The following is a 71,469-nucleotide window of genomic DNA, read 5'->3' as shown; positions in this document are numbered from 1 at the left end:
CCACCCTGTTCCCTCTCTGCTCGGCGTCTGCATTTGTGCGAATCCTGGCGGTCACCCACCGTGGGGATGCTGCAACCCGCCACGGTCTGGGTTCGCTCTGCTTGAATTTGGGCACTTTTTTTTTGCCCTGGTCTCTCTGCCGTTGGATATGGCCGTGTCTCTCCATCAGTTAGGGGCAGGATGGGACCGGGAGTCAGCACTGAGCATTTGCAGGATGCTGCTGAGTGTGGGACATTGTATTCCTGCTCCCCGTGGATGCTGAGGGTGCTCTGTCCGGCGAAGCAAGGGACACAACACTGACCAGCTCCCAGGCTCCTTTTCCTGCGGGAAAAGCATTTCAAGGCATTTTTAAGGTGCCTGGGTTTGCTGGTGGCGGCTGGACGGCATTGCTGGGTGCCCGGGGACTTGGGGCTGGCAGGATGCTCCTGGGCATCCCTGAGATGTTCATAGTTGCTTCCCCCATTTCCTCCGTTTTTTGCCCCGTGCTGATAATTAAGGGAGTTTCCCAGGGCGGGTGGCCGAAGGGGCTGGGGTAAGGACTGTGAGCCTTGTTCAGAAGGCACTGAAGTTAAAGGCTGATTTGAAATACCTGCCTTGGGGCTGGACCGAGGTCCAGGTCTCCGTAGGGACCCATCCCGACCTGGAGCCTCCAACGGGCAGAACAGCCCGGCAGCTGCTTCAGCCAGAGGTGTTGTTTTAATTTATCTCTAAATCGCTATTTACTCCATAAACAGAATTGCTTTGTGGGGTTTTTATTTATTTATTTACTTGACAATGAACTTTGCAGGCACGTATCATATAGTCCATTTCCCTTCTATTTTCATTTGCTTTATTTATGTACCAAAAAAGAAGGAATGGCTGTCGCAGTGCTGACGGTTAAAAGAAGAAATAGCCTCACACTCACCGTGTTAAAATTAATATAGCCAAGCGGAGTGCGATAGAAAAACAGAAATTGGGAGGGCAAGGAGTACTGGTTTTTCTGCGTCTGCCTGTCTACCTGCCTCTCCTATCTGTGACAGAGTAGAAATATGCACTGGCCATTTAGCTTGGCAGAAATCATACTTTTTTTTGCAAGAACATGAGAAAAAAAATCATCCTGCTGCTAAGTGGGAAAAGCTTATTCTGAGAATAACACCATCCTGCTCCCAGGTTTTTACCTAGAAATGTTTGCTATGTCTTAATCATAACACAGAAAGTCTCGGACTCCATGACAGAATATCATTATATTTTCTGGTTTTAGGAAAAAACCTATTATAAATATGTCTCCGAATGGTGTATATATACCTTGGCTTGCAGTTTAATTTGCTGTCAGTCTGAAACCACTTCTTTATCGTAATCCTGGGTTCCTACTCATAACATACAAAACGATTTTTGACTCTGAAGAAAAGGATGAAAACAGGTGCTGCCTTCAGAAAGAACAGACAAAAACGCCGCTTCCTCATAGCCCGGCCGAGGGAGAGATCTCCCGCAGCTCTCTGGGAATCCCCCCCCTCCAAAAAAAAAAAAAAGACAGACATCCCCAATTTTATTTTATTTTTTAACTTTTAATTCTGAAACCTGCACTTGAGAATTTAGGGCTACAAATTCTACTTGCTGCACTTATCCAAAATAAACTCTGGCTGAAGAATAATATTTTAGTGGAGTAAATGAAACGGCCGCAAAAGAAGCATCATGAAAACGTACCTTCGTGTGGAGCATGACTGTCGACTTAGTCCCGCCTGGCTAAGCGCTGTCTTTTACAGCCACTTACACTGGAGAGACTTTACTGGGAATTCAGGGGGATCTGGGGAGGGAGATGACTTTTAATGTGGTGTTTTTAAACGTAGCCCAGGTGCTCCCAACCGACTGTTGTGATCCCCCACCCAGTCTGTCCTCAGGTAGTTAACATTCACCAAAATATTGATGGCAGTTACCTTTCCTGCCAGCTCTTATCTGAGTGGGCTTGAGTAGGACTTTGGCAGTGCCTGAAAGGAGGTATTGTTACCTTACAAAAAAAGAAAATAAAAAGAGAAAAGAAAAAGGAGGAGGGGGGGAAAGGCAAAGAAAACACAAAGAGCCAAGTTGAGAAACAAAGGAGGATTTTTGGATCAGCTCTGCCCGGGACAGCGTTGCTCTGCCAGTCCCAGGACGGGACCGTCCTTGCGCCACCAGCCCCGGGGCCTGGCAGTGGGGAATGTTTACTCTTTGTAAAACAATTGTGGTTTTTTTTTCCCCCAAACTCCTTTATTAGTGGGGCTTCTTAGCATCCCTTTTGTGTGCCTGGACTTAAACCAAACAGGGTACAAGTATCTATATGGGTGTCTCCTCCTCCCTCACCAGTGCCCTGTGGCCTCCTTTTGATCTCTTGCTCTGATTTCAGCCAAATTTGACAAAGAGGATGTGAAGAGATCAGGGTTTTTTGGTAATTTGTGAAGATACAGTAAAACACTGCTGAGAAAAGGAAGGGCAGTGTAAGCTTCCCCTATACTAGACCTCAGAGAATCCACAAATTCTGAGGACAATCCCTGTGAAGGCAGACGTCCATCTTCTGCTGCTCGTGTGACTCCTCACAGGCTTTTTATTTCGTTATTTGCTTGTCCATTATCATTGGTCCTAAGTTGGCCCAAAGACTGATTTTCAGGTCTGGAATCAAATCCTAAATCTTTTGGGGTCTAACAGTTGAGGTTTCGTATCCAAACCATCGTTTCCAGGAGGTCTAATTCTCTGAGACGGTCCCTGAGAAGGTGACAGATCTGAGGTCTCCAAAATTACCTGAAACTACACAGATAACACCCACATTTTTGATGTATTACTGGGGTAGGAGGGATATATTTTGGGATAGGAAAAAAAAAAAAATTCCCCTGAAGAAAATCAAATCCAGTCTTACTGGTCTGGCAGCATTTGTGAAAGAAAAAGCCAGGAGTACAACTGGGTGACTGTGGAGCGTGTCCATGTGTGAGAGGAGACCTCTCTGCCTGGGTAAGGCTCTTAAGGCGAGTATCAGAAATTATTGGGCTATTTTAGGGGAACCTGGTGGATTGGGCTAACGAGGCTAGTGCTCTGACCCAGTACCTCCCTGCCTGGTGCTACCACCCTCAACTGGAGCCCTCCCAGGGGGATCGGTGCTTCCCTCCTGTGCAGGCTAAGTCCTGGCAATCAGCAGGATTAGCATTGTTCTGCAATCAGCACTTGGAGTTTGACCTTGCAGGATGCTGAGTGCTTTCAGCTGACTCCGTGGTGGGGTTGTGACTGCTCGGTGCTTTATGGGAGCCTCCTTCTGCAGCAGCTCGTGATGGCCTCTGCTTTTTAGCAGAGCATTAGGGGTCCTCAGTGCAGCTGAGAAAATGAGGCTGTTTGCTCCTGCCACATGCCATTTCTCCAATCAAGCAGTTCCCTGTCAGCCCCAAATGCTGATTAATCTTCAACATCTTGTGCCTGACGTGCCTGGTCTAAGACCATTGACTCAGAAAACAGGAAAGGTCAGTTTGACTAACATCTAACCCAACGCACCAGGCTTCGCATCCAAAACAAACAGCCATCGCGTGGGATGCGGGCTCGCTGAAGACGATTCCCAGGTCTGTGTGCTTTCTCACCGTCCTGACAGCCCAGGGCTGCCCTCCCCTCTGACAGTGGGAGGGGGAAGGTGTGGAAACCCTCATGGGTTGGAAAACCAGAAACGTTTTTACAGAGGGACTGTTTCGATGAATTAAAAAGGGGAGGGAGAGCCATGATCTGCTGAAATCTAGGAGAAGGGAAGATCGTTGTTTGCAGTCTAAGATCCTGGTTTCTAATCTCCTTTGCACAGGGTGGGACAACCCCTATGGCTATGGCTTGAGGAGTGTTTTCTGTCCCAGCACACCATGACTGGTGATGGGCTCACAGGTCTGCAGAAAAAAAGAGGATGAAATTCTCAGCACAGTATCAGCTTTCCGCTGCGTTTTTCTGGCATGCAAACAGAGAGCTTGGCCGAGGAGGTTTACAGTGCTCTGCTAAGTGACTGTGCCCTTGCTGTGCCACAGGGTGCCTTGTTTAGTGGAAAGATGTTGTTAGGGATCAGGAAGACCAGGAGGGATGCGGTGGCAGGTTTCAGCTGTGTAGTAAGTCATTCTTGAGAGCTCCCTACTCTGCCAGGGTCCCAGCTGTGATGACCTCGGGGGTCTGCCTTTCAATAAGCTACTGATAGTTCCCTGAGGCCAAATCAACCAGCTGGTTCCTTCTGACTCATCAAAAGATGACCCAAACTCTTAATATAGCCCATCTACAAGATAGTGCACTTGTAAAGTTCCCTATACTTGAAGCATGGGGTTTGGTTTGTACAGAATTTTAAAGAGATCGTTTTCTCATGGGATCTATGAAGATAGTCACAGTAATCCGTGACTTTAAATGGTTTTACAAAACCCACAGAGTCCGTAATCTGTGATAAAGAAATCTCGAAACTGCAGCGTGTTCTTCTTCTCTTTACTTGTGCTTAGAGCCTCATCACTGGACAGCCCCGGTCTGGCTGTGTTTATGTGGGTAGGATGGGTCTGTGTTACAGCAGCGTGGGAATATGAAATGGGAGTTTGTGTTTTATGGTTTAAGGGAGGCAGAGATACCAAACTGACCCCAAAGATGTTTTTTTTTTCCTGATCCAACTGCTAATGCAGTACCCTGGAAAGGTTCACAGTATTGTAGAGCCATGTTTGAGCCGGTGCAGAAAAGGGCTGGAGGAAAAAATACATCCGTGTTCCTCAGCTTGGGAACTTGGCCTTAGTCTGATGAATAAGGAGGTAACAGAGTCACTGCTGTAATTGTGCAGTGTTTAGACGTGGAAAAGGATACTGTATTTCCCCAGTAATTCCAGTTAGTGCTCCCCTGTCCCTCCCACCACCTCCAGATTGTATTTCTAAATGATCTGGGACATTAGAGTGAAATCAGCAGCTGATTAGCCAGCCTGCTTGGCTGCAATCACACCTTTCAATACTAATTACCCACCCCTTGAATCTGATGACGTTGAACGTCTGCAGCGAGGGCTTTGTGGTGTTTGGTGTCGTTGGCCGAGGACACGGATTTAAAGGGATGAAGAGCCCGCGCTGGCCCAGCCGGCGGGAAGTGAGGGTGCGTTTGCAAACATGATTGAGGGACACGATCGGCTCTGCCAGGGGTCTTAGTCTGAAAGCAGCTGGTCTGGTAACCCCGACCTGGCTGCTCGTGTCGGAGATCATGGGGGAGGCTTTGCCTTGTGAGGGAATACGGAGGAGAAGCGAAACTGTCCATGGAGGGGCCGGGGTGAGGTTTGGAGCTGGTGGAGCCGTTGGCGTCAGCAGAAACGCTGTTTGTCTGGGTGCTTTTCTAGGGAGCACAGAGGGTTTTGCTGGGTCGGTTTGGCTTGGTGTGAAGATGTTCAGCAGCTCAGGCTGAGCTCTTGGAAAACTGTTGGAAGGCAGGTTGGAAGACTCTGGTGGGCCCTCTCTGGGCTCCAGCCCTCTTTCTTCTGTGGGTTGAAGTAACATCTTCATTTTGCAAGTTTGGTTCTTCTTTTACTAAACAAACTTTAAAAATAGGGCAGTACAAGAAGAATAACTAGACAACCGTATTCACATGGTTTTTCCCAAGATCACTGTCTGCAGACTTGAGCTAGTGTGGGTTATGCCAAACTGATTTGGTGTCTGACCTTGCCCTGCTTCTGGCTGGCGAAATTTCCTCCCTGGCAGAAGACCAAAAGCCAACCCTGGCTTTGTGGCCACCGCAGGGGACGAGCCCGGCCGATGGTGCTCACGGTGAAGGTGCAGGAGGCCGAGCTGCTGCTTTCGTGCAGCCGGGAGGGAGGATTCGAGGTGAATGCCTGCAGCCTGGGGCCGGGGGCTGGCGTGGAGCTCAGGTGGTGCCGAGTCCTGCACGTGGCGTGTTCCCATCACGGGGTTCAGGCGGAGTTCAGCCCCGGCGCTGGGAGCCGCTGGAGACAATGCAAATCCCACCTGCTCCTGCCAGCTGTGCATTTCGCCCCTGGTCTAACCGCTTGTCTGCATATCACAATGAACCTCAAAGCTCCTGCATAAAATAACACTTTATTATTATTAATAATAATAAGTAGAGGTAATTTGTGATTCTTGAAACTGGCCCAAGCCACCAAATTCAGATCAAGATCTGACTGCAACCTCCTGAATGTGGAGGTTTGGGCTAGTCCCTACGCATGCATGGGACCAGTTGTGAAATGTGGAGTTCAGATCCTAAGTCCCTTCCTCCTGCCCCTGAGCTTTCAGAGCTGCGGTCTGGCTCCAGGCCAATGTTTAACCATTATGAAAACCTCTCTATTTAAGGGTGTGCCACCTGTGTCTCTCTTTGTTTCTTTTCTTTTTTTTTTTTTTTTTTAAATTACAGTCTTTAGGAGGGTGAATTGCGTTAATGAGATCTGCTGGTAACTGCGGGGTGATCAGTAGGGTTTGCTTGCAGCAGTGGGATTTGCTACGGCAGAGAAAAACCGTAGGGTCTGGTGAGTCTGTGTGAACGGTGCAGTGCGACCTCGTTGGTCTTTATGCCCATTTTTGAGTGCTTTACTCGCTGGAGTGTCCCCGTCTTTGCAGTGGCATCGGCACAGAGTGCAGGGATGTGGTAAACAGCAAGTGTAAGAGGTTACGGCTGGGCTTTTCGGAAATGCTGAGTGCTGGGTGCAGCATGAGACCGTGCTCCAGTGCTGGCGTGCAGCTATCGCACATCTGGCTCATGAGTGCTAGAAATAAATTGCTCCCATCCTATAAATCTTGTTCCAAAGGTGGGGTTAAGGGGGGAGAAACTTGTACTCTGTTAGCAGGGTAAATGGGTGAAACTTTTCCTGTTACTGCAGCGTTCACAGAAGCTTTCTCTGGGTAAATTCTCTTGTGTCCAATGCATCTGTGTGACGTGTGTCCGCAGGGCAGGCTCTCAGTCACCACATCCACAGGCTTCCCTTCCTCTCTCTGACCACCTTCTGTCACAGAGATCCATCCTTTAGAAGCTCCATCCTTCCCCAAAGAGGCTTGAAACTGGCCAAAGGGTTGGTTTATCTAAATAACTTTTGAAGATACCAGACTGACAGATCCACGGACACACAGAAGGAAACTGCACAACTGTCTTTTAGAAAAAGAAGTAAAAATAAGAGGGGCTGAGGTTGCGTTTTTTTGTGTGTGTGGCAGCTTTGAGGTTGGGTATCCAGCACGCTTCTTGGCTCATCCTGTTTTTTCAAGATCCAGCAAACAGAGTGAGGGTGTTACATGTTCAAGAGGTGCTGGAGAGCACCCATGTGCGAGCAGAATCTGCCCCGGCCTGTTTGGACTCCCTGTGTGTACCGGGGTGTCACTGCCAGCAAGCCCCAGGAACCAGTTTGGTGGCAAAGGTGCAGCCGTCGAGTGTGAAAATCCCCCGCCTTCTACGGCAGAAACAAGCTACCACGGGAGAGAGCTGAAACGAGCTCTTTGGGTCGTGCAGCAGGTCCATCCCAGAGGCAGCCCAGTGAATTCTCTGACCTCCATCCTCACCCAAAACCTGGGCAGACTGTGGATCAGTCCTCTGCAGAAAACAGCCTCTGCCATTTGCAAAACTGACTCATGGGAGATGAGGTTTTTTACCGATGCAGGAGGGTTTGTGTCATTCAAAACCAAATTTAAAGGGGGGAAAAAAAAAAGCTTTGACCAACCAAATGATTGGCATTTTTCTTAATAATTTTTCAAAGCTGCAAGTGTACAGCCTCTCCCTTGTTCCAACAAGCGTGGGTGGGAGAGGGTTTGCAGCTCAGCCTGCACGCTCAGGCGCAGAGGTGGGTGAGCAATTGCAGGCTGGCTCTAGCCGAGCATTGGCTGCGATGCAGCTCTGCTTCCAGGGCTAGGGATTAGCCAAGCTAGTGGGAACATTCTCCAGCATCGTTTTCTGCCATTCACAGTAATTTTTATTTATGTGTTTGCTTTTTCACATGCAGATGGCCAGCATCAATGGCTCAGAGCTGTGGTCTGCATCCCAGAGCCAAGCAAGTCGTCTTGTCCTGGCTCAGCCTTCAAGCGAGCTGGCTTGCCCCTGTCTACCTGGGCTGTTGCTATCTCTGCAAAGTGGGTAGTTCATTCCACAAGCTTCCAGCAGTAGGTTGCTGGCTGTTTGCATCATAAACTGGTGTTTAAAGTGTGGTTAGGGGCAGAAAAGAGCCAGAGAGCAACTGTAAAAATGACATCTGAGGGTTTTTTCGAAAATATTGTCGCTCGTCAATGGCTGTCCCTATCAAATTTGCTCCATTTGTGAGCTGCAGTGAGATTTCTCACTCCCAAACTCAGCGTGGCAGCTGGAAGGTGCTTTTGCTCTTTGCTTTGCGTGGCAAAAGGAAAGCGTTGGAAAGCACTGCTGAGGCAAAGGGACACGCGGCCACCACTGGTTCGAGTCACGCAGGCTTCCAGGGCATGTGTCGGACCCGGCCTGGACCAATGCATGCTCGACCATGCCTAGCCTCAATTTGTGTGGACTGAGTGTCCAGGAGGATATTGTTTGCATGTGGACTCCCTCTTTCAACTAGCATGGGCTTGGGCAGCCCTTGAGAAGGCTACAGGCTAGGTGGTAGGGGCCCCAAAAGAAGACTTAAACCCGCATTGAGCTGGCAGCAGAGATCTGCCCATCGTGTTTCCAGAGAGAAGTGGCTTTTCCCCAGGAGGAATCCAGCTGGGAGGCTGGTGACCATCCCACAGCAGGGATGGCTCAGACCAAGAGGGTTCTGCTGTGGGAGCTCTGGCTCAGAGCAACGGAGACTTGGACTCCGCTCCACCGTCAATGGATTTTATTGTCCTGCGGGGTTTTGCTCCAACACTTAATTCAGCAGCTCCATTCATTTTGATCGGTACGTACATATATACCTTGGCACTTGGTTGCCAGGACAGGCCAAACGGTATTAGGCAGCCCTGGCCAAAAAGCACAGGGCGAGGTAGGGAGGTTGCAGAAAAATTCCTGCTCTGCTCGGGTGAATTTCCTAGAATCTGCGGGGAGGTACGGGGCGAGGGTTGGCACTGGCGCGGTGGCCCCACCGGCTTGGACAAGGGCTTGAGAAACTTCTCAGCTTGACTTCGAACTGCTCTGTAAAAAATTCAGGACAAACGTTGGAGGTAAACTGCTAAATCATGTCTTAAATCCCTTCCTCCGGAGTCAGATTCCACTCCCGGCCGCTTAGCCGGCACATCTGGAGAGGGGATGCGAAAGTTTGAAATTCACTCGAAACACCCCTCCTTTCCCTCCCCACCTCCTCCCCCACCAACCTGAGAGCTCCTTGAGCGTGGGCAGGGATGGCAGGGGGGAGACACATGGCGCTAATTACTGTCCAAAATGTGGGTGAGTTATGGCTGCTGAGTGCACAGGGCTGGTTTTGTGTGCCGAGTTGGGTGTGGGCATTGCTCTTTCCTCACAAAGGTGAGACCTTCAGGTTTTGAAGTCAGAAAAAGCCCCAATCCAGCTCCTGAGACCCTTACCTTTTTTCCCCCTAAGATTTGTATTTTCTCAATTGGAAGAACTTGCCCAGAGAAAATCCCTAGGTGGGCGTTGGGTGGTGATGGGACTCTATGGCTGAATTCGGTGTCTGCTTAAAAAAAGCTACTGTAAAGAAGTGAGTTTGGCATTTGATGATGATCAGAGCGAAATCGGTGGTAGAGACAGCAAATCTGGGGAAACCTTGACTGTGGTGCAAGGTCGGATAGTTTTGATGGGTTTTATTTAGATAGTGCTGGATGTTTGGAAGTGAGGGACATCCAAAAGTCTTGTTTTCAGTTTGCTTTTCAGCTGGTGCCTCATCCTTATTTTCTGTCTCTTTAGAATCTGGAATTTTTTGGCGCTGTTGCCTGACTGCTTCACGCACATAATGGTGCAATCAGATTCCCCAGGACCTGCTATCTAGTCTGTAGACAGAAAAAAAGAATCACCGATACTGCATTGCTCTGTGGGGAAGGAACAGATGGGCGAAGCATTTTCTGCAGGTTTCTGTCTGTGGCTGCGAAGAGAAAGTGGTTCGTTATTGTAGGTCTGCAAAAAATTAAATCCGTCATGTTTCCTAGTCTGCCTGAAGTTCTAAAGTCACAAATTAATTTTTCTTTGGCATAGGGCGAATTGTTGGCCTCCTGGGGCTCCCTTTGGACAGGCTACTGATGGGGACAGTAACCAGGGATGACAGGGCTGCATGTTGCATTTCCATTTTCTTTACAGAGCCCCACTTCCTTAAAATAAGGTAAGATTTATGATTTCTTCTTTGATATGCCAGCCAGTAAGGAAAAGTATCTTTAGCCCAACTTAAACAATGAAAATAGTTTTTGTAGTAAAGTTTCACTTTATGTAGTTTATATATCCCAAAGAATGCAGGAGAAATGGCCTGAACCCCTGGTCCTGGGGAGAATCAGGCCATGAAATGAAGTTTTTTTTCTTGAAAACCTGCATCCTGCTGCTCCTTCTCTCTCTCCCTTGGAGGGAGTGTTTTTATGCCAAAGGTGGATGCCTTGTTGCTGACCGGATAGCACCAAGGCATGCTCCAAATAACCGAAGCCTTGTTTTCCAAAGGACGCCAGGGCTGGGTTGCAGCCGTGACTTGACATTTCAGCTGCGGGTTGTTTTGGAGCAACCTCAGGCTCTGGTAGCTTTATCGCCTGGGTCTGACTGCAGCGTCCCAGACTGAAAATGTCTTCTCAAGTCTGAACTTTTATCCAAATCATGAACTATATTTACATCAAATTTTTGTTTAATTAAAAAACCAGAGATAATCTGCTGTTTCCCATCAGTTTGGCCCCGGGTTGTTCAGCACTGGAAGAGGATGGGCCAAATTACCCAGAGAAGGACGATTCTCACAGCACCAGCTTTCCGGCCTGAGGGGAGGGAGGAAGTGATGGAAATCTCCTGGGAAATCCTGTTCTCTTCTCATAGGATTCCTGGCCCAACTTTCCACTTAGTCCAAAGTTCTGTGGGAAAAATTATAGATATATATGTTAAAAAAAAAAACAAAAAACAACACACATGCACTTGTACGTTGACTTTGCAATGGAACTGGCCGGTTTTCAAGAGCTATAGGCCAGTCCTCACTTCACTACTTACTGCCTTTTGTGCCAGTAGTGCTTTAAGATAAATGTTGCAAATATTTTGACGTGGTTTCTTACCTTTCTCGTTTTGCCTTTGTTTTCTGTATATCTTAATTTTAGGAGCTGCAATAGGAAAAATCTTTTTCTATCCTTCCTCTCCTGCCTGCGTCCCAGAGCTTTAACCAACAGGGATAAAGAACAGGCTGTTGGAAGTAGGTGCAGGAACAGTGGTGAATATTGTGTGCGTACGGGTTGGTCTGTGCCTTTTGGTAAAGAGCAGGGAACTGGCAGGGAGGAAGGGCAGCGATGAACACATGGCTCTCCAAGCAGATCACCCCCTGTTCCTTCAAGAAGCGCTCTCCCCTGAAACCCTCACCATCCTCCTGCCTCTGCCAGGCATTTAGTTTTGATCTGAGAAGTGACAAACCATCTTTTCCTTCAAAACTTTTCCTGGAAAGCCGGAAATCTGGCTGGAAATGAGCAGGGAGAGGGAGCACAGCCGTGGGCAGAGGCTGCGTGTGCAGAGGAGGATGGGGAGGATGGGGTGCGATGAAGGGCTGGTGGCTGGAGCTGGTGACTCAGGGAGGTGTCTCTGCTGCTCCCAGAGAATTTGTTAAACAAACCGATGGTAATCCTGGCCTCTCCAAAAGCCTCCCCCTAACACAGTTGCCAGCGCAGGTATTTAGTCACTTGGCAGACGCCCCTCCCTGGGGCTGTACCGCCATGGCCCCAGGGTCCCGATGGGGTCCTGAGCCCATTTTAGTGTCCAACAACTTTTGTTGGCTGTTTCCCCTCCTGTTACTGCTGCTCAGCCCCTCATTTTTGGGGGACCTTTTTCTCTGCCCTGGGACTGTTTAGCTTGAGTTGGTGCCAGTGGATTGGACGATGAGGGGGGGCTGTTGGCACTCAGGCTGGTTTGGAGCATTTTGTGCCCGAGGACAGCACTGAGGTGTTCCTGTATGTCGGATCCCAGAGCTGCCCTGGATGCGGCTGCCGTGTCGAGGAGGGACCCCCCGCCGTGGGAAGGCAAAGTCACCCCAGTACCACCTCACGAGGCCAGAGAGGCACCTTTGGCACCGTTAGAAAGTCATTGACATCTCTTGTCATACCACTGATAAACAGGGATCACGGGAAGCATGGGAAAGTCAGCAGGGCTGGCCGAGCCTGCCCGTCCTCCCCAGGGCACTGCTGCTGCGTGCCCGCGCTGCCCGGCAGCTCTGCTCCTGTGTTTGGTTTGAGTGGTGAAAGTCCACGTGAAGAATGAGAGGAATCCTGCTGGCTCGGGCCACCGGGATCAGCTGGGGCCGGGAAGCTGGGGGTCCTCCCGCACTGCCCAGGGCAGGAGCTTGCAGGAGCACCAAGGACAGGTGGGGGATGATGGCTGTTTTGGGGTCATATCTTCAAAAGATCTGCTTTTCACCATCCCCCTGAAGGGCTACAGGGCTGGCTGCTTGGAAATGGAAGCAAACTCTATCATGTGCTACTGAAAAATATCTTTATTTATAAGCCTCTGGTCTGTTCCTGGTCCAGAACAGTTTGTTCATATCATCAGTGTCCTAAAAGGATTAGGCAGGAGTCCCAAATGGAATGGCAAAAAGCTGTGAAGTCCAGGTGCAAGGCATCTTATTTTGGGGCTATATGTTTTTAAATCAAAGTTCTTTCAATATCCGTATCTGCCTGTGGTTAATGGGTTACAGACGCAAATTGGCACTTCCAGCTCCTGACCCAAGGTGCCCCGGCCAGGTCTCATGACTGAATCAAACAGGGCCAAGAAATATCGACAGGCTGGAAAAGCACCGGGCTTTCCACTCCAAGGATATTTTCCTTAAAGCTCCAGCTCCCGGAACCGTGTGAATCCTGACTTTTCTAATCTGAAAGCTAAATTTCAGTGGAGGAGAGCCACTTTCCTGGGTGAACATGAACAACGTGAAAGGCAGATGCCCTTTTCCTTTTGTTATTTCTTTATTTCCATTTAATGAGGGATTCAATTCTATTTTAAAGTGTCTGTTTGATGAAGTTTGGGGACATTTCTTGCTTGTAGCACCTGGTTTGCATGGCCTCCAGCCCTGCAGCACCAGCCTGAGCCCATGTCCCTGGGGCTGTTTGTGCATCTGCATCCTGTGATCAGGCTCAAGGGGATGCTAAAGGTGTTGAATCACCCAGAGCCGTGTCTTGCTGTGGAGTACGAGGCAAAATTCCTCCCCAAAACACGTGCAGCGAACCTCATGTATTTTGAAGGTATATCCCCAGCAGACAGACAATGCCGGGGCAGGGGTTGGGCTTCACTGACGTAGAACCAGTTCACGAGCACTGAAATGTGCTGGTGGGTGGTGGGGAGCACTTGGCTACATAAGCTAATTCTCATTGTACCCTGCAAGACTCGGCTGTTTTCTCAGGCTCCTCTGGGAGTGGTGGATTGAGGGCCGGGGTGTGTTTGGTTTGGAGGGTGTAGCTGGTTTGTGGACGCGTATTAGAATGGGGTATTCGGAGATGCCGAAGTGAGCACTCTAAAAATCAGCTTGGTGGGGCTGTGATCCTAAGTCGCTTCATCCCTGGAAGAATCCTGTATTCCATGTGCATATGGCTGCTCAGGGGTCAGATTGCTCTTGGGAGGTAATTTGTATTTATTTATTTTTGTCAGAGATGTTGCTTTAAACACCATCCCCCCCGTCACGTTCCCTGTTTTTTGTGAATGTGTCTGCAGCACAGCTGGGCGCTGCTAATAAATCTACAATAAATTAATTACATTATTAAGAAAAAGGACACTTTATGGTAGACAGCTCCTGATGTGCTTTTGGGCATTTCCCTTTGGCTCGGGCTTCGCTGCCTTTCTTAGGACAGAGCCCAAAGTAGCTGCTGTTTCGCGGCAGTTTTACAGCGAGGGAAGCGAGGAGGTGCAGGGGATGCTGTGCAGAGCAGCGGGCACAGGGTGCGGTTCAGGTCTCCCGCGTCCTTGTTGCATCGTCTCCGTGTAGCCTGGCTTTGCACAGAAGAGGTTATGGAGGAGCAAAAGGTCATCCGTGGGGTTTAGCAGGAAGCAATGTGAAAACAGGAGAGGGGTTTTTTTTCTCCTGATTTTACCGAAGTCATTCCAGGATAGAGTCTTAGCTTTACAGCAGACCAAAGCAAGCCTGTATCCATGTGTAAACTCACTCTTGTTTAATTACAGTGGCCAAGTGGGCATAAACTCCTGAGCTACTCGCTCTTTATGAGCGGCTTATTTCAGTTTAGCTTAAGCCCGTTCCTAACCAGTTGATGCCAAGAAGCATCCCCGGAGCCAGTGGCACCAGGGTGCCCAGCATGGATCAAGGTCACAGGTGAATTTAGAGAGCTTTAATGCTTTCGTGTTTAGTCTGGCTGTGAACCACTGGGCTTTGGGGACCGTGTCTCGCCGGAGCACTCAGTACCTGGCTGGTGATGGCAGCGATCCCCCACCTGCCCCTTGCCTTGGCCTCCCTTTGAGGAGTATTCGGGCTCCCCTGTGCGAGTCTTTGCCTGTAATGTGCTCACGAGGAAATCTTCAAAGGCTCGGTCCTATCAATTTTCCCCACCATATGTTCTCATTAAAAAATTTACTGTGCACTTTATCTTAGGATTATTTGCCATCAATTAATAAAACATGTTGCAAGCTTCAAGTGAACATTCTCCCCTCCCCGCTTCCCTTTAACGAGGGAAAGGACAGAGAAATATGAAAAAAAATTACCGTGACAGATGGTGTTTTTTAACCTTTCTTTTGCCCAATCTGGGAAAAAAAAACCTTCTCAGAATATTGACATGGGTTTTTAATTATGAGTTACATCACTTGAAGGCCTAATCCGAAGCTTAGTGAGCTCGGCAGACAGGCTGCCAGCCTGAAATATGTTCGTGTGTTAAGGTATATGGATGCTGACACACGGGCAGGGCAGCAGGGATGGAGGGCTGTGGGGTGACAGTGTGGGGGGCTGCGGGAGCGGGTCCCCTCTCTCTTCCAGGCACCAGGATGAGCAGGGAAACCTGCAAAATCCACTCCTGGAAGCAAACAGTTGGCAACTGCCGCGGCCAACAGCTCCCGAAGGCATGTGTGGTTGGCAGCCAAAATGTCATGTCGTCCTTGGCAGTAGATGTCTGGTCTTGTAGGTAACGGTGGGCTGTGATGGAGGTTTAAGAAAGTGGCATTTGGGTTTTATTTAAAGAGTTCCCGAAAGGAGAGCACCTCCCTGCTGTGCCCCTTCGCACGGGGAACATAATCCCTGGTTTAGGGGCAGGAGGGTGACGTGGAGGGAGGCTGGTGACCCCCAAGCTGACGTGTGACCCTCCCTCTCCTTTCCCACTTGATGAGATCAGGAGCGTGGTTTTTCCCTCCTGTTATTTGCCGTTTTGGGCCGGCTGACACAAGCCGATTCCCGGGGCCAGCAGGGTTGGTGGGGGGAGATGGGGTGGGAGGAAAAGCAAATACAACATCTACCAGCAGTCCTGCGGATGCTGCAGGGCTGGTACACCGTGTACCCTGCGAGCATTTGCTTTGTGTCTGTGCCTACCAGGAGAAAATAAATACAAAAATAATGCATACAGATGGGTTTCTTATATAAATAAATGTCTGGGGAGAGACCTGGCTGTGGGTAACCTGCTGGGAAAGTCCTGGTCAGATGGGAATTGTAGAGTTAAACACTCCAGTCTCGCTTGGATGTGTCTGGGCTTTGATTTATACTTCTGATTGGATGTTTGCCTGGCCTGATCAGAGGGCTTGGGCAGTGGCTCATGTTGACACTTGGTGTTTAGCTCTGGGTAAAGTTTAAACAGGACTTATCATGGCTCTGACACCTTGCGAAGGCTTCCCTGGTTTAATAGCATGCTTCAGGCCATCTCTTGCATAGAGTTTTACTGTGTTGCTGTCCTACATGCTCAGAAAGGTAAACTTGCAAAATAAATTCGTGGAATAGCTTATTTGAAGCCTCTTCTAATTTTAAAATAACCCCATTGCCCTTGAATCGTGTGACCATTTCTCTACTCATTTACGTTGGTAGAATATAAAGCCGGGAGAAGCGATCTGAGGTCAACGAGGCCGATCCAGGCTGTCAGCAGAAACTGTTAACTGCGTTGCCCATATTGCTTGTGTTTGCCCCAGAAGCAGCTTTGGGCTCTGCTGGGACTAAAGCAGACTCACATGGGAGGAAAGGCTTGTTTTCATGGTCTAGCAACAAGACTTCAGCTGGGGTGGGTCAAAATGGTAACAAATTTGTGGCTTTCTTGTATTTTTTCCCCGCTAAATTGTAATGGCTTCTTCCTCTTCTGCATTTACCAGAAATGGCTCAAATTAACAGCTGTATCAGGCTTGTTCCCCCATTTTTCTCCCGTCCGTAGAAGCGGAGCTGCACCTGCTCTGGGTGCAGCTTTGGGGGCTCAGATGGCCAAGGGTTGCCCACAGCTCTGCTTGCACACCCCTGCACAGGCTGGGAGACAATATTTAGAAGGGGATGGGTGACAGTATTTATCCCACTCACCCCAAATGCTGTCCACCTAATTTCAAACCCAATGACCAGCAGAGAAGTGCATTGGAAGTGGAGTTTAACACAGCCATTCCCAGCCTGACGCGGGCTCCAGCTTTGGAAAAGCTTGTGCTAAATAACATTGAACTAGTTTAATTTTATGCTTTGGTTTTTATGAGTAACAATTAAGAAAAAAAATCAGCTGAACGTAATTACAGCACCTTGAAGAGTAGCGTTACTGGGCCAAAGACTGAAATGAGGTTACAATATGACAGCCTTTTATCTCTGATCTGATAGGGGTGTTATTCATTGTATTAAAAGTTTGCCAAGAGAGGCTTCACTCAAAATTAACTCATGTTATCACAGTGAGTAATATCCTGGTTTTATCACGTGGAATAAATAAATAACACAGACTTTATGCTTTTGCTTAATGAGGTTACGCTGAGCACAGAGCGAGGAAACAGTGTTAACTCCAATGCAAGAAAACAATCATTAAAGCGAGATGAAACCGGAACAGAAAGTGCCCCCAGTTTTCTTGCATAATGGCAGAGCTTGTATTACTATTAATAATATTATGCAACGGTAATAGGATGGAATTTGGCTCTATCTAGCAAAAGACCGGGGTGAAAAAATCTTTGCAAACATCTCTCTGATTTCTCAGGAAAATTCCACTTTTGTGATGTTCCTGACACCATTTTCTTGCCTTGACTGGTTGTGGTTGGTTGCCTTTGAGCCACCCTGCTGAAACAACCCATTTGCCCCAGCGCAGGGAGCCTTTTCCGCTTGATCTTGCTGGTGCCCTTCCCACCCGGATCCCCAATCGGCTGCTCTCACCACGGGACCAACAAATCCAGGCTCAAAGTGATGCGGAGTGTTGGCAGCGCTGATGGGGAAACCCCCCGAATGAGAATCGTAGAATATCTCAAGGTGGAAAGGACCTGTAAGGATCATTGAGTCCAACTCCCAGCTTGTGAGAGCTGAGGTCTGCTTGGTCAAGGCACGTGGACCTGGCTTGCTTGAGCCTGTGTGGTGGGCCAGAGGTGCTGGACAGGCACGTTCCCTGAGTGAATTCGTTAGGTGAATAGTTAAACCCTACAGAACATGTCTGTGATACCGGTGGGAGCGGGGCTGGCAAAGCATATGAAGCCACGGGAAGGAGAGGGCTGGCCTTCGTCTGGCCACTGTGACATGGTGCTTGGGGACATCCCGTCCTACAGCATGTGCTGGTGGGGACGGAGGGGAGGCTCGCTCGTGCTGCCAGTTTGGGGTTGGGAATCGATTGGCCTGATGAAGAGAGCGTTGTTATAGGCAGAGAGACGAACAGCCTGATTCTGGACTTCATTAGCCGAGAGCTTGAAATGGTTGCATGTGAACAAAAGGATTGTCCAGGACGTTAATCCCTTGCCCCTGTTTAGCTTTGTTCAGCCTCACTCTGCCCTGGCTGGGGTGGTGTCGGCAGGCACCGCACCGCAGGCAAGAAGAAACCAGCCGCAGCAGAGGAATGAACTGTGCTTTTCACGGGATGGAGAGCTGAGCTGGGCCAGATGGGTTCAAAGTGGTCGGACCGGTCCGGAGGAAGGGGACGGGGTGTCCGCGCCCGTCCCATCGCCTCAGCTCTGCACACAGAAAGCGCCGTGGAGCCTGGGCTCAGCACCGCTCCCAGCTCCAGCTGCACCCAGGTGTCTCTTCTGAAAAGGAACTTTTTCCTCCCCCTCAAAATAATTACACTGAAGAGCATATAAAAAGCAAACAAACTGCTTGTCCCTTTGTGCCAGTGGATGTTAATAATACCAGGAATACTATTATCCTTTGGGCTATCATCATCTATAATACCTCCAGAAATTGCTTGGGTAGTTTTAATTACGTTTGTGCCTTTTCTTTCAGCCCTTGTTATCTCTCAGGTTCCTCCAGGCTGGGGGAAGGGTCACGGCACCAAAGTCGCTTCTCTAAAGCGCCTTTGTTTTCCCTGCACAGGTATTAAGTTGATGGCACAACAATCCTCGAGTACATTAGATTCGCTTTCCTGCCCTCCGCTGCCTGAATGCAGACCTTGTGCGTCCCCCGTGCACGGAGTGAGCCCGGTGTGGGCAGCCCGAGGAGCGGGCCCGCAGGAATGTGGGGAAACAGAGCCAAATTGTTCGAGCCATGAAAAGAAGGGAAGAGAGAGGGAGAAGGAGAGAAAGGGAGAGAAGGAAGAGCTGGGAGGGGGGGGAAAAATAATCCTTGTCTTGTGCGCAGCGGGATTTTCTGCAGATATTTCCAGGATAGTGCGGTTAAAAAAAAAATAATGCTCCGAAAAATAATAGAGTCCTCCCTCCCATGCGTGCCCGTAAGGGGAGGTTTTTGTCAGCACAGTGGCCTCCATGGGAAGGTGACGTTTGAGAGAACAATTGCGGGGCTGTTGTACCATGCCTGCCGCTACGAATGAGGCTTAAGAAAAGGTGTCCTTGGACTCTTGCTAAACCCCATCATCTGCTCCATTCCCTGTTCGTGCCCGCTTGCTGCTGCTGCCTCCTGCAATGGGCCGACAGCTTATAAACAAAGAGATAGAAAAGAGGAGATTGGAGTATGCTCCAGTCTCATTTCCTCGCCGGCGGTGGCAGCCGACTCGCTGCTCGTCCCTGCTGCAGCGGGGTGGGCTGCCGGGGCTGCGGCTCGGGGATCCCTGCTCTCCGGGAAGACCTGGCATTGCAGAAAGCAAAGTTGAGGACAGAGCCAAGGGGGGAAGCTGGTCCTGAAAGGGGGCTTTGGGGCAACTTGTTCTTCGAGGTGGGCCACGTGGTCCCCAGGAGCGGCACAGGTGCTTGCTCGCCGAGGAGAGGGTGAGTATTGGCCACACACCTTCCTGCTGTGCTTGCCCGGCTCGCTGCAACGTGCTCTGAGCTGCGAATTCACAAGGATGCAAGGATTTCTGTAGCACCACGGGGATGTGGTCCAGGTGGTGGCACAGTGTTCTGGGGAGGTTGGACATCCGTGGTGTGCGGAGGAGCCCTGGGATTGCCACCACAGACGAAGAAGAAAAAAATGAAGAGTGTGACTTTGGAATGGCTTCACATAAACCCCTGGATGTGTAGGTACGTATGTGCCTCTCTGTGTGTGTTTATCTATATGCAGAGCATATGTGCCCTCCCTCTGTTCCTGGCCTGGCTGTGCTATGTTCAGCCCACGTGAAGACTCTTAACACCTTCTTTCCCCAACCTGAAATGGGAAGTAAATCAAGTTTTTTGCTGCTGAGATTTTAACTTGTTCAAAGGTGAGGAGACTATATAGCTGTGTAGGGTCTTAGCGGCGTTGCTGTAGGATCCTCTCTGGCTGTGTCTTGTCCTGGAGCAGGGCTGAGGAACGGAGCTGCAATTGCCCAGGGAGAGGACCGGTGGTGGCTGAATGTCACCTGGCACCTCCCTGTCTTCGCTGAGCTGTCCCCTCTGGCGTGCTCTGTTTTGTTAAAGGGTTTCGCTCGTTTCTTGACATTTAGCAGCCTTTCATAAAAGATACAAGTAAAATAGTAACTGTATTAATGACATAAAGTGGAGATCTGTATTCTCCATATCCAAGTACACAGCAGAGCGTACTATACACTGTGCAAGTACAGAGCCTTTATGTAATATCAAGCACAAAGTTTATGGTGATTGTAGTTTTGGGCTGTGCGTATGTGTTTCTGTAAGATGTTAAGTTGTGATGAACATTTAGGACGTCAGGAATTTTTTAAATATCTCCTTGTAGATTTGGAGTACTCTTTTTCCTTTTCTTCTGATGAGTATTACTCGGTGTTTACCCAGTGATGATGCCTCTTGGTGCTGCACTTATTGTGTTATCTGTTTCTGCAAAATGGAGTGAGGTTAAGGTTGTTAGAAATGTGTGTCCTCATTAGCAGAGTGGAGGAGTGGCTGCGGGCACCTAGGAAAGTCCTGCCTGGGGGTTAAATAGAGGCTCAGGTTCAAAAGAAACATTTTCCATTTCTGCTTATGCTTTTTGCCCTTGGCAATTTACTTAACTTATCTCTCTGCCTCAGTTTCCCATCTATTCAACAAGAATGATGCTAATTATGAACACTCCCAGTAATGGTGAGATAGGGAAGGAGGGCAGAGCCTGTGCGGCGAGTGTCGATGTATTCACTGAAGTGGCAGCAATGAAATTACAGTTACTGAAGCATCCCAGGTGGTCACACTGCATCTGCACTGCACTGAATATCAAGGATATGTTCTGAGCACTGAAGTGAACAGAAATTCATGGTGAATGAATCAGAGGTAGAGCAAAAAAACCAATTTCCCTTGAGTTTGTCATTGGTAGATGTTAGGGGAAAATGTCCCGGTGGTTTTATTTAAAAAAAAGAGAAAGAAGCAGATGCAAAGGACACGTCTGACACTGTATCTGATAAAATGTCGCATGCAGCACTGAGCTGAGAAATCATCTGTCATCGCACTCCCATACTTAAAATCTACTCAGGCCATAAGGTCTTCAGGGCAGGAATATGTTATCTCTTCAGTGCTGCTTCCCGAGTGCAATGCATCACAACTGCTCTGCGTATCACACCCAGGAGCAGTAGTGATGTGATCTCAGACCAGTATCGCTGGATAACGCAGCTTCCACTTGTGCCCAGGGGGAGTGGTTGCGTGTGGGGGGTGATAACACCTCCCCAGTGGGGAGCAGACGTTGGCAGGAGTTTATTTTTCTCTGTATACAACGGTGGCCATCCCTCATCTGATGCTTTGTGAATGGGTTTCATTCTCACAGTGCTCAGTAAAGTTAAACCAACCTTTTTGTTTTACAGGGAAGAGTTGGAGTCCGAGGAGCAGCGGTGGGACTTATGCACAGCCCTGTGGAAAACTGGAGAGACCACAGAAGGGAGAAAACCCACTGAACTCCACTCCAAGCCCTATTTTCCCCCTTTATACCCCAAGGGATGAAGGATGGGCACAAGCAACGTAGATAACCAGCCAGGAGCCCTGCAGTCCTGATCAGCCTTGTTGCACCTGTGGCAGCTCCACTGGCTGAAGCAGGTTGGACCCACATCTGACGTGTGGACCTGAGGACTCATGCTGGCTCGTTGCCATTTTCTGTTGGCCGATAACTCCAACGTTCTTCTGCTGTCGTGCATTTATTTACTTTCTGATTCCGTTGGAGAACAGGCAACACTGAGAGAGAGTTGAGGGAGTTGCTGTGGAGAGGGTTGGGTGGCGAGGGAACCTGGCTGGCAGTAGCCCGAGGCTATCATAAAAGAAAGTGAAACGGGAGTGTTAATGCTTTAGCCGAGTTATGGAGAAACGGGTTTACTGTTTGAAAAGAAATGGTGAGAACAACACGTCTGGCAGGGTCTGGTAGAATGCTGTGCCCCTTCAGAGGCTTGGGAGCAAGTGCAGGCTGGAAGGACACTTGGGAACACTGGGGGTGGGGATGCAGAGGGGTGCAGAACTGCAGATAATTTCAGCTGGAAAGGACCTCGGCAGGTCTCCAGTCCAACCCCACTCAAAGCAGGGCAATGGCATTTGATTGCTCGGTGCATGTCCTGTCAAGGTCTGAATATCTCCAAGGATGGAGATCCCACAGCCTCTCTGGGTCCCTGTTCCAGTGGCTGACCACCCTGAAGGTGAAAACAGCTTCTTCTCATGCCCCGTGTCCCTGCTTGTGACCATTATCTCTTGTCCTGTGCCCCTCCAAGAGCAGCCTGGCTCTGTACCCTCAAATTAGGCATTTGAAGGCAGCCATAAGATTCATCCTTTTCCTTTCTAAGGCTGATCAAACCCGCTTCTCTCACCCTGTCCCCAGGTCTCCACCATCTTGGTGTCTTCTGCTGGACTCAAGCCAGTATGTTCATATAGTACAGGGGGGGCCCAGGACTGGACACGGTACTGCAGATGTGAACGGTCTTGCAGGTGGTGAACACTGTTGGGTGGGCTGCACAGGGCTCTGCCCTCCTCCCTGTTTCACACCTCTTGTTCTTTCAGTGATTAAATGATGTGCTGGCAATGGCAGCCCTTGTGTGTACTTGAATCTACAATGCTTGACTGCATTGCATCACATCACGTGGGGGAGGAAAGGAGATGTCCTCCACTTTAGGTCTCTCAGTCCACACGATCATTCAGCTGCTGCCTACCTGCACAGCACAATGTGGACTTGTGGTGTTTGGTTTTAGTGTTCTGGTCTTGTCCTGTTCCTGATGTCTTTAGGAGAATGTCTTCAGCCAGCACGGTCCTCTGCTGGCATGAGTCAGGTTAACTTCACCGAAGGCAAAAGCTCCTAGAACAACAATCTGCTGGGAATTATGAATAAATGCAAATAGTGTTTGTTTGATTTACTTTTCAGGTCTGGCCAGGAAACCTTCAAGTAGCAGCACTTTCCCTTTTAAGCAGGTAAGTGCTTTTTTAAAACATACACGGGAATGTCTGTGCTCCTCTGTTTATCACTATAAATCTTTCTGTGCCTGAGCTTTTAAATTCTCATGGTAACTTCATGCTCGTGAAATTCATGAATGTGAGGAGCTGACGGACCGAGCGGCCGTTGCGCATGGTGGGACACCTACTCCAAATTGGAGAGGGAGAGAGTAACCACGGGCGTGTGGGGAACGGGGTGGTGGGGAGAAGAGGAGAAGGGGGCTGGAGGAGCCCTGGACAAGCAGTAGATGATATGGCACTTTGGGACATGGTTTAGAGGGCATGGTGGTATTAGGTCAACGGTTGGACTTGATGATCTCAGAGGTCTATTCCAACCTATTGATTCTATGATGGTTGAGTCTCCAGTCCAGGCTGGGGGGGCTGGTGGGACAGCGATTCTCGGCGCTGGTGCGTGGGAGCTGGGGATATTGGTTCATGGGAGACTGATTTCATTTGAGGAGTCTGATCTGTTGGGGTGAATGGGAATATAAGGAAATTCTTTGAGAAGAGACAGTGAATGATCAAATAAGCTGAAATATTCAGCTTAAATATTTTGGTTTTAAATTATATAATTAAAAAATGTGGGTTTTTTGTTTTAATATTATTTTTTTTTAACGTGAAAGGCAGAAACCTTTTCAGGGGAGGGGAAAGTGTAGCCTAACCTCCAATTTTCTGTCCCAAACCAGTTGTGAGCAGCCACACCAACAATGCAACCATCAGAGGTGTTTTTTTTTTCCTCCTTAGCAAACAGCAGGCCAAGTATCATTTAAAAAAAAAAAAAAAAATCACCAATAAAAAAAATATACCAGCCTTTTGCCATACATGGCTGGTGTATTTTTCCTTTGGAAGTTGGCCACCCCAAGCACACACAGGGCTCTGTGTGAGCCTACCTCACCCTCCAAGAAAGAGCAGAAGAGAAAAACTCCCTGTGACTTGGATGGGTTCCTCATGGTGGGGAGGTGGGCTGGCGGGAAGGGGGGTGAGCGCAAGGCAGCATTTTGAACTAAGTTCCTTTTTTCTATTTTATTTAGATTAGGTTCTGCTCAGCAGGGTGATTTCTTAATTAGAGCAGCCCAGTCTTGCAGGCCTGTCGCTCCAGACCCCTGCTCTGCCTTCTTAAGTTTCACGAGGGAAGTTGTCGTGCCTTATTTCCTGAGCTCTAATATTCGAGCAGTGTGCGGTGATTTCAATGGGAGGAAAAGACATGTAATTTAATCATCTTTATTAGATTTTGGGCGAAGGAGGGGGCAAAGCAGTAGGAACTGTATCCTCTGCTTGTCTCTTGACTTTCTCTTCTGCTTCTAGTGGCCAGAGGTGAGATTTCATGGGAGAAGGAGCAGAAAAGCGGTGATCCTAAAAGAGCATGTAGTGATGGACCTTTTGTCCTAGGTTACGAAGTTCTCCTGACCAGTAGCTGTTGTCTCAGTCCCAGTCTGATCGATGATCCTGCATGGATCCATCATGGGCTCGTTAATGACTAGCTGTGATTACAAATTTTGATTTTTAATCCGCTTGATTGCATGAAAGGGAATCCCATCCCTCCAAAGGATGTTGCTGGAGTGAGGTGAGAGGCTGGTGGAGCCGGTTGAAGCAAATGGGGAAGCAAAATGTGGAATTTGCAAATTTCAAGTGTTTTCTGGGAATCCAAGGAGGTCAGGCAGCGTGCCTCCACCGAAGGGTGCCATCGCCACCGCATCACGGGCACGGCTCTGCTCAGCTCCCACTTACAGAGAGCAGGCAAGAGCTTCCCCCAGCCCCTCTCCTTCCAAGGCAGGGAAAAACTACCAGAACAAAAGTTGGGGATTTTTTTTGAAACGAGAGGTGATGAGGAAAAAAAGACTTCGTTTCATGGTAGTGGTTTAAAGTTTGATTCTTCCTATTATCCGTACTGTGCAGAGCCGATGGGAAGCAGCAGTGGGGATGCTGTCCACACCACGAGGGACACCGGGATTTCTGCGTGTTGGTGGACAGTGGAGGAGGAGGAAACCTGCCCGTGCCGAGACCTCTTCATGCTGACTTGCTGCCTGCACATACACACCATACACCCAATCTTTACTTAATGCAAATCAATGCTAATGCGTTGATGCCGACGAAGCCAGGCTGGTTTAGCTTTCGAGAGCCTACCCTTCAGTGTTGTACGCACTCAGCTGTGACTTTGTAGCTTAAAAAATATTAAGCAACACCCAGTGGGAAGCAAGGGGGCACATTCACATTTAATCCAAATGAAAATCAAATTCTGAATTTTTTTAATAAATCCATTTTGCGGCTAGAACAATAGCGAAAGAAGCAAATACTTGTTACCTGGAGACACTGTATTCTCTCCCTCTCACCACATGGGTTTGAGTTATTATTTTTCTAGCTGGCCCTATGAAAGGCTCCTGTGGAGGATGGGAGAGGTTTATAACTCAGTAATAGGCTTCTCGCCTCAAAGTGGTTCCAGTCGCTCTCAGCTGGGTTTGGATGTGATGGTTTTGATTACGCGCCGTCAGCGGGCGAGAGCCGCTCGTCATTACGTGCAGCGCCTTTGCAGTGGGCAGCAGACGGGTGCGGGGTGCTGCGGGGGCAAACGGGGTGATGCCGAGCCACAAGTGGCTGCTCGCATTCTCCTGGTACAGGTGATGGGTGGGGAGAAAAACATCTCCTGCATCACCTGAGTTTGGCAGTTACTTTAAAAAGTCTTGGTTTTTATTTTTCCCCCCCCCGTGGGGATTACTTTGCACTTGAGGAAGGAGCTGCATCACTGCAGCTGTGACTGTATCAGGCTGATACGTTTAAAGTGGTGTGTTCCATGGATTGCATGGTCCCAATCACGGGGTTTAGCAGCAATTTTTCTGCGTTTGCTGTCTCTCCCCACATGAAGCTGCTCTGTGGGCAGCAGTGCTGCGGCGGAGGTGGCTCCCTCATTTATCCTGCTGGTGACAGGAGGAAAAATTAGCCGGATAGCTTCCTCTTTGGGGACAGCGATGTGAGTCAGTAAGCCACTGTAGTGTCACCTTTGGCACGGCGGGGCTGCAGCTCTGGGGAACGGGATATTGCGAGCAGTGGAGGACGAGGGAGGTTGGGATGGTGGTGCACTGGGAGAGGCGCTTGCCAGATTTGGGCAGTATTGTCAGGGCTGTGGGGAAGACCTTGTGTAACTGCTGAGTGGGACGTGCTTGTCCCAGGACACATCCACAGTCCTTCCCCGCTGCATGGGAGTCAGCACCAAGCTGCTCTGCGGAGCAGAGATGCTTTTGTACAAGGTGTTGCTTGAAAAGCCCACGATACGCCATCCCCAGGCAGACGGGCTGTGAAAGCAGCTGCAGGTGCCAGGGAAAACTTCTGCTAGTATGTCCTACCTGTGGGTTTGCATCACAGAGGGACCAAAAAAACCCTGCTGCTGCTGGCAAAGTAAGTTCGGTTGTAAGCTGTGTTTTGGGGGGCAGCTGCAGCAGCTTGGAGCTTGGCTTCTGGAAAGCAGCATGCCTCCTGAGAGGGGGAGGAAGAACTTACAAATTAAAACCAGAAAGCCCCTTTTCCCTCCATCTCTTGATGTCTTGAATCAAGGTATGCATAATTATAATCATTATTTTTAAGGGCAGCCCCCCTCTACCTCCTGGGGTCTATGTTATCTCTAGAACCACCCTCTGACTTTTGATTGCAAAAATGACACTGGTGAGAAACTCTATCTGCTGGGAGTGAGGCAGCTTCAACCCCTCCTCCTCCTCCCTGAGACCATCCGAGCTGCAGGGGTAGGAAAGGAAGAGGAGAGGGAGTGATGAAGGTCACCTTCCGCTGCCCCAGGAAGGTAACAAACCCCACGCAAAGGCCCAGGTCGAGCTCTCCAGAGTCATTATCGCAACAGGCTGCGAAAGGTTAGGGAGGAAAGAGCTTTTCGGAAGTCTTTGCCCACTAATTGATTGCGAAGAGCGGAAGGAAGGATGTATCGAAAAAAGAAAAAGCCTCCACGCCGTTTGTAACCCCCCTCCTCCCCTTCCCAAAACATGCGGGGCCGGGAGGCAGCAGGTTGTAGTTTTAAGTGTAACAGAGCAGAAGGGAAATCAGATTCAACGGGAGCAGGGTCTCCTTTCAGTCTGATAGCAGATGTGGAAAATGTTTTCCAGCATCATCAGAAAGGATGCAAAGCACTAAAGGCCGGGCTGTGCCCTGTCCCTGCCCGGTGACGGGTGCAGGAGGGATGGCTGCGCTGGCTCGCTTCTCTTGGTGGCAGCATGGCGTCCCTGCTGCTCGCCTCACCTCACCTGCTGGCATCTGCCCCAGCCCCTCTGAGCCACACATGGTGGTCCTTTAGGGTGAAGGCTGGCCCATTGTGAGCAGATGCTGCACCCTGTGTAAGGGGTGGACCAGGGGGCTGCTCCAATAAAACCCCGTTTGAGAAGCTAAGTGCTGGTTTTAGCACGAGCAGGTGGGAGTCGTGCCCCCAGCATTTGCAGCCAGATTTGCAGCTAGCCCAGAGCCAGGAGGAAGCACTGAAATGCCAGTTTGAGTCACCCTCAGCCCATATACAACAAAAACACTGCAGCCACAGCACAGGGCTGGAGCCCAAACCAGCTCTGGCCGTTAATGACACCCATCTACGGGCTGAGAGTCGAGGGGGTTAGTACAGAGCTTTTCTACTCATTCCCCTTCCCTACAGTGCATCAGCCTGTATGTTTCTGTAGCCTTGAGAACAGGCCATGGACAAAGTCTCAAGATGTTTCCCAGGGAAAACCAAAGTACCACAGGGGTGGGCTGTGCTGCATGGACCAGACAGAGGCTGGAGAGGAGATTTCTCCTTCTGATTCAGCCTTAGAGAAGCTGCTCAGCTCTGTGTGTTGGAGGGGACTGTTGGAGAATGAAGTCCCCCCCAAGGATCGTAGCTTTCTGGCCCCAGGTGAGATGGTGCCCAGAAATGAATGGCAGATGCAAAATTTACCTCCTCCCAAGACTGGATGAAACCAGAGCACTTTAAGACGACACAGTGCAAGAATTAATCCACTCAAGTGGCACCAAAGGATTGTCCTAAGTATATCAAGTATCTCCTGGAACAACGCATGTCTGTATTTACACCAGGCAGTCTTAATTTCGCATTTCCTGATCAAGTCTTTGGAAAGAAAACAGACAATTCATGCCACCCTCTAACCGCTACCTCTCCTTAACCTTTCAGTCTGGCTTCCAGACCCAGGAGAAAATGCAGTGGGAGAGATGAACTGCTCTTCTAGGGAGCAACTTCTTTCTCAGCGCTAATGAGTGAATGCTGGTGCAACCTCAGGACAGTAATTATCATCATTGTTATATTGGTACGGAAAAAAAAAAAAAAAAAATTTTTGGACCTGACAGGATTTGCCCAAGTCACCTGGATAAAACTGGGAACACTCCCTGACCGATCAGGAACAGACTGAGACTGGAAACCAGTTGCCTTGATGCCTTGCTCTAACCACTAGACGACCCACCCTGTATGAGCAAACGGAATAAAATTTGAAAGAAAACAAAAATCTGACTTGAAAAATGTGTTCCGCATAGAACCAGAATGTTCAGCAGAGAAAAAAGGATGCAGTCCAAAGTTTTACTTCCAGGCAAACATTTCAAAATGGACTTATAATGTACCCTTTCATTTAGATTTTATATGAAGGTTTTACTTGAACTTGTAATGAAGATGGAAAAATCCAAGGTTACCATGGCTACTGGCACTTTGCCTAATACACTCAAATCTTTTTCCCCTAATAAAATAGATTTCAGAACCCCCCTATAAAAAGGGAAGAGTTAAAGACCCTATAAACAACTGTAGGACGAAGAATATTATTCCATGTAAAGCAGGTTCTGAACATCATGGCGAGGCAATTATGTTCATTCTTTTTTTCTCCTCACCAATTAGGTCCCCAAAACCCCGAGTCCTGCTCTAGATGGTTCTTCTGCCAATAACTAGAAAAACGTCAGGAGTAAGAAAATTGAGTGCCGGTGAGCAAAGTGCCTCGTACTCTTTCTGGGATGTTCTCCTGTTGGTTGGAAAAGCATCTGCCTTGTCGTGTAGGAAGAAGCGGTTGTTTTGGATGCTCTGGCAGTCTGCAGCTCCATCGCAGCTGTGACGGACCCTCTCGGGCAGCCGTTTCAGCCGTGCTAGGTTCTGCTCAGCCCTCAGCCAGCAAAATTCAAGGTAGCTCAGGGTCCCCAGTACTGTACAGCAGTTGCTGCTGGTGAGATGAAGATTTGACCTAAATCAGGGACTTGAGATCTTGTTTGCTTAGCATGTGTGTTTTTATGGTCTGAGTCTTGGCTGAGAGACGAGCTAGCCCGAGCCTTGATGCCCACCTCAGATATTGCAGGCAGAAAGCAGCTGGGAAGGCGTAGAAGAGGCAGCTTGTAGCCATCTCCTGATGGCTGACTATTTGCATCTCCTCCTGACTATTTGCTGCTCCCTGGCTGAGCCAGGAGTCTTGGATCCAGCAATGCTTTTCTTCAGCTTCGGCTGCTTCTTCTTCCTGACGTCCCTGTAGAGTTGGGTTCTTTGTTCACAGGCGCAGAGAGGGCTCTGGCTGTTCCCTGGTCCTCTGCAGGTTGGTTGTCCTGTTTGCCTGATAAATTCAGGTGAGACTGGGGCTCTTGTAGCTTTGGTCCTTGTGATTTCCCCTGGAGAGCTTGGTGGGAACTGATTTGGGCCATGAAGGAAAGAGGTTGGGCTTTGAGGTCTTCTCAGAGGAGACTGAGCATGCTGAGGTTTCTGGGATGGATGGACAGAGTGTGTACACGCAGCAATCAATAGGGCTGGTTGAAAAACGGTTGTGACATTCATGTGGGTAGGAGACAGCACAGACCATGGAGATGCATGATAAAACCCCGTGGACTTGTTCTGTCCCTGTCCCTGCCAGTGAGGTGGAAGGAACCTCTGATGCTCTTGTTCTCTTTGGACTTTTGGGGGATCCTTTTAATGCAACGGCTCTTTGCCTTTTAAAAGTGGTGGCTGTCTGCCAGCCTGATTTATTTTAAACATATGTTTCTGATTTGAAAATGTCCAGATCTCAGAATCTTTAATCTTCTCACACCTAGGGATTTTTTGTTTTGTTTTGTTTTTGTAAAAGGCTGAACCACGTGCACAGGATAACGGCTAAAAAGCAATACAGACTGTTTAAAAAGGGGAAGAAAAAAAAAGAAAAGAACAGTTAAAAAAAAAAAAAAATCCAGCTGGCACTCTGCTATTATCAAAGCAAGATGCAGCGTGGAGATTTGTGGATGCCAACAAATAAGGCTTTTGTTTGTCTCACCACTGTAATCACTGATGAAACTCCTTGAACTTAGTGCTTGAAAAGATCCTGAGAGATCCCTCCCAGAAGGAAAAAAACCCAGAGTATTTGTAAGGCTGAAACAGGTTGTCTTCCTGTTTGTTTAAATCCAATCCAGTTCTGGAGTAAAACTGGAAGAACCGGGTCCCCTCGCTCCCGAAGCCTTGGCAGGGCAGGAAGGCTTTCCTCCTTGACCTGGGATTTGGGAAGGTCACTTCATCTTCCCTGCCTCTGCCACAGAGGTGGAGAGGAGAGGAGGTCAGGTCAGCCCGGAGAACCCTCTCCTGGGGAGGGGACAGGAAGGACTTGGACATGAATCACCGGGAGGACTTCAAAGGAGGTTCCTCCCCTCCCAGCGCAGGAGGAACAGCGCGGGATGAGCCCTGCTCCACGCTGAGAGGGTCCCCAGGACGTTTCGCATTAGTAGCACGTGATGGAAATCAAAACTGACAGATTTAAAATGTGCAAGGGGAAAAAACTCTTTTATAGCAACCTACAATTAACGTGCGGCTCACAGGGGCTATATATACGAACGGCTAACCGAAGACACTTGCTGCAGAAAGATGTTTTTTTCAGGCATGTGGCTTATTTAAGATCTAAACAAGCGATTAAACGTCCAGCTCTGCAGAACCGCTCATCCCTTGCCAAACTGCTCCGGGAGTGCTACCACGGCTTCGGCCGGACCGGCGTTAGCAACTGCAGAGCGAGGCGACCCGGCGCCTTTGCAAGGTCCCTCCTGCTGCATCTCCCTGCTGGTTTGTGCGCCGCTCCTTGTGCTGCTGCAGCCTCTGGTGCAAAGAACAGAGATTAATTCAAAGCATGTCTGAGAGATGGTGTCTGCTGTTCACCACTCCTCCATCCAGAAACACCCCCACTGTCGTGCCAGCGCTGAGGGTCGGTGTAGAGGGATGATGAGAGAGGATAAGCATGTTGTGCCTTTGGTGGGACAGCCCTGCAGCCCGCGGTACAGCCGTGCAGCCCACGTGAATGCAGCAGCCAGCATCTTCCCGGCCATCTCCCAGGGATGGTGTGCTAGCAGAAATGGGGGTGGGAGGAGAGCGACGTGTCCCCGTTCCCCCCATGATACATGTGTGGGTTGGGGCTACAGCCTCTTCCTCCTTCCCCTTTCACTGCGGCTCTCCTCAGAGCAGAAGGGCTTTTAAATGTCTCCCTGTGCACTAAGAGTTAAGGGGACTGTGCAGCTCTGAAGATAAGAAACAGATGATAAAGGTTAGAGGAGGGATCACGTTTCCATTATGCAGCTTGTAAATGCAAACTAATTAGCATTCAGCCTTGTTTCCAAGAAAATGCAAAGAAAGAAAAAAGCTAAAAAAAAATAAAATCCCCCTTTCCTCCCCAGGAAAGAAACCGAGTGAGCCCCAAAGGCCTGAGAATATGGAATAGCTGGAATAACTCAGCTTTGCTGCTTAGATGTGCTTAGAGCTGGAAAATACCCATCAGTCAAGGTGCAAGGTTGCTCCTTGGCGCTTTCCTGGGAGTGCTGGGAGAAGGCTGAGGAGCTGCTGGGATGTCCTGGCCCTCCCTGGGAAAACCACTTTGGTACCTACCCTCTTCCAGCTGATCCCTGCCTAAGCTGGACCCGATTCCTCATTGTGTTGGTCTAACGCTCAGCTGCAGAAGGACGGGAATTAAAGCAAACCCAGTGGTTTTTGGTATGTTACGAGATATTCGAGCACCAGATGATGGAGTCTAGCACAGCTTCAACAGTTACTGCCATTTAAAATGAAAGCACTGAGTGTGTGCTAAAGTTAGGCATGTTTAGTGCTATTTGCACCAACACAGATACCTGCTGGGCTCTCGTCTTACTAAGGCAGAAGGGAAGCATGCCCCTAAAATTTTTGCTGACCTGGTGCCTAAGGTTTTATTGGCAAAAAGGGTCTAAACGCTGGTTATTTCTGGGACTTTAACGCCACCTATCCTTAACCATTCCCCAAGAAAGGAGGGCAGGTCCTTATCTAGTGACTTAGAGCTGCGCTGCAGTTTCCCTGGCGGATCAGCTGGATGCGGATGTATGACCAACTCTGAGTTTCATTTTCTTTCTTTTGTTTTCATTTTCTTTTAAACTTTATTTTTCTCTCCTCTGCACTTCATTAGCATCTTCCCTTTCCTTGCTTGCTTTTTCCCCCCTTGCTTTCTTCTGGAACCTAGAAGTATTTCACTGTGGCTTGCCAAATGATTTCTATCTCGGTGAAAAAGAACTTGCTATTTCCTGAAAACCTACCACTGTTTTCTCTCTCTCTCTCTCTCTCCCTCTCCCCCTCTCTCTAATACATTCTGAGTATTGAAACAAATCCAGGTAACTTGATAAGAGGTTAACGAAAACAAATGAATTCTGTTTTGCAAAGGTGCATTGAGGAGAAGGGCAGCAGTGTTTGGAAGGGAAGGAATTGTCTCTGCTGAAAAGAGATTTCAAGGGACATCTGGCTTTAAAATCCCCCCCCGCCAAATTTTGTAGGGGCGAAATGGCAAGAGAAGAGGCTCAGTAGTTTTCCACTTGTGTGGGTTTTTTTGTTATTTTAGCCCTTGTTAGTGAGAAAACTCTGGGATGGCACAGTTTGGGCAATACAATTTGATGTGGTTTCTCTGCCGGCTGTTTTGCACCGGGGCGGGGGTGAGAAGGGCTGCGCTTTCTGCCTGCTGAACCCCGACATTCCCAGGAGCCCCCGCTCCTGGCAGCCGCCCCTGCCCTCCCATCGCACCCACCTGCCCACCCTTCCCATGGCCCAACCCACCCCCACACCCCGTATCCCCCCGAGGAGAAGCGTGGCTGTTGCTGCTAACGCCCACGGAGGTCCCCATTTAGCCGTTATCCCACGGGCGGTTGCGGAGCTGAGTCCCCCGAGGACCCGGGGCTGCAGCATCTCATCGTGCTCCGGCTCCTGCTCTCAGGCCAGAGCATTTCCAGCACGATGGAGGTGTCACCATTTCTCGGGGCATTTCAGTAACCTTTGATATTCTGTTTTCTGTGGAGCTATTTTGTGAACTACACTGGAGCATGCTGGGCAAAAAAGAAAAAAAAAAAAAAAGAAAAAAAGTCTTGGTTTAACGAGCCGATTCTTTTATTAGGCTGATTTTCAACTGTATTTTACCTTTCAGCACACGGGAAGTTCAGCTTTAAAGAAGTTTATTTCTTTATCGTGCATTCATTTCCGAAGGCTTCGCTGTACTTCAGGGTAGATTTCTGTTTGGTTTGGGACTTGGAGAAGTGAGCCTTTGAACCGATCAGTTGTGGGATAAGGTTCTCTGTTTGTTAGATGGGTTTCTGCATTGCGTAACTCACAAATATCATCCAGCATGCAAGAAAATGGATGATCTTTATTTTTTTTCTTCACCCCCTCCCCCTCTTTAGCCTTCCCTATCTTCTCTGTGATTTTTTATGGTCCATGATTGGAAGCAAAAGGTCTAAAAGAGAGCGGAAATCAAGCCCGTCAATAAATGCTAAAAATATTTAGTGTGGCAGCCTCTGTATTTTCTTTTTTGTGAAACACTGATTAATATTCAGTGGTTGAAGGGTAATACCCCATTCATTTTATTCCCTTTACATCCTCTGCACAGCAGTTGCTGCTCCAATTTCGACTTCTAATTCATGCAAATCTGGTTCCAATCAGGATATTAGTAACTCACTGCATAAGCAGGAGGGGAGTTAAAAAAAAAAAAATAGAAGAAGAAATCACACTATTGTTAAACTTATCTTTCAGTACAAGCCTATACAGACACCCCACATCCATGAGGCTGCTGTAATGAAAGGGTGTTTATTGTGCATTTCCCTCCTTCTTTACAATGCAGGGAGAAGATCCACGTAGAAGTTTTTTGGCAGGCTTAATCAGAAGTTGTTGTTTTGATACAGCAGTGAAAGTCTCTGGCCTGGGCTACAGAGGAGACGGATGATAAGAATAGCTCATGCTGAGCTTAAAATCTAAGATTCAGTGCAGGGACAGGAGTGAGCCATGCTCAGGTGAGGTTATCAAGCCCAGCTTGGTGCATGAAATGTCTACATGCATGAATAATGCAGGAAAAAAATTACATTTGTTTCCACCCCTCTACTTTTTTTTTTTTTTTTGAAAGGTGAGTGCAAAGAAGTTTCCGTCAGTGAAGCGGCTGTTTCCAGCCCTCTGGTGTTGTCTGCGGAGGCCTGTGCCCGGCTCTTCCATCCTCTTTGGAGGGCGATGGGGTTCCACGTCACTGTGGCGGTGGGCCCTCAGGAGAACTGGCTTTGCTCTGGGCTGCAGGGGCTGGATGCGGGACCTCAGGTCCTGCGAGGTGAACCCTGGCTTTGCCCCGGTGACTGCACCGCCATGGGCTGCCTCTCCATCATCTCCCCACGGGGAGGGCGCCAGGGCGGACCCAGACCCCCATCAGGACCACGCTTCCATGGCCTATGCGGTGTTGCCCCCGGCGGGCTGGCACGTGGTGCCGTGGCACTTCCAGCGTCTGGTCAGAGCAGACGGGCCGCAGCAAAGGGCCCCCATAGAGTAAACTGCCTAAAGCCCAGCGTATTTATCTTGGAAAAGCTGCAGCGTTCAGCCTTCCCTACCAGGAATCCCGGGCGAGGCCAGGAGCCGTGGTGGGTATGTCAAAATCTGCTGCCTGTGCCTCTGGGGGTGAGGATGGGGGTCGCTCAGATCCTGCTCACGCAGGGGTGGGCATAGTGTTGCCGCTGATTGATTTTGCCCAAACTTAGGGTGCTGCGAGAGCTACAGCATGTAGCTGGGCATCCCCATCCCAGCACGGGTGTGCTCTGGTCCCGGCAGCAGCGCAGCTGAGCTGCAGCTCTCCGCGCTGGTGGGGGAACCCTCTGCCTGCCCCTCACCACTTGTGAGCTGATCTGGTGTTCTCGAGCACCGCTACAAGGCAGGAGTGGAGAGTGGAGAGTGGTTATTATTTGATTTCGATGGGAGATAAGGGAGAAATTTTTTACAAGGAGGGTGCTGAGACACTGGAACAGGTTGCCCAGAGATGCTGTGAATGCCCCATCATTGGGAGGGCTCAGGGTCAAGCTGGATGGGGCTTTGGGCAACCTGGTCTAGTGAAAAGTGTCCCTCCCCGTGCTGGGTTGGACTAGATGATCTTTGAAGTTCCCTTCTAACCTAAACCATCCTTGATCTATGGCAGGCCTTAGCCAGTGAGCAGGAGGAGGTGGCAGTCCAAGGTCTAGCCTTCACCCATGCGTTGTTGGATGGGGAGGCACGCACGGCCTCCTTGGGCTCCCCAGGAGCGGCTGTGCTCCCTTCCTCCGGAAGATGCTGCTCCTACGGCATCTTCCTCAAAGGCAAAAGCATTTTCTCCCTCCATGGATCACCAGTGACTTCAACTTTTAAAAATAAGCAAAGGCTCCAGCACAGCCCTGCACGCGATGTCTAGCCAAAATGCAAAATTTTACCACAGTGCACAAGTGGGCTGTGTTTTTCCGACCAGGGAACAACGTTAGGGCCCTTTCATCACCTTTCTTTTGCACTTCTTTTTAAAATGATTTAAATTGGAGGCAATAGTATTGAACCTCCGACACTCAGACGAGACTCTCTGAATCACACGCTTAAACTGCCTCCATTTTCTATAACCACTTTGCTTGCAGCTCTTGTGGTTTGTTTTATTTTTTCTCCTGAGCGTTTGTTCTTTCCACTTGGTTTGCTATTTGTGCCATCTCCTTGAGATTTCATTTAATTTTTTGCCTCGATATAGGAGAGAGCGCTGGTGACTGCCGGGGGTTCATTTCCCAATCCTACTGCTGGTGCACTCCAAAAACCGAGGCTTGCTTCCAGCTCTTCTTGAGCAGCAGCATTAAAAACATTGTGCTGAACCCTCGGTCCCCATGTCTACTGCTGAGGAGAACGCACAGTGGAGGAAAGACAGATTCCAGATTGCTCAGCAGAAAGGAAAAACCAGCTTGGAAGCCCCTCTGGAAAGGGGCCAAGCAATAATCTCATGCTGTGTGGGTGAGAATGGCAGCATCTGCCTTGGACTTAGATGGAGCAAGAGCTGCTCGCACCCACTCAGCATCCAGCCTGCTACATTTACAGCCCTGATTTTGAACCAGCTGAATGAAAATACTTGTGGGCAGCAAAAATAGCCGGTGCTGAAAACCTGTGTCTACTGAGGGTGGAAATTACTGGGAGTTCCTCCGTGGCTGCAGCCGATCATTAGAACCGGTGTCATAAATAAGACGCGGTTGCGCGGCACGCTGCGGCCAGGCTCTCCCCCGCTGCAGCGGCACAGAGCCCGTGCGCCCCGGCTGCAGCCCCGATATGCTCCTGGCCACAGCCTGGCAGCTCTGAGGATGCTGGTGAATGGCTCAGAAATAAACCTTTTTTTTTTTGGGGGGGGGGGGGTGGTGGCGGTGGAAATGCCTCCTGCATTGTTGCATTGTGTCAGCACCGTACGCAGTGTGATGGAGGAGTTTGTCACCCCAAATATTAATGTGATTTCTCCTCCCTCCCTGGGAGTGTGGCCCTTAGTCTTGTGATGTCAAGGTAGGAGTGGGATTATGTGAAGCCATTGGGGTTCCTGCATCTATGGTGTGTGCCCAAAGTGGAATTTAGCCCTATGGTTATGTAAAGGTGCCATGAAAATGCATGCAACCCCAAATTTCCTATCAGCTGGCAAGATACAGTTAAACAATGTAATCTGGAGCCCTGTGAGGGAAACATTAATGCTGTGCAAACCTCCTGCTCTTGCAGCAGGGAAGGCAGCGCTGGCAGAGCGAGCACCGGGCTCCCCAGGCCTCTTCCTGTGGGAAGGACCAGAGGGCTCGTCCCCGGCTCTGAGCATGATGCCCTTCGGAGAGCAGGGAGGGGAGAGCTGCCGTGCGGTGCTGTGGGGATGAAGAGGATGCTTTTGCATTTGAAGAGCCCAGCCTGAAGAGGCAGGTTGGGACCGATGGAGCAGACCTATCCTCGGGCTCACACGGGCCGGCAGCAAGTTGTTGGCCGCCCGCGGTGATCGGGAAAGCAGCTCTGCTCCTGGCTCGGCAGTCGCGGTGGTCCCGGGAGCGAGGGGTGCGCAGCAGCCACGGTCCAGCAGCCAGCAGAGGGAGAGTTGGAGCATCAAGTGGGGCTATTCCCAGGGTTTGTTTCCCAGGAGCACGGGATTTGAAAGCTATGGGTTGCCGTTGGATTGTAGCAAATGTAAGGAAGCCCTTGGCCTCCCAGCTCAGTGGATGCCACCTTGTGCAAGAGATGGAGAGGCCATCACCAGCGATTTGGTCATCAGAGCCCAGTGCCAGTTCACTGGGTGATCTGGGGCATGTCCCAGTCTCATCTCCTCCTGTCCCCTGCGCTGGGAGGGGCGGGAGGAGGGATGGGGGCACATGCCCTGGGCACGCAGAAGCTGGGGTGGCTGCCAGCGCTGCTTTGCCTTAGCAGTATAAAGGAGCAGTGAGAGCCTGGCTTTAGCCTAAAGGCCTTTGGGGTCCTTTGATAGATGGTGCTGGGGAGGCACAGGGTGGCACGGCCACACCAGTAGCTGCATCGGTCACAGGAGGCGCCTTGGCTCAGCCCTGCTGGGGCTTTGTCTCTCCCTGCACACAGCAGGAGCACTGGCCGTCAGCTGTTGGTACCTCTGTAGCGACTCACTCATTTATTTTTTGGTGCTTCCAGGGCTGGCTCTCAAAGCCCATGTGGAAATGCTTGAGCAGCCATTCTAACCTTTGGGCTGCAGTAATTAGCCTCACATGGCATCTGATCTGCAACATGTGGCCCAGGCCATTACTTTGCTTTAGCTGCTTGTTAGGCCCTAATCTCCGTTTGATTTCAAGGTGAAACCGATTGGAGTTTCCTGAGGTTTCTCCAACGAGCTGCAGAGGTGCTGCCCCCTTCAATCCTGCTTGTCTTCTGCAGCCGAGCCTGTGTCTGGAAGGAGGAAGGAGTCAGAGATCACCTGCTGAACCTGCTCCTCCGGGTACCTTCCCCGGCACTGTGATGCTGCAGGGAAGGGAGGCGACATTTGACTATATTTGATCCTTACTGATCTGAAATATCCGTGGGCTCATTTAGGAGCAGGTGAAGTCTCTGGTCGCCTCCAGAGGAAGGTCTGCATCCTGCTCGCATGCTCCTCGGTGGGTACGTTGTAAATTAGCCACTTGTTGTTACAGATGTCTGAAGCTTTCCATGTCAGCTTCGCATTTGGTTTCCCTTCTGCCCTAATTGAGACCAGAAAGCCAATTAGACAATAATCCTGTGCTTTTTGAAGTCCCTGACTGCAGCGTCACATAATCTGAGATGGTGGGTATTGTGCTAGTGATGGGACCAACTGGCCCTGGTGAATTCCTTCCCTGGTACGGATGATGAAATGCATTTTTTAAGATCTGTCGATTGCCATCCATATCAGGAATCGGCGTGTGCTGCACTTTGCCGTTCCTATTAGGGACAGCAGATGTTCAAACAAGGGGCTGTGGCATGCACAGCCTTCTCACTGTTACTGATTAGGCATGAGCCCGTGCCTCATGCGGAAGGGATGGCTGCTGCTTGAAGTGGCTCATATTTATTTGCACAGATGCGCTGGGTGAAGGGAGGTGGGGCAGATATTTTAGCGAGGCCCCTTTAGGCAAGCTTCCCGAAAGAAGGTTGTTTGTAAGTGGCATTTCCTTGATTCAGAGATCTTGGGGGCAACTGTCAGCAGCCCCTGGTTGATACCGGCTGGAGAATTGCTGTCGCTGAGTCTGGTACGAGCCTATAATGCCTGCCCGAGGAGCTGGGCACGGCTCTGCGGCTCAGCACAGTGCCAAGCGAGTGTTACTGTCCATTAGTTGGCTCCTTAAAATACAGTAGTGCCCTGGAAACAACTATGTTTACAATGCATTCAACATACCTGTATGTAATATTTTTTAAATAAGAGTATGTGTGTATCTAGTGTGTGCGTATATACAGTGTGTACACACACATTTACACGATTACACTCTTGGTTTTGGGTGTGTTTTGCAGAGACTTTGAGGAGTTTAGCTCTGTATGTCATCGTTGTGCTCAGAGAATACGATGAAGTTAATGCTCGTGTATCAGCCATAAGCATTGTAGGCTCGAGGGTTTCTAAATCGTCGGTGGTGACCAGTCAGAGCTGGAAGGGGCTCATGCAAGCTCCGAGCTGGCTGATCAGCCACGGACCATGCTGCAAACCCAAATTGCTGCCAAGCAATTGAATGAAACCCCATCCCTTGGCTTCCAGTTGCGAGAGCCAGCTGGTAGTGTGTCTATCTGCTGCCTCGCGGTAGACAAGCTGCTTTGGGCTTGGTGTTAACCACGGGCTTGAGCTGGGGCTCCGAGTGTGCTGCGCTGAGCTTTTCAGCCCAGGAGCTGCAAGCTGGGGCAGCTCAGATGAGCTGCATCTCCCGTCTCTCCTTCTATCTGCTGTAGAAAAACAGGAAACTGCACCAAATTAGCTCGGCAGCTGAGCCTCCCGAAAGCCACAACATGGCAATTGTAGGCACCACTCAATTGCTTTTTTTCCTACCCTGCAGCAGCCCTGCGTTAGGCCAGCAATTTGATTTGGTGTCTCAGCCTGCTATTGTGGAAGAAAGCAAGAAGAGGGGGGAGAAAAAAAAATCAAGAGGAGAGATTTTAAGCTTGGGGCCTCCCATTGCATTGTGTTTATCCTTTTCCCATCCTGGAAAAAGAATCAAAAATAGCTCAAACTCCATTTTTCTGCATGATTAAATTAGGCTGAAGAGATGACAGAAACAGCACTGTCCGGCTCTTGATGATTTTATGCCTCGTTGGGCAAGACAAAGTTGTGTTGACTTTGTGAATTTAAGTGTTCTGGTGGAACTGGGCTCCAGCCACGGCTCCGGAGGGTTCGAGGATGAGTTTTCTGCCAGCAGGTTTCACGGGGAGTGCAGCTCTGGCCGTATCGTACCTCCCGTGGCTTGGCACCTCCCATGTGGTGACGTGAGTACTTCAGCATCCCTGAAGTACTTCCAGGTGGTTGTTGTGTGGCTGTGCTTTTGTCTGATTTAAAAAACCCCAAACAACCCCCAAAACCTAACATAGCATTATTTATCACTTGAAGCTGGGACTGTTTCAGCCGTTAATTTGAAGTATGTTTTCTTGTGATGGGCATCAACGGCATCAGCGGTCAAAAGGACGTTCTTGTACCTGGGAGGTCAATGTTTGCAGGAACGATTGCGTGATGGGGTGAAGCACAAATGGCTGAAGCGCGAGATTGGGAAGGGGGAAATCCCCAAATTTCTGGGAGTCTGGAAACCTGTGCAAAAGAAAAAGACAAAAAATGGGTGAGTAATTCTGGGAAGTTTTATAAAAGACAATGAAATACAACATCTAGAAACACAAGCCACTCTGTGCTGGTTTAGAAAGGAACACTTTGCCTCAGAGGGGCACCAGGAATTTCAAGGGAAAAGGAAAGAATGCTCTGGCTCATCCTGTCTCCAGTGTAAAGGTGTACCTGTTAGAAGTGCAATTGTCCTTGGCAAAAATCGTTTTGGCAAGGCTGGTAGGCCAGACAACGGTAACATAGAGGGATTCAGCCTTGATTTCAGCAAAAAATTGGGTTTTTGTCTCTCCTGCCCTTCCATTGTTTCACAGCCTGCCAATTCCTTCAGCCTTGCCTTAAAACTGATTCTCAGCTGGCAAAATTCCCCTTATGCCTGTGATTTGACCCATCATTTGATTTGTTTGCTTTTGTCTCTTCTCCAAATATGCCTTGCTCCCAGATGCCTCTATTTGTGTATGCTTCGGTTTGAAAGCTAACCATGCGTAGTGATGGTTTGAGCACAGCACTTGTTTTTTGGGGGAGAAAAAAAAAATAATTGCAACTGTGAAAGTGTAGGAAAAGTGTTTGTGCAGGGTATGGCCCCCGGTGTGCCGCTGCTTTTGGCTAGTTGAGCCTCATGAAGCTTCACCCTCCGATGGGGACCTGCTGCTCGGGATGGCCACAGCCGCCGGCCCCACTGCAGTGGGATCCTGAGCCAGAGCAAGTGCCTGCAGATCACGCCGAGGACACGAGCGCTGTCACCCCGGGGCTGCCAACTTCTTCTGCAGCTTTGGGCAAAGCCACTAGCACAAAGTGGAAGACCTCAGGAGGACCAAATGCTTCCTCAGCCTTTCAATTAGCTTCTAATCCCTTTGCTCCCATAAAATCTCAGCTGCAGGCTGCCCCTGTTTGTGTATTTCCACTGGCCACGAAAGCCACCTCCCTGAGCATCTGTCTGTGTGGTTTAGGCTGAAACCTCCCTGCGTGCCAATGGCCACACCTCTCCGCAGAGAACATGTAATTGCAAACTATTTTTTTTTTTTTTTCCCCCCTTTCCTCCCATTTAACGTAAAACAAGCAGACACCCGTCACCATCCTCCGCTTCGGCTCTGATGCAAACTTTTTCCACCTGGCCAAGTTAGGCGTTCAAAAAATATAAATAAATACAAAAAGAAAAGGGAAAAAAATAAAAAAGGCCGTCAGGAGAGATATTTTTAAACACATGACACAGAGGAGTGTGACACACTTGGTGTTCTCAGTGGGTGGGTGCAGTGTTATTTCATGTTATTCTTGTCGCTGGGCCCAGCATTACAAGTGCACACGTTATTAGTGGCGTCTGATAATAGCGTGTGGCACAACTGCCTGGTCCCAACCTGCCGTGAGGGACTAGGGGGCTGCGGCGGTGGGTGGTGGGGTGGGTTTGGTGGGTGGGTGTCCAGCTGCAGCCCTGCGCCGACGGTGCAGGGGTTGTTTATGCCACTGAGCAGCCTTAGGACGGAGAGGCTGCAAATAAAGGGCATTTCGTTGCCTCACTGGTACCCTGTTTTGCTTGGGCATGTCCATCTGAGCTGGCATTGCTGCAGGCCCATCCTTCCGCGTCCACTGGTCCATCTGAGGGGTGCTGGTCCTCAGGTGGTGGTACTGGAGATGGAGGGAGCAGGGACCACGCGCGTGCGAGAGCCGGGGAGGTGGTGACGAAGGTGGCAGAGGCTGATGCCGGCCAACATCTGACAGACTCTTACATGAACTCGTGGTTTTATTGCCCTATAAAAGGCAGCTGACAGAAGAGGTTCTGATTTTGGAGGCTCCAGCTCAGCTGGGAGGAGCTGGCCTCGTCTCCCGGCGCCAGAGCTGCGTCTGCTGGTGCCGAGCCTCGGCCGTGATGTTGGGGAGGGAGAGCCAGGCTGGGATTCCTGGTGTGCCGGAGGGCAGGAGCCGGGCACTCACCCCAGCCACCGCCGTGGCCCTGCCAGCAGCGCCAAGTGCTGCTTTCCTGGCTCGCCTCATGGAGACTGTGTGCAAGGCTTGGAAGGGACTTTCTAGCACCTTGCTCCGCAGGGCGGGCACTTCTCCCCCGCTTCCCTGGCTTTGCTCTTGGCGGTTGCATTGCAGGTACAGGAATTTGGAGGGAAGGTTGAGGCCAGCTGAGGTCCCAGGTCTCCGTTCGTCTCCAGCGCACGTACACCAGCACGATGGGCAGAGCTGGTGTAGAGCAGCACAGCTCCATGATCTGGTCCACAGTTGGCTTCCCTAACATGGCCTCTTCCACTCATGGGTTTGCTTTCTCTTCCCTGCCTGCTCCTCGCCGTTTCCACTCATGCATTTAATTTCTGTTAGATACCTAAACACCTTGCTGGAGCCAGGCCAGGTGACTTGGCCCAGGTCCCTTCTCACGCTCACTGTTTTCTTATGGGTTGCTGCTACCATCTCTGGGGCTGAGGCCTTGGCGGAACAGTGCCGGTGATGGGCAGGAAGGGCACAATGTAGGATTACAGAAGATCTCCTTACTTGAAACCTTAGAGGTTTCAAATCAGGGCAGGGGCAGGGCTGGGGGTGCAGTGTCTTTTCCTGGTTATACTCAGGACCGTGACAGAAAGTTTGCTGTCCTTGCAACATGTGCTGGTGTGAAGGTTTAATGTTGGACTCGGGGATGCTCCATCTTAACCAGACTTTAGTCTTGAGTTACCAGCTCAGAAATGAGGAAAGTGTCCTCCTGGTCCCAAAGCAAAGCAAAGGCAGTGAGGAGAAGCTATGGACTCAGGAAAAGGAGAATTAACTTTTTAAAAAAGTTGAATTTCCGTTAATTCCTATAAGATGTGGATAAAAGGAGAAACTAACCCCTTGGAAATGTTAGACTCAGATAGGTTTGTTTGGTAAAGCTGGAAACTGGAGGAAATTTGTCTTTCGGCCCATTTCTGTATGACTTGCTGTAAAGCTCAGCACGTGGGATGTGCTGGTTCGTTGCCCCTTATGTCTGCTTGGAGATGTAGGGCCAGCTCGGAGGCTCCTGCGTCTTGGCTGGGTGCTACGGCACTGGAAACCAGGGAAGGAAAGTGAAAAGCGAAGCCCTGAGGTTTCCCTTTCTCCCACTCAGCCTGCGCGGAAATCTCTGTGGTGCTCCTGTGCCTTGATCCCCCACCACGACCAATGGATCCTGGCTCTTTCTTTATGGAGACTCCCCACCGAGGTAGACGCTAGTTAAAAGGTTACTACCCAGCTGTGAAATATGTAGACAGGGTAACAGCTAAATGGCGGAGTGACCTCATATCTCATATTTATTGACTAAATGTGGCTTGAACTAGTCACCACTAGTAAAATAAACCACAGCCCCAAGTACTGCAGGAATATTCCATGGCAGACAGACTCCTGGTTCCTAGTCACACTCTTTCTTTCACTTGAAATTAAAAAAAAAAAAAAAAAAAAAGGCAAAAACTTTGTTAGTAATCTCATTTCATTTACAAGGTAGGTCCTGCAGAAACCCTTTCAGCACAAGCTTACTTTTTCCTATGAGAAGAGCTGGGAATTGCTCTGGTTTTGCGCTGAAAGAGAGGGAGGGAATGAGCCCTCTGGATTATGTTTTTGCCAACATCCACCTCAAGAAAAACCTTGATCAGACTAGGACAGGCGTGTAAGGTTTTAACAGCTGGGCTTAGGTAGCGTTTTTGTGACAGCTATGTCCGTGTCACACTTGCTATCTCAGGGATGAGAAATAACTATGAAAAATCAGGAGACTGGCTTAGGTTTTGTCTTCCTGAAGAAACTGATGTGGCCTAAAGGTAGTGATTCATTTCTTACTTCGGCAGTGAATTAAACCCGTTCAACATCAGGGATGCTTTTCTGAGCATCTCCAGCCAGTCTAACCCCTCTGAACACAGAAGCAGCTGTGTCATGAGTATCAGGAGCCTGGTAAATACCCTGGAGGCTGCAGAGTGTGGAGGGGTGCAGAACAGCTGCGGTACGTTGGTAATGCTCCCAGAAACAGGGAAATGCCACTTTCCCAGCGCCGCCGTCAGAAAGGGCCATTCACCTCCAGCTTCCTTTGCTCAGCACCCAGCAGAGATGGGGGAAGAATTGGGAAAAGCCGCAAGAATTCGGTATTTCGGCTTTGCTGTTGTGACAGCGGTCGCCCACCTTCAGCATAAAGAAATGGAAGAAAACTGTGACAGAAACACTAGCAAGTAGCAATGAGAGAGAGTTTGTGATTTGGGGTGCTGTTAACCAGGAAGCAGAAATCCAGGCTGTCCTGCTCCCTGGCACCCCGGTTGCTCTTGACACCTCTGTCTTGACAGGGCACGTGCCCTTTCCACCAGCCCCAGTCACACTGAGCCCAGCCCAGGCGCTGTTGCACGCATGGCATCGCCGTCCCTGATCCCCCAAAGTCGCTGGCCGAGCGACCCGTTTCTCGTTGCCTCGTGACCCAAAAGCCTGCAGGGTGTTGTAAACCGTCTGCGTTGTGGCTTATTAGCTCACGGCTGTCTGCGGGTCCCTGGGGGGTGGTGGAAGCCCTGTGCCACAGTAAGGGTAGTCTGGGCTGGAAAAGCCGCTGCGCGTTGCAGGTGTGGCTGTAACGTACCTCCTGGGATTACCTTTTGGGTCAAAACCCATGATGCAGTGTTTCCCTTTGGAGATTTACATGCCCATGGGGGGATGCCGAGTATTGGAAACAAGACAAACTTGGCACCAGGATGGGATGCAGATGTTCCAGCCGTGAGCCCACGTCAACAGGAGATGTAAACTGCAGCCTTGGAGCTAAGCAGCTCTTCGTGGCTGCCTTTCAATAGGGTAATGATGCAGAAACCCCCTCCCTCACCCATCCTCCCCCTCCTCACCCACCAATTTCTCAGCTAAACTGTTAAAGGGACAAAACATTCAAGGGCTGAATGAGAATGATTATTGGGAGGTTTCTAGTGATATGCAGTGTTGATACCTAGACCGGTCAAAAGTCTTCTTGGTCACATCACCTGGGATCTTATGTTAATTATTATCACGGTTAGTTTTTCCAAGCTAATATGTAGGTAGATAACCAGGGTCAAAGAAAAGAGAGGAAATGGCCTCGTTAATGCTCTGTAGAGATAATCATTCCTGCTTCTGGCTAGGGGGAACTTTGCCAGCAGAGAACAACAGAAGCATCTTTTCCTGTTCTCCCCTAGAAAATTGGGTCACTGAGGCTGAAGCCCTCTCTCATTCCTCTTTTGTTTGGGGAGGAAAAAATAATTATATCTCCTACTGTCTATGGTAATATTTTTATAGGGGAATAAATATTAAAAAGCCATTCTAAATGTCCCAAAATACTATAGCCCTTCTGCAGAATTCTGCTTTTAGGGAAGCGCTGTTCACAGATGGTGAAACTAGTGAATTGCTACTTTTCAATCAGAAAAAAATAACTTTATTGCTTGCTTGTCCTTATTATTCTTCAGTTTGTTTAATTTCCTGTCTCTGACTGGAGCAGGACACTGGTTTGATTGGTGTCAGCTACATTTACTCAACACACGATGAACAGGGTTTGAAGACTTTGTTGGGGTGTGTTTGTGCTGTTTAATTTCATCAGTGCTTCTGGCTATCCCAATTCTTCCACCCCGAACACAGCCGTCTCTGGGCTGGGGTAGCCGACCATCCTCCGGTTTGGGGCTGAAGCCTTCGTGTTTCATGGTTTCCACCTGAGGTCATAAATCATGCCAGAGCTGGATTAAAGCTTAGGTTAGATTCACTGGCAGTTTTGCTATTTTCACTGAACCTTGCAGTGATTTGGACGTGAGCTGAAGATTTATGCGTATTTGCAGAGCCCACGGTTCCAGGTCAGAGCTTGGACTGAAGCATTACCAGGGAATCATTGCTTCCCCAAACGTCTTTGGTGGCCTCATCTGAAGCAAGAGACATTGCTAGGAAAACGCATCCCGCGCTTCTCTCCCTGCTGATTCTCCTCTGAGAAGTGAGAGACTCGATAAAACAAGCCCCAAAATGCTGATATAAACATTGCTCAGGAAAAATGTGATCTGCCCTCGTTGTTCTCAACTCAGGCAATATCAGAGTCTGCATGTAACAATGCTGGGAAGAGCATATGGGTAGATCATGAGCAGAAAATTAAAAGTGGAGCAGAACAGAGGTTTTATTTTCGTTTTCCAATCTCAATACATGCAAACGGGAGTCATAGATGGATGGGATATCTCAGGGAAACCCCAGCTTTCTGTCCCTGACATCAAGACAAATGGGCAGACATGATATCAGTGCTTGAACCAGGGTGAGATCCTCCGAAATGTCCTGTCCCATTGCAATTCCTCTCTCAGGACAGGTAACTTGGGTGACCTGTTTGTTACAGCTGTTCCCTCCAGATTTGCTGAGCGGTTCCCTGACGTGATGCACATCGCTGGGTCACTGTGGCCTTAATGTTCCTTTCTATATTCATCTTGACGTCGTTGTCAGAGCTCGGACCGCAGGTGAGACCTTGTTTCAACTTGTGGGCAGGGGGATCAGGCTTTGCCTGTCCCCTGGGGATGCTGCAATCCAAGACACCTCCTCGCTTACCCGGCTCCCGCGGCTCAGACGTGCCAACCCACGTACACATCCGTACACGCACACACGCTCCCTCGCCAGCTGATCTCCAAATCTGTTCTGGAGGAATTGGAGCCATAACAATATGGCAGTAAAAAATAATGAAATGCCATCATAAAAAAGATGTGGAAAAGCAATTATTTATTTATACCTAGGGAACTAGGAATAATACACCTGTTTCGTAGGGATGGCTGGCACAAAGCTGGCATTGCATAGTGGTACTTAACAATTTTTTTTACCGCACTTTATAGGCTCTTTCCTGCAATTAATGCTAAATAAAATCAACATTTTTCCAACTTGCGTTTCTGGCTCTCATTAACTCCCTTCTTGCCGTTCACCATCTCTTTCCCTCTCAGTATCTTTTCTCCTTTTGTATTTTTCTAAATTTTTCTTCGCTCTTCACTTCTCACAAGCTCTGGTGTGTGGCAGCTTCAAAGAGCAGGACCTGCTCTCTAATTGAATTAACTGAGATTTCCCAGCCCGGCTCAGGATCGTTCCAAACCATAGGGCTTAGCAAGGGCTGCTCCTCCAGGTGGAGCTTAGGCACCTACCCAAGGCATGGGGATGAGCCCCAGAGCCCTGGCATGGGCCTGGGTGGCAGCAGCCTCCCCCTCGATTCGAGACCACGGCTGGGAGAACAGCAAAGCAGCTTGGACCACAGAAAACCTATGGGGGACCTGTTTTACAGCCGAAGGGTGGCAATGCAAGAGGAAGGCTGGAAATTTCAACCATCATCCACTCAAGTGAACTAACAGATAAATGAATGCGTTAAGCAAAATGCTATTGATGGTGCTGGGAGGCGATTTGGGGACAAAACCGGTCTTGACTGCTGCACCGAATTTATTGTCTTTCTCTGTTTTTTTTTGGTTTTTTTTAGGAAGGAGAAACTTCAAGGACTCACAGCAACTGAGAGCCACCTAGACGTACTGGAAGCTCTTGGTAGTGAAGTGTTTGTCCAGGTCTCGGCAGATGTAAGTCCTCTTGCCATCTTGCTTTTGCCCCCCTCCCCAAATTCCCAACTGATGTCAAATTATGTGATTTCAACACTTTCCTTTGTTGTGAACCTGGAGGACAATACTCCCTGCCAGCAACGCTGACAACAGGTAGGATGGAAATTCTGAAACAAATAGAAATATTCTTAAGGGTCCATTTCAGACCTTTGACATTTTCATATTATAAATATTGGGCAGAAACTTAGGATGGTGAAAATGTCCCCAGTTTGGTTGTTGCTTTCTCTGTTACTTGACTTGATCAGGCAATTTTTCTTTCCACTGCATCCCACACTCACACCCCAAATAACTTCTGTTAATTCCAACTCCAAAAAGAAAAGAGGGAGATTTTTTTGCCTTTGTGAATCCCCCCTTCTGATTTTAAAATTGTAGGTTTTCTGGCTTTAGTTTCTGCTCTTTTAAACAAAAAAAACCTCCTGATTTTTCACACTGAAAAATATTTTGGATGAAACACTCTTCCCCTCTCAAAATATCCTGTCCCCAAACGCATGGATTTATTCTTAATTCCACTGAAATTATTTAGTGCATTTAATGTTTGAGTAGATAAAGTGGGCTGGGAGACTGATGAAAAGGCAGGGTTTTCCTTGTGCCAGTGAACCCCAGGTGAGAAACTGGCCTGTAACCTCGAAGGCAGGAGAGAATCAGCTCCAAGCATATGCACCATGAAGCCTGAAACCGAAGTCACCCAGGGCACTGTGTGATGGCGCGGGGAGCCCTTCCGAGCCTTGCATTCATTACATCGAGAGTTTTTTTTTTCTTTTTTAATCAAGAGCAGTTGCAAACATGCCTCAGATCGCAGGACAGCTTTATCGGCCATCTAGTTCAGATGTGGGGAGGGTGGGGGGAAATAGGACCCACATGTTATCAGCTGATACATGAAATAGAGAGAGGACTATTAAGGAGGATAAAGGCCACGAGGAAAGAGGAGCCGTGCCTGCTGCCAAGACCCATCTCTCCCTCCAAGCCTATGCTCCCTCCTCTCCCTCTTCCCTACAGACTCCAGTGCAATGATGAAAAGGCTGGTGTCAGGGCTCCAGGATTTATGTGGATAACGGCACAGCGAGGCCTGGCATTAGAGAATTAGATCCACGTGTTGCTCCTGCAGGATGATCTATAGGCAGGTTTCTGGGGATCAGCAGAAACGTGAAATACGACGGCGGCTCTCCGGCTGGCTCTAATCTCGCCCTGCTCCCACGTCCCCTACCTGCCGGCGGCTCCTCCCAGCTGTTGGCCATTACCCAGCCCACGCACCCAGCACCACCTCAATTACTTCTCTGTGGCTCGTGGGTGCTCCTCTCCGGTGGCTTATCTGTGAGCAGCGGCTCAGGAGCATCATCCAGGGCCATGAATCCTGGGATGCTGCAGCCTGGCATGGGCTGGACCCGACGGAAAAGTCGGGAGTCTGCACTTACCCTGGGGTAAGACTGCTTTGAGCTTTTGCAGAGGCGGTGGAGTTTCATCCAGCAGCTCTGATCAGGGCTGAATGTATTTCCACAATATTTCTGGCAGCAAATCAGCAGCTATGGCTGGGCACAACCACAACCCCTCGTTTGCAGAAGCCCATCCAGCCAAAGTGCTTTGGGGAAGGGGGCAGGTTTGGTGTCAGCCTCTCTCGTGGCTCCCAGATTTGGTAGCAGGTCTCCCGGCTGTCCTTTCCTCCTGGAGGAGAAAAGAAGGGAAGACAAGCTTGCAGTTGCACCGTCCATGTAGGAGGGTGGGAAGGCAGCCTGGCTCAGCCGCCTCCCGCTCCTCGGGACTGCTGGGGGGGACTGCAAGTGCTCGTTCAGCTCGCCGCACAAGGAGCTGTTGTGCAACTGCTACTCTTCCCTGGTGGGCTGGATTCAGACCTGCGGTGCAAGGCAGCGTGTCCTGCCCCAGGACCTGTGGCCCTGCAGGCTGCGGTCCTCCTCGTGTGAGCCTGCTCATTAAATGCACACCTCCGCACACCCGTGTCTGAGGAGGCAGCAGGCAGTTATTATATGTCTCTGGAATCTGATTAATCTCAACCTAGACATAACGTTAATAATTTAATATTCCCCTGCATATAACATTTTCTCTTGCCTCCCACATAGCCCAAGTAAAGGGTTAGAGATTTGCCTCAAATAATATTATCTCGCTGTTTTTCTACTCTGAGCTTTAACCTTTCCAGATTTTTGCATTAAAACAGTTGGAGGGAAAAAAAGAAACAAGATCTTCCCAAAAAACAGGAACTGCTAAACCTGTGACTGTCAGCCCATCATTGGCTTGAGTTCCCCCAGCACTGGATTTTGGATGTAGGTTGTTGCAGTGCCCTCTGTGGAGTCTGTTGTTACCGAAGCAGTCCCCATCCTCCTTCTCTTTTTTAGGTTAAAGCACCCATGTAGGTCAATCCATCCTTGCTGCCATCCCCTTGACTGTCTGTCCTGGGCCATCACACTCCTACAAGATGATGGGTGCCGTGAGCTGGAGTCAGCATCCCAGGGCTGGTGACAGGAGAGTGCAAACTTTGCACACCATAATCCTATTTATACCTCCTGGTCCAGTGGTTGCCTTTCTCTTGAGGGCAGGTGACTGGTGACTCCTGCTTGACTACAGCATGAGCCCTGCCAGGCTCGCCCAGTGATCGACGGTCATTCCTCATGTCAGTTATTCCCCTTTCTGTGTGTGCGCACTCTGTTATTCCTCCTTGAGTGAAATACTTTGCTTTTGTCCTCGCTGAAGTGTCTTTGGGAATTTTTTTCAGGCCCGAGCTCCAATTTTTTCAAGAGCAAGCTAAACGCCTGATTTTGGCATTGCTGTTTAAGAATTGTCTTGCTCAGACTCTGCTTGAGTTTCTCCATCTTCAAAATAGGTCTGACGCTAATTGCCCATTTGCAATGCATTTCCAGACGCGTGGCTGTAAAGTGCTATATGAAAAAAACAGTCATTGTTGTTATGAAACCTTCAGGAAAAAAAAAAATTAATAGATTCATATAACTCTATGGTCATTAAAACAAACCTTATGTGGATGGAAGAGACCAGAACTGAATCAACCTTGAGCAAACACAGCTTTTCACAATGAAACATAAACTGGTTTTAATCAGCAGTGCCAAATAAGTTTTATTTTCTGAGGTTTCTTTTTTCCCCCCATCTCCTTCTTACAATATTAGCAATTGCAGAAGAACACATTGGCCTGATGAAAAGAGGGGAACTTTGCCCGACTCCTGGTCTTAATGAATATCGTTTTTAAAAAATAACAACAAAATACTCTGCTTGGGCTGGCCAGGTCTCAAGTTGCTTTCAGCTACACTAGGATCTCAGCCAGCCTTCCTGAGTGTGTTATCCTGTGGTTAGAGCACCACTGTTTGTCCATAGATTTTGGACAAAGTTGGGTTTGAGCCCCATCAGAGAGGGCTGATGATCACCTCCTTGCATTCACTTCCTTTAGGGAAGTCACGCAGCAATTTTTCATTCTGCCTCCCCAAAGCGACTCCTATGTTTGTTTGGGAGACAGAAATAGCTTTCTGCTGAGAGGATGATGAGGTTACGCATCCTGAGCTGTCACGGTGAGTCAATAGCCCGGAGAGCTGGGGCTGCCTGCAAGGCAAGGGGTGGGAAACACCCTTGGAGGGGAGTCCTGTGCTGTCCACCTCATCTCTGCCTGCCCTCCGGACCTCTCTGCAGCAGGACACCTTCCACACAGGGATGTTCTTGTTGCTTTCTAAGTGCCCTGGCCTCTCTATGAGGTTGACAGCTTGATCCTGAAAAGGCCACCGTCCCTACCTTTCACCATCATGAGACAGCCTGCAACTGGAAAAGGACAGGAGAGCTAACGTTCATTACGGTAACAACATCCATCTGTCTGTCCACCCCTTTGCCTCTCCTCCATCCAGACTTTAGACTCTCCATAGACCTTGCCACCATCTGCCTAACGACTGGGATGCTGGAGGCTGGGGTTGTCAAATACTTACAGATAGTTACCCCTGCACAAAGTTGACCCTGTGCTGATCACCCAGCATCGGAGACTTTCCATTTTCATAGATACCAGAGGACTTCAGTGTCCAAGGCAAAAAGCTATTGCAGAAGGTCATGTTGGCATCTTAATTCTTGACATGAAAGGTGCTAGCTGTAACTCACTGGTGGTGGGATTTGTCGAGAAGGAAAGGGGAACTTCCCTTCTCACTTTATCTTCCTTTGCTCGCACCAAATCCAAGCTCATCTCTGGGGTGAAGAAGGTGGAGACTTGTCATCTTGTGAGCTGTCAAGGAGGAAAAGCTGGGAGAAGATGGCCCAGTGATTAGCATCCTTGCTAAAGCACACCTAATCTTCAGTGAAAGCTGTGCTGTCTGCTTGCAAGTTCATTTGTGAGTACTAAATTTAGTGACGTGTCCTGCAATGACATACATGGAAGAGGGCTTTTGGATGAGTCAGTCTCATTCCTGCATGGGAAACTTCCAGTCTATGCTACTTTCACTGCAACTGGAATAAATGAGCACCCTCCTGGTGATGCCATCAGATCATGTAAGCACCAGCCAGAGCTGGAAATGTGCAGGTTCTTGGTAGCTGTAGGAGCATAAGATTGTGTAACTCACTGGCAAAATTGTGTGTATCTATCTGCAATCTATTGTCTCCTGCTAACAGGTTTAGGTGCAGATCAGTAATGGTATTTAATCACCTGCCTCTTTGTCGTTACATTGGTATGTAGACATTTAATTATATTTTGTCCTCAGCTAAGCTAGGTCCACCATTTTTCATTTGTCACTGGCAAAGACTGTGCACAAATATGTGTAGTAACTTCTAAGCAACTGCCAGTTCCTGCTGATGCTGGGACCTTCATATTTTGGCTCTGCTGACCAATGTATATCTGCCGAAGTTGGTGATCTTGCATTCAAATTCAACCCAGTTCATAAAAATGTTAGTCATTGCACTGTCAACAAAGACTTTCAAACAGTAATGGCAGTGCCCTGAAGGAATTTCCTTCTAATGTTGCTTGAGATGATGAGAATGACTCGTAAAAGCTAGAAGCCTCCAGATTCTTTGACCAGGCGGTGCGTCCTGCTGGTGCTCTGAGGGTCTCACACTTGGGTGAGACTTTGTGTCCCATCAACCCAAAGTATGAGTGAGTGGGTGGTGACTTGGCTAGGCTGAGGAAAAGAGACAAGGGGATAGCAGAGACCAAGAGTGGAACCGATGATGTATCAGTGGGATGAGCTCTGGAGTTTGCAAGCAAAAGGCGTATTCTTCTCTTCATCATTTCTGCATGGACTTTTAAAAATTTTTTGTTTTATGGCACTTCTGCAGATGTCAGTGCAGGAATACAGTCCTGTCACTGAGGACAGGGTGGCAGGCTATCATGTCCTATCCCAGTTTTCTGTGGTAGCACTGAGCAGATTCCCCAGCGATCAGAGAAGCACAGTGATGCACACGTGTCTGTTGGCTGGTTTCAGTTCTCGGTAGCTCTGCTGGAGCGTGGCTAACAGGTGAGCCGAAGAGAAAGGTGTAAGAGAGGCACTGCACAAATGCTGAATAAAGGAGTGTCTCCTTGCGAAAAAAATGTGCAGCCTGATGAGACAGGGATGGGGCAGGCAGCGAGGAGCAGCACAACCCAATCCTGTACCCTTCCCACTGACTCTCTTCAAGGAGGTCCATCCAGTGCTCTTGAACCGCTACGGATGATAGTCTCACGTGTAGACATTTCTCCGTATGAGCTCGTGAATGTGAAGCTTCAGCAGTGCATCACCAGAGACAAATCCTCGAGGCAGCTGGTCGCATCAGCCAGCCTCTCCACTGCGTTTGTCACAAATCAAGTTATTACACGCTGCATCCAGCGTGACTCCGGCGTTACTCACCGTGTTTACTTTCCATCCAACTCCCTGCTTCTGCAGCGCAGAACCAGTCGTGCCAGCTAACCAATGCCATCTCAATGGTGTGGAATGGACTTCTTATGGGCTAGATATGCTTGGTCAGGTAAGTCCTTCCCGAGGGGTATAATTAGAGATCACCACACCCGCCTTACACATGTTGAGCTTGACAAGGCTTGTTGGGCTGCAAACCCCCCCCCAGTCGCACAAGTGAGCAGCCTGCAGTGAAGTCCGCCCAGAGGGCTGGCTCTTCCATCGCTGTGGTGCATCGCCTTGTGCCAAAGCCACGGGCTGGAGACGCCTGCCTGTGGGGTTGCACACCACAGTCGTGACAGCCAGCTGGGCCACGCTCACAACTCATTCCCATTCGCTCGCTGCTCACGTGTTGCAACTAACATGCGCTTGGAGGGCGACTTGTAGCGCTCTGCTATGAAATATTACTAGGGGGAAAATACCCTTCTCCTTGCACAATTAGTTTGGCCATGAATGTTTTCTGTTAAAAAAATCCATCTCTCCAAACTGAAGATATTTTGCTTTTTTTCCATTGCTGCAGCTTCCTCCCATTTTCCAGTAGCATAAATAGAAATGGATATTTTTTTTTTAGCTTTAGATCCTTATTTTGTGAAAAGACAAAAAGAAATGACAAAAAGGTAAATGCACCTGGCAAAACCTTCACTTATTAAAAAAAAAAAAAGTCATCCAACTTGGAAGGACATTTCCAAGAAAATATGAGAAAATGTAAGATCAGCTCTATTTGAGAAGGACTTGCCTTCTTTAATCGACAAGTGGCAGAGAGGAAACCATTGTTCTTAAACACAGCCCAAACCTGCAGCTTATAAACTTCCTGTTGATCTCAGGCTTGTGGTCCCTGTTTCTTTTTGCTTTTAATTTTCAAATATTTTTTCCCCCCTTTTTATTGTCATGCCTGACTCCTTTTCTTTCTCGTGTAGGAGGTCACCTTTTCAAAAATGAGCTTCTGTCATTTCACATCCAGAGCCAGTGTCCTTGCACCATCATCAGGATACTCCAGTGCACAGAGGCTGCTGTCTGTGAGCTCTTTATGCAACTTTCTCTGAAGTACCTGGTCCAGGCCACACAGATACCTGGGCTGATGCAAGCTGGAATTACACGTTTCTAGGTCAAACATCTCAGAACATCTCTGATCCTCCAGACAAAAAGCCCACAGCCTTCAAAAGGTGAGGAGGACACCTCCAGCTAAGCTCTCAGAGGGGAAAATAAATCCCATGTTTCCTTTTAATTGACTTTTTTTTAAGCTCTGGCCTTCCAAAAAAAAAATACAAATCAAACCGAACCCCAAACCCAAGGCGCATGTAGGTATGAAACAGAGCAGGATGTTAAATACACAACCTGCGTCAGCAAGGAGCTTGCTCTTAATCAACCATCCACCTGAAATACCTGGGGGCAAGGAAGGAGGCTGTGGGAACATGTTGCAACAGACTGGAGCCATCTCGGAGGCGAGGTGCCACACAAACGGCGAGCCGGAAGGGTGGCTTCAGAAGCCACTTGTTAAACACCTCCTGTTTGATCCCCGCGTAACAGCGCGCCAGAAGCAGGGTGAAAAAGTTAATTCCAAGAAAGTCCCCCTCCTCACTCCAGCAGGTTTATTATCCTAATTGACTTACGGCACTCGGTTCTACATTAGCCTGCTTGGAAATGTGATTGGCACTGGTAATTTTCCACTTTATGACATACTTTATAATAAATAATTAAAAAAATCATAAATAGCAGTGGTATTAGATCACTGGTGCTCATGAACTAGCCTTAGTTTAAAGTATGGTGTAGAAAAGAGGGGTTTTTTTGATGATGCATCCTTAAAAACGTGTCTGTGTTTCTCTTTTGCCATAATTAAATTATTGCTTATAAGAACTTTCGCTTGGTCAAAAAGAGAAAAAATCCCCAATTATAATAATTCCACTTCAGTGTTTTCCATAAGCTTCTGGCCAAGTTGGCCAATAACTAAGGCAAAAAGCAGGGAAAAAAAGGTATGTATTGTATACTCACTTAAAACTTGGCTAGAAATGACCTTTTATTGTCTAATTTTTTTTTCCATGCCCAACTTGGCTACTTGAGGCAAACTCATTGCCAAGTTTCTATAGTGTGTTATTTTCCTATGTGTTATATGTTCAAAAACATTTTGAAAAGCTGCCCTCCAAGCGTTCTGCAAAGGTTTTGCATGGACAAGGGCAGAGGAGCCTGGCTTTGATAGCGTTACCAATGAAGATGCTGGTGTTAAAAACGTCGATATGCTTGTTTTCTTTTTTTTTTTTTCTCTTTTTTTTCCCTTTTTTTTTTTTTCCCCCCCTCCTGTTCCCATGCAGCCCAACATGGCAAGGTCTCCAAATGGGCTGCGCTAACGGACACAGCCTTAGACAGCCATGTGATGTTAATATAAACCTCCTCTGTCAGCTTGGAGAGGCACCAGGAAATCGCCCGGGAATGCTCTTTGCGGCGCCTGTCTCTGCTCGATGCCACGCGGTGGCATTTGTCATGCGCACTCAGCCACAGCTCTCCGGAGGGCACCGACCCTCCTCCCTCCGTCTGGGTCACTGTAACGGGTGTTGTGTTGGGTCTGAGCCCATCGATGACTTTTTCATTAAAACCCCCAAACCAGTTCCTGTCATTCTGGCTCATCTGTAAGGATCCAGCCATGGCGTAAGTGATACTCGAGTCATGATAAAACAAGAAGTGCAGCTCTCTTACATTTCAAAGGTAATTTCTCTTTGAGTCCCTCATTAAAAACACCACACTGGAATAAATATAAAGACCAGGGGCTCAGGCATATTCTTAGTTGGGTTCATTTCGTTTTGGAAAGGAAGAAAAATGATTTTAAAGTTTGATGCAATTTTTTTTGTGGTCGTGCAGTTTGAGTTTGCATTTCACTGCATTTGCCTCAGAGACATGCTTCATTTCTTTTTCTTTTTTTTTTTTTTTTTAAAAATTTAATTTCATTTTCTGGTTTTTATGAAATCCTGCAATGTCTTTTTTTTTGTGGTGAGCTGCCATGGTGCTACCAGTGCATCTGAAATATTACAGGCAGAAAGACAGCCACTTGAAAGCAGTAACGAGGGCAAGTCTGTCCTAGCTTTTATTTCCTATATGTATTTTGTCCTATATAAAGTTATACAAAGGGTAAAGCTTTTCCTGATCCTGCAACTGGTTATAAAAATATTTAATTTTATTATGCAGCAGCACAAGCTGAATAAATCTGTAATACAGAGGTATAGGCTCTAGCTTTTGACCATAATTTAGAAATCCAGCTACAGAAAAGGAAATCAAAGTGAGATTTTCAAATGTGCACGTTTTCTCTCTGCGTCTTGTGATAGCAAACATCTTTTAAAACCCTACTCCAAATGATTTAGGAGCAAAAGTCCCACTAACTGAGATAGGAGCTTAAATCAGTCAAATGTGGCAGAAGGTGATTACATTCCTGATGGGTCCTTTTCCATTTTATGGATCATCCTATTTTCACATACTTATTTTCACTCTGATGTAGACAGGGTCACTCTTCGTTAGCGTGTTGGTAACTACGTGCATATTTAAGTCTGCTATGTGCACTGCTGGCATTTGTTGGGTTACTTAAATGTAGGTCAGATTAGAGAGGGCTTGGAAGAAAAGTGATGGAGACAAAATTGAGAGAGGAAAGGTCGTGTGCAGCACGAGGCACACAGATGGCTTATTATCACTAGGACCATGTGGCAGAATCCAAACTCATCTGACAGTCTGTTTTTATGATACAAAACTCTTTCAGGGACTGCTGAACCTCTGAAAGTATCTGGGTGCGTTCTGCATGACATTCGCACTTCGCTGACCTTGCAGAAGCCTTGGAGTAGTTGCAGTTTCAAATCTAGCTTTGCAAACTAAGAGGTTTAGCACGACGCTTGTGGTGGGATCGAGATCCAGCCCAACCTTTTGGTGTTTGCCAGGTCCATCAACCCAGACTCACCAGATTTCCATAGGTTTCCAGAGAGCAGATGGACATTTTGCGGGTCCCACCTTGCCCGGCATCTCTGCAGGAGTGAAAGCAACCCAACAGAGGCTCTGCTCTGTGGATCAGTCCTTACCTTTCTCCTGCTCAAAGACCATGCACAAAGCAAGAATCCAGTGACCGAAGGTTTTATGTTGGGACTAAATCCCCATGGATCAGACCATGAATAACACCTCCATCCCCTCCCAAATCTTCCAGGCCTGACCTTTCACAATCTCCATTTCCTGACCAATGACTCCAAAGAAAATAGTGCTGCTAGTTGGTATTTAATGGAAATCTGCGCAAAACTTGTCAAAATACACCACCGTGCCTGTCAGATGCCTGGGACAAGACCTCTACAGTAGTTTCCAGAAACCCAGCGCAATTACTTACATTTTAAATTATCTTTAATTGTTGCATGTGAGCTACAGAAACATTTTTCCCCACTCTGAAGCAAGACCTCACTATTAAGAGTCACCCCATAATTGCAGCTTTAATGGGGGGACCGCAGCAGGTCAGCCGCGAAGGTTAGCGCAGGGCGCAGCAAGGCAGGAGTGGCTGCTGAACGCCAGTAAGTGGAAGTGACACATCACAATGGTCCCATCAATTATGGAGTGGCAGTTTGGAGTGTAAACTTTTTAGTGAATCTAATTACCTCGCCAGATGTTTTAATCCAATCTCCTCGCCCCTCCTCTGCCATCAAATATGACATTGTTTTTTGAGTTCCTGATTTGAAAAAGTCACCTTAACAGAGTCTAGAATAAACTTGTTGAGTTTTCTTTTGCAGGAACTGAGCATCCTTTTGCTATCTGAGGGATTATTCAGGTTCATGTGCGACTCAGTACTCGTGGGGATTGCACTGAAGTGGAATGAATGCGCTCATGAATTGATGAGGGTGTCACGAAGGGTGCAAGACTGATGAAAAATAGATGAGAGATGGTGTAAATGTGCTCAAGAGCTGAATGACAACTGTTAGCCCGGCAATGCCGAATTTAAGCAGGCCCTGTCAATAGCATTAAAGATGCTGCACCAGATTTTCCAAGGCTGTTTGCAAATTGACCTAATGTTCCTGTTGACACAAAACCTTGAAAGCGTGGCAAAAAGCAGCATTGCTGAACGCTCCTGATCCGCTCACAGATTGCAGTCAGAAGTCAGCATGAAAGAAAATACTTGCCTACGCATACAGGAGAGGGGAAAATAGTGAATTAACTGTGCACATAGATGCATGCTATTACTTTCCAGAAGTGTAGAGCAGGGAAGGAACCTACAAGCATCGGGAGGAGATTCCTCATCATTCAGTGAACTGTGGGGTTTGGTTTGGTGGAAATCTGGGTGTGCACATGCAGCACGTTGATCAGCGTTCAGCCTTGACTGCCATGCATGGAAAAAGTCTCTGTCTTTGACAACTTAAAACCCTAACACAAAAAAACCCCACCAAAACCAATCCAAATCAGAGGAGTCTCAAACTATTCTTTGTTAGCACTCCAGTTGAGCAATTTGATGGTCTTTATGTTCACCAGCTTGACACGTTAAGTGTTGCTCTGCTTCCCTTCTTGCCTTGTCCTGTTCCCCGGTAAGAGACCATTCAGACTTGTACCAGGCACGACGTTAGTGGCAGGCTCTCGGGATGGAAACATGCAGAGCAAACAATGAAACAAGGCTGTTTATAAAGCTTTCAACACATTAGGCAGTGGAGACGAGCCCAAGTTTCCATGTAAAGGCCTGAGTGAACAAGAATGATGTGAAACACATGGAAAATATGGAAAATGTGGAATAAGTAATAAAATTATAAATAAAACAAATACAATAAATTGGGAATGCAGTTTTACTCGTAATGATTTGTGTTCCTAGTAACTCAAGACTCCCTCACCTTTGGAAAATCGCATGTTTTTCCAGCGGGGGAGCTGACTGCAGGTAACAGGCCTGACAGGCCGTGCGGTGGGTTGGATCATTGAATGGCTCAAGCGTTCAGCAGGGACTGCTGCAGCCTTGTGTAAGCCCTTTCTCTGACAGTGACTTGCATCATGATCTCAGGAAAAAAAAAAAATCACTTAATCAAGTGGCGACTAGTGTTAGTGCAAGAATTTTGGCCACAAACGAATCTTGGCTTGTTCTGGGTAGAGAGATCTGCCTGGTGGAGTTACCCAGATGCGTTGCGCTGGGTTTGCTTTTTTTCCCTGGGTTTTCTTCATTATTATGACAGCACTTCATGTGCTTCCCTCCGTGAGTGTGCTCTCCCAGTGATACCCAGTGGGTATACTGGTGGGATGGGGACTCCAGTTTGTCATTGCCACGAAAGCTGGCAGGTACCGCTGGATCTCACTGAGGGGTTGTCTGAAAAACCTCTGCTTTTGTAAAACGCCTGCACAGAGGCTCCCTTTAACAACTTCAGTATCTTTTCAGCTCCAGAAAGGAATGCTCAAAAGCCAACTCTGAAAAAAATAAAACTAAAGTGCTTGTCTGCTTTAACCACTGCTGATGCTCTGAGATTAACAATAGCTCGAGTTATAGAAGCAGCTTATCAAATACACGAGTCATGGCTTGTATTCGTAACTAGTCAAAGGTCTGTTGGAGCCCAGGGGCCAGCACGGTTAAGGGCACCTGTAGCAAAAGCCATAGGACAGAAAGAGTGATGGAGCTGGACTTGGCTGCCTCTGACCCTTTGTCCCAATTAATTAGGGACCGATCTATTGCGAATGGCTTTGGTACAAGGCAAGAAGAAGCCTTAAATTCATCACTTTCAGACGGAAGAATTTATATCCAAATGGACCATCTAAGAGGGCAGTAGAAGCCCAGAGGAGTGAAGCAACTTCCCCAAAGTCATTATGAGACCCAAAGTGTGCACACGAAGCACGGTGCCATGGTCCGAGATGACTGAATGACGAATTATATGAAACTGTCCCTTTGCTGTATGTCAATAGCTTGGAAAAGTTCCCTTTGATACCACGGTGATGATTTGTTTTGCTGTGCTAGCAATAAAAGAAAAAAAATAAGGGGGAGAGGGTACGAGCAGCGTATGAATTGCAGCTATTCTTCAAGGTGAAAGATCTGAATTTCCATTTCCCTGTGCCATTAGGACTGATATGGGTCTGACTGGCCAGTATATGGTGAAAAAGTCCCTCCGTGTGCCAGTATTGAAAACTGTTTGTGCATTAGTTGGAGTCTTTGCCAGTGAAGTAATATCGTTCCCTTTGTTTATTATATTGAAACTCGATAAAAGAAAGCGTCGGAGAGGGGAAAAAAATAAGTTTGCGGTGTGAAATGAATGTTCTCGTCTGGGCTCCAGGATGCAGCCGTGAGTAACGTCTGTGGCATCGCCGGGCGTCCTACTGCAAAAATCAAGTTATTGTGCTGCAGCTGTCATCTGGGGGTGTGCTGGGAGGGGGACAGGCCGTGCTTTGCCAAGGGACCCCCACACTCCATCCGGGGGCATTCAGGGCCATTCCTCCTGGGGGGTTGACCATGGCATAGACTCCGTAAGTAACTCCAGATCTAGATGCTCCAAACTGTTATTCCTGAAAAAGGCAGACCCATGCAAGCATTTTTCGAAGCCCAGCATTATCTCGGTGCTCCAGCATTCAGGAGAGGTTCCACTCCTCTAGTCTCTGCAGTTGTGACTGCAGGTTGGAGCTCTTTCTGGGTCCAAAGCTAGCTTTGCTGCATTGATAAGTAGCAGGAAAGACCTCAACCAAATGAAGTGTCCTTTTCAAATGAGACTCTGCGTTGCCAATGTGCTTGCAACAGGGAGCCCTTTACAATATAGTGGCAAGAAATTACTTTAAAATACAAAATCAAAGCAAAACCAAAGCAAAATCGAACGAACCTCCCCCAAGCCCACAAGGTCCCTGTACCAAAAAGGGTATAAAAAAAATCTCACATGGCTAAAGTGCTGTGAGATTCCAAAAGTATTAAGCAACATCAATTTGTAAAGGGGAGGAAAAGTGTTAGTCAGATGGTAGATGTTTTGGGCCAGTCCTCACAGTTTTATTTCACATCTGTAAGCGTTTGCGTTGAAGGCTCTTACTCTACAACAGGGGACCTAGATGTTCATGCACTAGGAACTGTAATAATAACACCAGCAATAACACCAGTAGGAATATTGGCACCCACCTCACCCAGCTCAGTACACACATCACTGGGCTATCGGGCTACGTTGATTTTTACCTGGGCAACTGTAACGTGTGAGGGTGAACTCCTGCAGCAGAAAGGCAGCGGCAGCGCGGTACGGCATGGCTGTCTCTCACTTTCCAGAGCCTGAGCTGACACAGCTCTGGGAGGGAACAGCCAGTCCTTGTATTGCTTCGGGTCCAGGACCAGTCCAGCACCTTCAATATTACCAGCACACTCTTTCAAGATTTTTTTTTTTTTTCCCTGGGAAAAAGGCATTGGCTAGATGAATCAAAATAATAAAAGTTCATTTGAAAATGAGGATCCTTCCTGTTTGGTTTTCAGTTTTCAGAACTTCAGAGGGTATTTCAGATCATAGTTTCTGGTATCTGTGTAACAAGACCGTTAGAAGCAGCTCGGGTGTAAGTGAAATTTGAGATTCACATGACTCCAAAAGCTGGGGTTTTACAAAACAAGAAAATTAACCTCCCTCTGCCCCAACTTACATCGTGGCAGTTTGTAATACAGAAATAACATTGCTTTCCTGCAATGCTGCAACTATTCAGCCGGTCCCTCCCTTCTCTCCTATACTGCTCTGTAGGTTAGGTGTCTATCCTTTTCCTGTTGAGATGGAGGCTGTGATAAAACGATACCCCGTCAATTTAATATAAAAAAATAAAAGAATATTAAAGATAAAGATTCCGTTCTGGTATCATATAGCTGCAGCTTGGTAAAGTTCAAGAACAGGGCATCATAAGGGTTAAAGGAAGAACGATTCACCCCTTTTGAGTGTGTGAGCATGTGCACAAGTGCTCAATGTCTTCGCTAGCAAGCAACACATACACACAGACACCCACGTGCTCAGCATGCTCCAGGTCACTCTGATTTCAGGAGACTTATTAGCTTTACAGTGTTAATGGAAACCAGTCTCCAACGCGGGGTGGAGCGGTGAGGTGAACCAGGAGGCCGGGATGGGGAATTTGCTCTCCGAGGTGTCGAGTACTAAAAGTGGCAGCAACTTCTGACAGTTCCTGAAGACAGCCTTATTGTGGCTCACTCGGTTTCTGGGCTGAGATGCCTGTGAGCAGAGCTCGAGAGCAGCCCCTAATGCTGCGGAAAGACCTTCCCTCCCGCGGCAGATGCTCCCTCCCCTCCCTGGGGAGCAGCATTAAAAAGATCAGCTCACTGGGTTTTTGGATCGAAAGACAAATACATGTTTCCACCCAGCCTTTGAAATGGGTTCGTGGGGGTATTCTCCTCCTAATCTACAGCCCCTCAACATACAGCCCAAGTTGCTGTATGGGGTGTTGGGGCAGCAATGGCTTCTGTGCCAAGAGAGCCCAGAGAGGCTGGGTTAAGCCTCTCTCACTCGCTCTGCCTCCTAACCCCAGCAGCCCCTGTGATTTTCCGTCTTGGCATGTGTGACCTGGGGTTGCTCCCCACCCTTTGCACCTGCGGCTGCTGCCAAGTCCCTCCAGGCAAACCCTCAGCCCCGTTCTCTGCTTCCCTCCACAGCTTTGGGGCTGCGGCAGAGCTGCCTGCGCAGGGCAAAACCAGGGGACCCGTCCCGGAGCAGCTGTTTAATGCACTGTGCGGTAACCGGGGACAGTTACAGGGTGACGCCTGTGGCAAAATGCTCATCTGCTACGCATCGAGGTCTTTATGCTTTTAAGCCTCTTTGCTCTGACAAGTCTCACAATTAAAAGGACCTCTGAGGTGTTGCCAGTGCCATGTACTGGCTAGTCCTCGGCCACCACTAAAAGCTAAACCTCCAGCCCAACTCCAGGAGTCACAAATAGCCTTATAGTACTCATATGTGAGACAAGAGGGGGTGTGGCATGATAAAATGAAGAAAGGCATTGTCCCCTGCTTGCAGCTCTGCAGTGCAGACCAGCAGCCTTGTGTCCCAAAATCGCTGCTCCACAGCTGAGCTCTGCAGACCCACCCCCCCTCTTCCAGAAACATCTTCTCCCTCCTGCCTCCATGTCCTCCTCCCTTGCTCAACATCCCAGGAAGGATGGCTCCAGCTTCTGGTAGGAGATCTCCAGCAGGGATTCAGCAGCAGAATTGCCCTCCGCTACAGCCACGTGGGAGCTTGCGTAATGTTCTAGCACTATCAGTCACATCACTCATATTTACTTCTTTTGGCCGATTCTCTGCCTGCCAAATAAATTTGCAGCTGCAGAGGCTGAGCTGTAGTAGAAAGCTGAAGGATTTACTTCCAGCTTTTGAAAGGTTTATAACCGAGAAATGTCAAGTTGCACAGATTCTGCTGCTAGAGAGGTGTCCTCCTCCAGTTCCACCCCCAGATGCTGCTGGGTTAAGGGCAATATTGCATTGTGGATCACATTCAGCTGCTCCTCTCATCTGCAGAGACAAATTCCCTCTTAAACAGTAATTCAGGGTCAGAAGTTGTTGCTAGTGCTGCAGCAGAGAGTGGTTCATCGCTGCATGCACAGCACAGACACCTCACGGGCGCTGTTTGAAGATGAGTTGGGATGAAAAAATCCTCCATGCGTTATTCCCAGCCATCCCTGTCATCTCTGCTCTGTTAACTCTGGGACTGGCCCAAACATCTTCACTACAAATACGTGTGTTGGGGGGGAGAAGGCTCACCCTCACCAGCACCCGCTGCAGCGAGGCACTCCGGACTGCTTTCATTTGGCTAAAAAAGGGTCATTCTGTACAGCTTTCCAATTCATAAAAGGGGAATTATGAATTGTTTGTCTGTGTCTGATTTATTATCAAGAGGGGGAGGCTGTGGTTTTGCGGGTAGCTGAAGCAAGCAGGACCAGGCCCTTGGATGAGACACTGCCTTCCCTGCGCTGCGGTATTTAGCACCGGGTACTTGTGTCACCGCAACTGCTACAGCCTCTGGTTCATTGACTCGCCCTGTTTGGCTCAATGCTACACTGAAAAAAAACAACCTCAAACCCCATAAAACCAGAGCAAGACAGTGGCATAGACAGCATATAAACAGGGTATAAAAAGCAGAGAGCTGGGGAGGGAGGAGGTGCCTGAAGAGCAAGGAGTTTGCCAAAAGAGAGGAAGAAGATGTGGCTGAGCACGATGGAGATCTTGGGTATCTTCACCACCCTCAGCATCACCACCTGTGAACAAATGCCCCATAGTTTTGTCTGTCTGGAAGATGTCAGGTGGGATGAAAGGCATGTTTCTCACCCCTTAGTCTGTGTGCCTTCAGCTCTGTAGGTTTCCCAGTGTTGCTTTGTACCTGGGAAACCACAAGATAACTTCTAGATTTAACCCCCATGGTTCGATGATGTATGGCACAGATTCACAGTAAGAGCAATGAAATCGCTGAGTTTGCTTGTCCCCAAATGCTTCACTGTCCTCCCGCTGTCCCGGGGGAGTCTCCTGGCTATGGGACCTGGGGACACTTGAAGCAAGCAGGGTGTGGAAGGGAGCTGCTCCCTTGGTTTCTCTTAAACCACGCTCAAGATGGTGTTGGATGCTCTCCCCATCCTTCAGGACGCCAGCCCTCTCTCAAGCTGTCTTTCTTTAAGCAGTTGGTGCTTCACAGATTACTTCCAGGCCCATGGAGGGTAGAAAGTCTTTTACCTCCTCTGGCCCTGAGACTGTTCCAACAGCTGTAACTATTTCATTTTTAATTTACTCGATACAACTTGCCTCTGCTTAATCCATCAGGACAAGTTTGAGGGTTCCTGACCCATAAATCCAGAGTGGGGAGGGTGGTGGGGCTTCCAGAGGGAGGGAAGAGAAGGGGGAAAAAATAAAGGGAAAGAAAAAAATGCAAAGGATCTTGAAAAATTGTATTTAAATCGCAGCCAAATGTATTTTCCTAGCTTACTGCGATGTGCAAGGCTAGACCCAGCAAAACAGGCAGGTCTCACCTCAGTGCTTGGGGTTGAGGCAAGACCTTTGGTGACATACTCCTCTCATGGTGACATATTCCGTGGTGACATACTCCACCACACTTAACTTTTTTAACAGCTTAAACCACCTAAATTTGTCCGGAATGGACCTCAACTCTTTTTCCAGCTAACCAGCTCCTTTTGTTTAACACAAACACTAAAGAGGAAAAACTGCTTTGCATCTTCTTTAGATAAATACACACCAATAGGTTTTACATGATGAACTTTTAAAGGCAAAACCTCCCCTCCTTCAGGTGCCACTTTCCCTCCATTGCCACTCTTGAAGGCTCTTTTTTGGGTGGGTGGTAGGACTGCTCTAAATCAATCAGTTGACATTAGGCTAATGTCTAATTAGCCATGGATGGGCATGTGCTTTGATTATAGGAAGAACCTCCGGCAATGACTTGTGTTTTTAAGGCCCACTTCTGCATGCATCAATCATCTTTTGACATGCAGAGCAGGAGGGAAGAAAAATAAGCTGCAATAAAAAAAAAAAGGAATTCTAAAGAGAGGATTCTGAAATATTAATGTGCACATGAGTGTGTATAACCATATGGCTCCACCGCCGTTACTGCTGACATGAACACACTCTTGTACATTGGCATTAACAGCGAGAGTTTCTCTGGCCTCGGAAGAAGTCCTAGAAATAAATTTTTCCTTTATCACCCTCTGTGATTTTAAGCAAGGAGAGAGGTTTCTTTTTTTAGGGGGAGAAAGGTGAGATGCACCACCCCAGGGAGACTTGATACTACTGAAGCTCTTTTAAGCAGAGCTAAACAGACATGTCCCGTCAGTGTAAATGCATCTCTGGGCGACGTAAAATCAGGCTGCACTACCTACTCCTGCTGCCGCCGTGTCTGAGGGCCACGAGAGGCCATGGGTCTCCCTTTCTCCGGCTCTTTTCCAATAGCCGGGTACTCATGAGGCTGAGTTTCCCTTTGGGCTACTGGGCATTTTCTTTTCTCCCCAAACCAGGTCTTATTTTGCCATGCTGAGGGTCATTTTTCTGCTTTTCTCGTTGCACACAACAATTTACCAAGGCTTTGCCGTGTGTGTGTGTGCTTGCTGCTCTCTCACTAGCTCCATCTCCCCCTGCCTCTCGTCACTCTCTGCCTCCGGAGGCTGCCCAAGTGTGGGCAGCAACGCTGCGGAGACAACACCGATGCCAAGTGAGAACGCTTCAAGTTGGAGAATTTTTCTGCCTCAAAACCAAAATAAAACCCTCTTCAAAACCCAGTGTCTCCATTTCTCCCTTGAATTGTTTCGCTTCAGCCGGTGTAACAATGCTGCAGTCTATTGGGAAAGACAAGAGGGATTTTTTTAGAATTACATGTCGATATAGAAACCGTATAGGAAAGGTTCTAATTATAACTATTAAACTCAGAGAATAAAGGGATACAGTATTCCTAGCTCGCTCAGCGGTTAGGAGTTACGCAATACTTTCTGTGCTTTAAAATGTGTGGCAAACGATGTGATTTTTTTTAAAGGAACAATTATTTTTATTTTATTAAACTCGCCCTCAGCATTGTTCTGCTCTGGGTGATTGACTTTGCCTCTTTCCTGAAACTTTCTGTGCAGTGCAGATGGGGAAGAGGTTTTTGTGAGACATGCCAGAGGTGTACTTTAAATAATAATAACAATAATAATAATGCTAGTAATAACGAACCTCCTCTGATGTGCAGACTGATTCCTTTATTCCTGGCTCCACCTGTAATTCTCTGAGAACACATTTTTAAATTGCTGGGTGATGATTATCCAGGGATTAGCATGGTGGCTTGACTGCTTGTCAAAGCCTTAAAATAATACACAGATTAAAATAATTCAATTAGCTCATCAATAATGAAGCAGATGATTTCAAAGCCCACGTAACATTTAATGGGAAAAAATCTACACTGGGTAATGAGAAGGGAGAGATTTTCTAAATGATCTCATGATATCGGTCTCAATCTCAGCTTGGTCTGATTTCTGCGGAAAGATTTATAATACCTGTAGCTCTCAATCACATTTCAGAAGCTCATCAGGCTGGCAATCTCATTTAGCACACACATGTATTGGACATTTAGAGATAAATGTAATAACTAAATATAATAGAGCCGATCACTCAAAGCGAGCAGCTTGCTCCCCTTCAGAAAAACCCCAACCACCTTTGAAAGGGAACGATTAAACAAACAAACGAAACAAATCAAAGTTTTCCACTGAAACTTACTCATCAAACCTCGAACTCCTCCCCGCCTTGTGGCAACTGAAAGCAGCCAGGGACTAGGCCTGGAGAAAGAGGAGTAGCTGGGGAAGGCAGTGCTCAGCTCAGACCTCTTCTGGGGAAAAAACACACATGTTTTCCCAAGGGGAAAAAATACATCAAAAGAAGCAAGCACCAGGGCTGTAAGTGCTCTTAGCATTAAAAATAAAGCAGAGAATAAAAAGGAAAAGATGCTGAAAACACAGATAAATGGGTACCTGAGTCACGTGCCGGACACAAGGACATCACTCTGTTGACTCCTAGGAAATAATTCAGTAAAGAAGCAAGTGAGCAGTGGGCACCCACGTACCCTCACTCTAGATGTGGCTTCCTGAGCTCTCCCTAGGGGTTTTGCTGCCCTGGACTCCAGAAAATGCCCGTTGACCTCTGGCAGCTACACGTGTAAATCCCTGAAAGCCTGAGCCCACTGGCATGGTACGAGCTGGGCTCCACGTGAACTCGACCCACCTGAATTCAGCTGGTGCCTCTGAAAGTCTTGCCCCAAGCTGAGGGCTAACCAGCCTGCCCTGCACCAGTAACGGGGCTGGAGGAGCGACGGCTGGGCATAGGGTAGGCTGGCTGAGAAGACGACCTCAGTTTCTTGAGGGACTAACCACATGCTGAAGGCAGAGAGAACTAAAAAACAACAACAAAAAGAGCACTATGTATTCAGAGAAGTTGTGATGCAGGGAAAGGGTTTGATTTCTGTGTTAATATTCCTCGGTGTAACACTAATATTACAGAGCATCAGTTTATATATTATATTACATTATATTATATTATATTATATTAATCTACTCTATCATATATCATGTCATATCACATCATATACAGAAGAATGCCAATATAGTCTTAATCCCTCCGATCAGGACTCCCAGAGACAGAGGGCTGCTTTTTCTTTAGATACACTGCAAAGGAAGAATTTTTTTTTTTTTGAAGTACCATCACGCTGCTCTAAGCAGTTCCTTGTCTTGCAGCTCGTCTGCAGGGAGGACTGCTGCCCAGCGGTTAGTGTCTGGATATGAGTGAAGACACCTGGATTATGTTAATGTTACCGCCACTGACTTACGGCTGACAGCTCTAACCTGGGAGAACAGCTCTTCTAAGTGCTTGTTGTCAGAGGCTGAGTTACTGTTAAAGAGATTTTCCAACAAGGGTTTAAAACAAACAGAGAACAGAGAGGCTTTATCAGATGACAATAAAATCCAGAGGAATGAGCCCGTGGTAGAGCCCAGCTCTCGCATGTCGTGCATGTTCTCACCTACGGAGGACATGGAGGAGGAGGTCAAGGTGATGGGCACCTTGAGTTAACAACTACCCTGTGGGCATCTAGGAGAGACTGAAAGGTATTTGTGGAGGCAGAACAGAGAAACCAGGGACACCCGTGAGTCCTCGCAGCCACGCGAGTGGCTCTGGATCTGCTTCGTGTGTTGATTCACAGCTTGGAAGAAGGTCCCAAACCACAAATCCTGCAGTGAACCACTGTACCAAGCTCATTTACTCAGACTTCACACAGGGAGTTAGGCTTTTTGTCCATTATTCTATTTATTACCAGACGTGAAAATAATAACTCCTTCAGCTGAGGCTACACAACCACAATCGGTCAATTCAGTCCATGGCATAGACGTTCTCCTGGACTCCCTTCTGACTTCAAACTTTCTCTGGACCGTTTCTGAGAACAACCTTTCCTGTCTTTGCTTAGCTGGGAAACTCCATCCCATCCTGGCAGACAACGATTTGGATGCCATTTCTCACATTATAGGCCTGCTTTTTGGGACTACAGCAGTAGCAATGCCTGGGGATGGTGCCGTTGGCACGGACAGAGCTCTGGTTGGTGCAAAACATGCATTTGTTCAGCAGTTCAGGGGTCGGGAGGCACCACATAGCTTCTGTGACTTACCCATGAGTTGCAAAGCCTCTTTGAGGACATTGGTCCCCATCTGCAAAGCACTTCACAATAAGAGGGTGCCTGAAACGCCAGCAAGCTGAAGTGACCTTTCAAGGCTGAAACCTCGGCTGCACCACATGTGTCCCCTTGGCACCAGGACAGCAGAACCAGCAACGAGACGGATGTTTGTCACAGAGCTCAGCACACTCCTGAGAGACCTCTGGGCTACATAAGTGACTAAATGTAAAGAAGGACGTAGCTCTGAGCAGGGTAATAGCTCTTGGTGTGTCTGAGTCTGAGACAGGTATTCTGATGCGTGGCAATAAGAATAGACCAGACTAACCTGGCTCGCTGGTTACTTCTCTGCTGGATGGGGCTTTGCTAAAGCCTGCCCGTCTCAGAAAGTCATGCCAGTAGTTAATCTCCCAGGTACAAAGTTGGTATTCAAAAACGTTGGCGGCTCATTGGGTTGCAAAATCTCAAAAAAAAAAAAAAAAAAAAATTAGTTGAGGAGGTTTGGTACAGGAGTGACTGGGTATTTCAGAAATGACCACAGAGGCAGATTGTGGCATGGCTCTACATGGTGGGCTTGAGCTTCCAGACGCAGTTTAACGCATCTCCATCACCAAGAAAACCACTAATGCTGAAGTATTTAAAAAAAAAAAGGCAGCCCGTGTTTCACTGCTGCATAGATTTCCTCTCGAGCTGCTAATTACAAATCCTACAGAATCAAGTAAAATGCATTTATGGCTTTAAATGTGTCACGACTGAATTGCAGTACAGAAAGTCCAGGTTACAGTTTTATTTCGCTTCCCAGATCTCATGTTTGCTCATTAATTAGTGTTAGTTTCAGGAGATTAGATGACTTTTTAATGTTTCCCATGTAAAAAGAACATAAAGTGAGTTTTTTTGTTTTTGGTTTTTTTCCCTTTGCAAATGGAAAAGGAAAAGTAAAGAGACCTTTTTCATTTATACACAGCTATTTTTTAATTTTCTTTTGAAAATTGTTGCCAGTACCCAGAAGTGTCAAATTCTAACACGCAGGGGGAATAATGTTGTTTTTTAGCTGGTAATAGTCTGTGTTTTTGTGGCCGACTATTGGGAAATTTTTAACATATTTCTTCATCCTGTATTTTTGGGAGATGAGATGACTTTTCAATGGTCCAGGGTAGAAAACCCATAAAGAAAGTGCATCTTATTCTCAAGAATTTTGCAGCTATCTTTTACTTAGAAAGCAAGAGTCCATAATTGGGACTGTTTGTCTATACATCTTCATGTTCAATTAACAACCAGAAACCTGATGACACAGGTTTTTGTAAGGAATTCAAGTAGTTGCATACTTTGCTTAGGATTTCAGCAGTGTGTTGTCAATGCCTGGGACCTACAGGTGTGCGAGGGGCAGAGCAGCCCCGCGGCAGACTGGCTCAGAGGCTGCCCAGTACACCGCACCTGCTGTGTTCCGTGATTTTCTGAGCACTTGCAGTGTCAGGTCGGTCAGGAAGACCCTTGGCTTTGCAGGAGGTTGCGGAGGTTTCAACACCACCCAGCTGAACCTTTCCAGCAAAGGAAACTCAGAACATGTTGGTCCCTGCATCTTCATACAGAGCTGGAATATAACTGGCAAACTAAATATCTCAGGGTGTAGCCTTGGGCA

The sequence above is a fragment of the Leptosomus discolor genome, chromosome 15, assembly GCF_034619465.1.
Source record: "Leptosomus discolor isolate bLepDis1 chromosome 15, bLepDis1.hap2, whole genome shotgun sequence".
NCBI classification, from domain to species: domain Eukaryota; kingdom Metazoa; phylum Chordata; class Aves; order Leptosomiformes; family Leptosomidae; genus Leptosomus; species Leptosomus discolor.
This window is presented reverse-complemented; position numbering follows the sequence as displayed.